Genomic DNA, 72,089 nt, shown 5'->3' with positions numbered 1-72,089 from the left:
TAGTAACTTTTGAATTTCAAACTTGGAAGAGAACTTTCGAATGGTCATGTTAGAACAAAGCCTTTATTTTGCAGCTGAAAAACTGATATCAAGAAGAGTGAAATGAAAAGGTAAAAACTTCCAGTTATAAAATAAATAATTTGTGGGGATATAATGTACAATATGGTGACCATAGTTAATAATATCACATTATATATTTGAAAGCTGCTGAGAGAGTAGATCTTAGAAATTCTTGTCACAAGGAAAAAAAAATTGTAACTCAAGGTTAACTAGATTTATCATGGTGATCATTTTGCAATGTATACAAAGACCGAATCAGTATGTTGTACACCTGAAACAAATATAATGTTATATGTCGATTATACCTTAATAAAAGACAAGTAAACAACAAGACCCCTCCTCCTCAAAAAAACCTCAAAAGATGCTGACAGACTGGCAAACAAAAATGACCATCCTATGATCAGGAGACCCAGGCATTTTTATTTATCACAGACACTCATACAAAAAAAGGAAAAAATAAGTAAGTTAAAAAGGAAAAAAAAATGATGAGTCTCAGATAACATAAAAAATGAGTTGCAGGGTTAAGAGTCAAACTCAGATTGGACTCAGAATGGAAAGTTGAGAGTGTTTTTTCCTCCACCACATTATTCCTCATGTCCATGATTTGGATCTCAAAGATTACACGAAGGCTCTGTGACATTTCATACAGCTGGGCAAAATTATTGGTGTAATCCTCGTAAAGAATGAGCACAAAGAGATGCTTAACTTGTTGAATTTTATTTGATATTGATATCATCTCTGTGACTTACTCAAGAAGACATGGCTGGTCATACAGGATGCATAGATACCCCAAATGACAATGCATTATTTATACCAAAAATGTTATGGTTTGATGGAGTGAGAAAAGGGTGCCGTTTTTCCCTTACTAATTCCATAAATGCTTATCGATGAACTCTTTATTTGTATGATTTGCATTCATATTTGATCCTGTTTGTCACACCAAATTTCTGTCTAGCATAAATGACAAGAGGGAAATACAGTATTCCTCTGACCAATTCTCATGGCCTACTATATTTATTTAACCTACGCGTTGTTAAATCATGGCACTAACAACACCCTGGTTTAAAATTCCAAACAAAATTGCAAAACAGAAATGAATTCTAACTGTGAAACACTAAAAGGGAGACTGTATTATTTAAACTGGCACTTAGATACATCATCAATGACACAAGTGGAGTTAGTGCAAAAGCTAGTTTACTTTCTGGTTGCAGAATTTAGCAAAAACTATCTTAAAGTTTACAGACAAAAAATGAGATTTAATTTGCCACTGATTTATAAAGCAAAGTAAATACCAAAGAAAGAAAGATAAGTTACAAGATTAGACAACAAAAGGATTTTATGAATGAAGAGCTGTTTTTAGAAAAGCGTGAGTACAAATTAGTATACACTCCCAAATTTTGGTGCTTACCTCTGCAAAGTGTGCAGAGGCTCTTTAAAGTTATAGGTTAGACTACAAAATAAACACATTTCATATTCTTGGAGGCCCTATTTTAATAAACATTTTAATGATTTAACCATTATTTTTGTAAATTCTGAACACGGATATATTATGGGGTAGAGTCAAACCTTGCATGATTTTTTCAACATAGCAGGAATTACAATGGAAGCAGGTCACTTAGTTTGCTCTAAGGGTGGGTGTTTGTTCCCTCTGTCACAAATGGTAGGAGACCAATGAACTCTGAGAAACAGATGATGGGAATTTGCAAATGAGAACAATACAAGTTTGTGGTTTTATCATGTCTTAGGACTTAAGAGTAAAGAGCTCAAATTATCCTTCGGCAGGTAAAAAAAGTAGAAAAAGGCCAAGAATTATTATTATCTGCCTTTGAATGTGAACTGGACAATAATGTGGGTAAATGATGAGAGGTTATATTCAGTTTCAAAGTTGGCAGAGCATCTAAGAACCTTCCATTTTTATATTAGAGGACAGAGGGTCGGCTGAGCCCTAGGCAACAATACTCTTAAGACACCTGTCGCGATGAGGGTTTTAATCCTGCCTACTCCTACAGAATCTGTGTCCCCCATTCCTTTTGGCACAGATTTGAATTGTATACTGAAACTGTGAAATAGAGAGACAGATTTAATAATCATTCCACTTAGTAAGTACAGCTGGGGCAGGTAATTAAACAGGTTTTCTCTTGCCAGCAGGCCTAAAGCAATGTAGCTCAGAGTCTCAGTCACACAACTGGACTGATGGAAAGCTAATATTAAACAGGCCTTCTCTACGCAGACCCATGTCGGCAGTGCTGTTCCTCCCAAGAAGGAGTTATTAAAGGAGGCTTGTCAGACCGTCAGAGACCTGTCAAATCTTCAGTTTTAGAAATATTGGATTTATGGGTTGAAAAATGAAAAAGGACTAAAATAATCGAAAAATTATCATTATTTTGAGGTGGTTGATATCTAATAAAATATCATCATGGTGAATCTTTGATATTATCGTTATATGAATATCTACTCAAATATTGGGGAAATAATTTCTTAATTTTTGAAATTTCTAGTTTACTTTGCGTTATGAAATGCAGTATTTACTTAATATGAGACATAGTACCCTAATTGCTTGGAGGTTGAATAGTGACAAAACACTCATAGGGAGATGATAATTGACCTTAGTTAAAGAGTACTTTGTAAGGAAAGGGTTTTTTGTTTGTTTGAAGATGGAAAGTCAAATGAAACATTTTTCGTTTAAAAAAATATGCCAAATTATACCGTCAGTTAATAGTTTTTCCTGTCTGATTGTTCCTGTTATATATTGCTATGTAACAAACACCTCTGAATTTAGTGTCTTAAAATAGAAAACTCTTTATTATATCTCAAAATGTGAGGGATCAGAAATTTGGGTAGGGCTTGGCTAGGTAATTCCTCTGGCCCACATTGTGTTGACCTGAATCAATTGGTTGTATTTGGTTGGTGGCTGGTCTACTCTAGGGAGTACAAGACAGTGGGATGAATAGAAGTTTTGGCCTAGCTGCCTCTTTTTCTTCTTGGAGTTTCAGGGCCTATCCATTGGGCCATATTTGGTCCTTCCATTGACGCCGAGGCAGCACTTACTGATTAACTGCCCCTGGAGTTGATGAATGCTAGCCATTCAGTGACTGCTGATCTTGAAGATACATCTTGTCCTAATTTCTACAGGGTGTCAAAACTATAAACATTTTCCACATATCAAACATACAAGTTTCAACAAATGTTTTTGGACAGCATGGCAACATTTTAATTTTGGTTCGCTGTCTGGGAAAACATCAAATGTAAGTATAGTTTTCTTGGATTGCTCTAATCCTATGATTCCATTTCCAAGTGGGTTCATATGGTTATGGTGGTGGAAAGAAGAGAAGGGCTTCTTTTGAAGAGACTTTCCCATTAGTTTCCAATATTATGTGCTATTGTTTGCTTGTTTATTTGGGAGCGAGGGGAAGGATGGGAGGGCTATAAAATCCATGACTTAAATAACGTATTTCTACATTAAAACGTAGATAAGCTTCTATTGAAATTTTAATTTTTTTTACTATGTTAAAACATTCCCCAAAATTCTCTTAATCAATATGAACTCAAATTTCATGCTTTATGCTACCTATAAAACATTGGGCAACTGTGTAATATGAGATGTCTATAGTTTTAAACTAGATGAGAACGATGCAAAAATAAACAGAATTGAAACTGTTGACTGAATACTTAAACATAGAATGAAGACAATGATTCTAAATCTATCATAAATATTTAACTGAAAGATAAGTTTCAGAGATAGTCATGCAATATTAAGCATTAGAATTTATAATATATTTTTAAAAATTTAATTATTTTACTAGATAACATTTTTGAGGACCCAAATTATAAAACATATTAAATATAAGTTATCAAAAAAGTCTTTCTTTTCTCCTTGTCCCTATCACCTCTGTCCCACAGAGAAACAGTATTAGCAGTTTCTTTATACTTAAACAAATATGAATATGTATTTTTATTTCCCTGTTTTCTACACATGCTATTGTATACCCTGATTTTTTCACTTAACAATAAATCTATATGCACACATTAAGTGCTTTCTCATTTTTTTATAGTTGCATTGTATCGCATTATATGGATGCACCATAGTTTAAACAGCTCCCTATTGATGAACATTTGCTTTTAAAGAAAACTTTTTAAATGTAATTAGTAATAAATTGCTTATATTCTTTAAAACACAAATATATTCATGGAAAACTTCCCAGAAGTGAAATTACTGGGTCAAAATATATATGCATTTATAATTTTCATAGATATTACCAAATTATTCATCATAAAAGCTGTAAATATGTATTTACTCTAGAAATATATGAAATTGGCTTCCCACACAGTCTGACCTATAGCATATAATAGAATATTATCATTTCTTTCCAAATAGATAGGTTAAAAAAATGACATTTCTGTATCATTCATGTGTATTCTTTTATTCTCATTGAGTTTATGCTTTACTTTTCATATTTTAAAGAACATTTGCTGGGGCACCTGGTTGGCTCAGTTGGTTAAGCATCTGACTCCTGATTTTGGCTCAGGTCATGATCTCATGGCTCATGAGATTGAGTCCCTCCTTGGGCTCTGTGCTGACAGTGTGGTGCCTGCTTGGGACTTTCTCTCTCTCTCACTTTCTCTTCCTCTCTCTTTCTCTCTCTTGCTATGCCTTCCCTACTTGTGTTATCTCTATCTCTTGCAAAATAAACAAATAAACATTAGAAAAAAAGTATTTGCCTTCCTATGAACTGTATGATCATATCCTTTTACCAAAGATCCATTGGATTATTGTTCTTTTTCTTATTGATACTCCTTAATACTAATATTTGTGGAATTTATATATTGAGATATTTTAACTGATTTTGAAAAATATTGTGTCTTCACTTTTTATTTGCCCTTTGGCAACAGTTATAATATTTTTTCTTTGGCCTTGCAGTCTTTCTTTATGTTTGTGTAGTTAAATCTATCTTTTCTTTAATGACTTCTGGATTTTGAGTTAAACTGAGAAAGACTTTTGTCTCTCCAGTTTTATGAAGTTATTATTCCTGTTTTCTTCTGACACATTTATGTACTTTTTAAATATTTGCTATTTTTGGAATTTATCTTGGTGTCTGGTGTGAGGTATGGATATAGCTTACTTATCTCTAGTAATTCTAATGCCATTTTTGAATAATTCATCTTTAACCCACTGATTTGATATGCTAACTTTATCCTCTTTCAAATTTATATATATATATATATATATATATATATATATATATATATATATATTTGTATGGACTTTGGAATATTTTATTCTGGGCCATTGCTCTGCTTGTTTATGAACCAACACCTCACTGTTTTAATGTTGAAACTTTACTAATCTTTATTATACAACATTATAAACACATTTTTATGTCATAAGGAGGGTCCTCCTTGCTGTTTACCTTATTCTTTTCCACAGTTTTGCCGGGGACTTTTATTTTTCTACTTAAACATTATGTTTGGTTATAATTATGATTAGTTATTATAGTTTGCATAATAGCACTGTTTATTTAGATTGTATCACATTTATAGAGTAACTTATAGAGAAGTAAAGTCTTTATGATATTGAATATTCCTATTGAATGATACAGTATGCTGTTACATTTGTTCATGTCTAGTCCTGTCCTTCAAAGCTGCTTTAAAGCTTTCTTAAAAGAGATTTTTTTCATCTTTATTATTGCTATTCTTCCCTATTTAACCTTGGTATTGTAAATGGGTTTTTTTTTCTTTCCTTGTATTACCTAACTGGATGCTATTTGCATATATGAAAGCTATTGGTTTCTGAATATTAATTTAATATCCCTTTAGCTTGCTGAATTTTTTGTAATAATTTTCTAGTTCATTCTCTTTGGTTCTGCAGGTAAGCAATCATATCTCAGCAAATAGTAGTAATTTTACAACCCCCTTCCAAAATGTTTTACCTACAGTTTCTTACTCTAAGTGAATTCATTGGCTTATGAGCTGATATAGATTTCTTTTTATTATGAATTCATTGGCTTCTGTTTCACTTAGTATTATTAGGCTGAACAATATTTGATTTATTTTTTCACCTACAAAAATAACCTTCCATATAATTCAACTAAATGTTTATTAGGGGTGGTTGCTAAATTCTCTCAAATGTTTTTTTATCATGGATGTTAGTGATTTATACTACTTATATTAATAGAATTCCTAATGTTGAATCATCATTACGTTTATGTAACAAAACTGAGTCATGGTACAATTATCTTTTAATTTTGCTGTATTTTCTTTTTCAGCCTTTTATTTACTATTTTTGTATTAATATTTATGTGAGATTATTCTACAGTTTGTTTTCAAAGTCTTAAGGCTTTACTATCAATGTCATATTCTTTTTATAAGCTTGCTTTCTTTTTTATGCCTGGAGCTGTTTAATAGCATTTCAATGGTCTGATTGTTAAATACATGTTGGAATTCTCCTGTGAAGCCCTTTAATCTTTGACTATTTTTCTCTCAATTGTTTTATGGAAATTAACCTTTTCTGATTTCCAGAGTTTGAATATAAGTTTGACAAATTGTTTTTCTTAGGAAAAAATATCAGTTATCCAGGTTTCAAATTTATTTTTATATTATTGAAATAGCACTTTTATTAGTCATCCAATTTCCTCTATTTCTATGAATTTTTCTTCATAATAACTTCCAATTATATGCTTTCTTTTTCTTTTTTAAAAAATCTTAAGTGTATTTATTTATTTTGAGAGAGAGAGAAGATGAGCAGGAGAAGAGAAGAGAGAGAGGAAGAGAGAATCCCCAGCAGGCTCCATGTTTTCAGGGTGGAGCCAATGTGGGGCTCGAACTGAAGAACGGTGAGATCACGACCTGAGCTGAAACCAAGAGTAGGATGCTTAACTGACTGAGCCACTCGGGGGTCCCTATATGCTTTATTCTAATCAATTTTTATTAACACGTGGTTTGTATGTTCTATTGCTTATTTTTTCTTCCAAGTAGCAGTTTTAGGGTTTTTTAAAATTATTTTTGTTGTTTGCATATTTTTATCTCATTAAATACTACTTTTATTGCTATTTTTTTCTTTATGCTTGCTTTCAATTTATTTCTGTACTTCTAACTGAATCAGTTCCTTACTTTGTTTTTTTTTTTTCTTTTTAACCAGTTTAAGTATTAAAGGCTGTGCATTTTTCTCTGAGCACCGATTATCAAAATTCCAAATGTTCAAATATGGGCTATTTTTTTTAAGTTTTGCAATTTTGATTAGTGTTTGAGTTAAGAGAGATTTTTTTCTATTTCCAGATTTATAGATACATACATTTACTTATTTTGTTAATTTCTAATTTTGTTGCATTTTTATTAGAGAATATTGTCTCTACCACCTGTGATGGTTAATTTTATGTATAAACTTGACTGGGCTTTCGCCTGTCCAGATACCTCATCGAACATCATTCTGGATGTTTCTGTGACATTGTTTTGGGTGAAATTAACATTTAAATCAGTGGACTAGGAGTAAAGTAGATTGTTCTGTACAATGTGTGTTGATCTCATTCAATCATTGAATCTTTTGAAAAATACAACAAAAACATTGGCCTCTTCCAAAGAAGAGGACTACCTTAAGATTTCATCTGGATCATCGGCCCTTCTTAGCTCTAAGGCAGACTGCCTTAGGACTTGAATTGGAATACTGGCTCTCTTGGGTCTTCAGCCTATCTAACTACCCTGCAGATTTTGGACTCACCAGCCTCCAAAATCACGAGAATCAAAGTCGTACAATCTCTCTGTCTCTCTGTCTCTCCACACAAACATCCTATGGCTTCCGTTTCTCTGAAGAACCCTAATCACCACCTAGCCTTTTAGTCTAAATTGCCCTTTTATCATTTTGCTCAATTGTTTTAGTTTTAAGAGGAGTTCATGTGAACAGTATTTTCTGAATCTGTTCATTTTTAAATTTTAATGACTTCATGACACCTGCACTTATTATAAAATTTATAAACGGCCTTTCTTTTTTGTTTTTGTTATCTTTTTATTTTATAATGTTTTCCACTGCCTTCTGGCATTGACTTTTACTGTAGCCAGCCTTATTTTTTACCCTTCTAGATATCTGGTTATTTTCCCTTGGCTACTTATAGTTAAACTCTAGTAATTTTACTAACATATGTCTAGCGATGAGCATCCTACTCAGTTTGCTTTGCCAAATAATGTGGCTATTAATATGTAAATACAAAGGGCATTGCTACTTATTAGCTGAAACTTGATAAAATTATTTAACTTCTCTGTATTTAAGTCTCCTCATCCGTATAACAGGGAAAATAATTGGATTTGCCAAAGAAGGTTGTTATGATATTAAGTTATCATTTTAAAAATGTTTAATACTGTGCCTGATATATAGTAAATGATATTCTTTAATTAATAAGTTAATAAATAAACCAGAATAAATTTCTTTCAGAAAAGTTTTCTTGATTTTATGTATTTAAATGTTATTTGAACCTTGTTCTTAGAGAAGTTTAATTATATGTGTATTAGGTATTATTTGCCTGTCTTCTTAATACATTATTTTCTCTCTAATCCTTAATCAATAGCAAAACCAAAAAGAATTATATTGGGATTTTTTTTTTAGTGTAAACGTAGAGTCCTGTGGGTTTTGGCAAATGTATATAGTTGTACAATAACCATTACAGTCAAATTTTAGAACGCTTTGATGACCCCCAAAACCTCTCTCATGTTGGGTGCAGTCAATTCTTGCCCCCCCCCTCGCCTTAGGCAATCTCTGATCCATGTCACTGTTACTATAGTTTTACCTTTTCCAGATTTCACAGAAATGAAATCATACAATATGTAGGCCTTCTATCTGGCTTCTTTCATCTGTATTTTGAGTATGGTTTTTTCCTTTATTATGAGTCGGTGGCATTTCACTATATGGATATGCCACATTTTGTTTATTTTAATCTGTATACACAGTTATTTTCTATTACTTTTTGGCTTGCTTTGCTTGTTTCTATTTCATATGTTCTTTATTGGATTTTCTGAGGTGTCTCTTTCATCAAATTTCAAATTTCATTTTTCTATATGTGTTTGTTTTTTTCTTACTGTGCCTGTCTGCACCCAGTAATCTTATTGCATATTTTCCTTGTCCCCCCTCTTTCTGTCCTACATTCTTAAATTTGTTCTTTTTGAATTTCCTTCATGGAAGTGAAGAATTCAGTTTTTTTTTTTTTTTTAATTTTTAAGAATAGGCTTGGGCATACCCTTTATCTGTTCTGTGGAAACATTTGTCTGAAGAGTGTACATTCACTAATTTATTTTAAAAAATGTATTTTGAATTCCTACACTGTAGCAGGCACTGAGGATATTGAAGTAGATAATACAGAATAAAATAAAAGTTTTGTGAAAATACTATATCAGATTGTGACTTGTATTATGCAAGGAAATACCACTCACAGTGGAGGAATAAGGAATGTTGATGCGTTTGTCACAATTTTAAATAATGTGACCTGTGACAATCACCCTTGGAAGGTGACAGTTGATTAAAATTTGAAGGGGCTAAGGGAGTGAGTGATATTGCTGTCTTGGGGAGAATATGCCAGGCAGAGGAAAGAACAAGAAAAGTCTTGGAGGGATGACTATGCCTTCTATGTTCTTGGAAAAGAAAGATGGCTAGGGGACAGAAAGGTTTAGAAGTCAGAGGTAATGGGAAGGGATATCGCCTTGAGCTTCACAGGTTCTTCTCAAGTCTAGCTTTTGCCGAGTGAGATGGAGAGGGAGCCCTACAAATATATGAAGTGGAAGATGAAAGAATTCTGAGTATTTTTAATCTGTTGGTTAATCTGGTGATCTTTACCACATTTTTACAGTATTTATATACTGATTCTGTGCCATATCTTTTTTTAGTACCCATCACTGAATAAGTTACATTTTTCTAAACTAGATATTTGTAGATGGTTCTTATGAAAGTAGCTTGAAAGGATCCTAGGCAGCATTCCAGCCTTCACAACTTAAAAGCTCTCCTCCTGCTGCCATAGAGACAGACTGCTTCCTACCAATGTGGCTTCTGTGTGTGTCTTTGTGCACTCCTACAACATCCCACAACTTCTGTTTCTCTTTATCATATCTGGTCCAGAGATCAGTTTCTCTCCTATTCAAGAGATGTAGATTTTGCACTTCTGAGTGAGCCCCTCATCTTTGTTGATGCAGTCAGAGGACTGCCCTGGTAGGGCCTCTTGAACTCTCTGCTTTCTTAGGATTTCTTCCTTCATGGCTAGTGTCCATCTAAGCTTCTGTTGGCAGCCCACACATGTAAGATTAAGGCAGCTTATTATAGCTGCCTCCTAATTTCCCTAAAAAATTGAAGTTACAGGGTGGTGTTCCTTTTCTTTGTTGCTTTGGTGTGATTTTCAGGAAGACAAGGGAAGAAAGCATAGTTTCTTAGCTAGTATGATGACTTAGCTAGTATGAAGGTTAACTTTAAATGTCAACTTGGCTAGGCTATGGTGCCTAGTTGTTTGGTCAAATACCAGCCTAGACGTGTTGCCATGAAAAAAAAAATGTTCAGCTGTGAATTGAAATCAGTAGACTTTAAATAAAGTAGATTATTCTTTAATCTACTGGATGTGGGTGGGCCTCATCCAATCATTTGAAGCCTTAAGAGAAAGACTGAGGTTCTCTGAAGAAGAAGGAATTTTGCATTCATATTGTCTTCAGACTCAAGACTGCAAGTCAATTCCTGCTGAAATTTCTAACCTGCTGGACTTCCTTACAAGTTTTGAACTTACCATTCCCTACTCTTCTGTGAACCAACTCCTTAAAACAGATCTCACTCTATATATGTACGCACACTCTATTCATTCTATTTCTTTGGAGAACCCTGACTAATACAGGTTACCGTATTGGTAGTGAAAATTCAAGAACTAATTTGATGCAACTATTGGGAAAATTTTGTAGAGAAACTTAATTTAATAAATTATATATTCAGCATTTATGTAAGTTTAAGGCTTTCAAAGATATATTGATTATCTCACAAAAAATTCCACAGGACATTTTTTGGGAATAGTAATTTAACATGCCAAGGTAATTCTGTATTTTTCTTTTGATATCCTGCAGTGTTTGGAAAGTGTGGTATTAAAGGAGAGGGTCAAAGAGATGAAGTTTAAGGGGTTATTAAGTGGGAAACTATGTCTGTTAGACATCAATGACTGGGTCGGTAGATTACAGCCTGAAGATGGAGTTCATGTCATCTCTGAGTGGAGAGAGGAACATTCTAAGGCTCTTTCCTATCTTTGAACATACCTATTATTTTGTAAGGCATTCTTCAACTATAATATGCATTTGTAGCCAAAAATGAATCCAAGAGATATAGTTTAAAATTTATAACACTAAATATGACAGATACAAAGTGATGTCATATATTCTAGTTCTCTTTTTAAAAAATATTTCTTGAGCATTCCTGTTAGGGTCTTTAGAGCCGAAAGGTGAGACTTAAAATTTAAATCTAGCTTCAGAAAAGAAAAAGGGTCATGGAAAAAATATCTAAACCTTAATCATTAAAAACATAATTGAGTATACATCTCTTTTTATTGTCATTATTTCATGTGATTTTATACCTGTGTTATGAATTTTGGCTATGGCAGTATTCTAAATATGTATAACATATAAAATGACAAACAGTAGCTTTTCAAACACATATAACTTGAATAACTACAATTTAGAGAATTATATCCTTTAATCCCTAATGTGAGATACAGGATTTAATGTACAGTTAACCCTACTGGAACACATTCATTAATAGGAAATATGAAAGGTTTTCTGAAGATCTGTGCAATCAGAATTACCAGACATTTTTCAGAATTACCCCACTGTCTTGTTCCCTGAAAGTAAAAACACTTTCTTACATGTTTCCATACAGCACATGGCTTTAGGAAGTTTCATATTCTTGAATATGTCCCGTGTTTTATTATTATTAAAGGCCAAATCATTTGCATAGTGTTAGGGTGCCTTACATTTTCATTATATTTATTCATAAAATTCCTGCTGGCCACGAAGAATGTATTTGTCCCCCTAATTTAATAATTGATAGTTAGGGAATTTAAGCATGAGGTTTCTGAAGATAAACATATGTCAATGTGAAAGATTCTTAGCTATAGCTTTCTTACTTGATAGTATGTTGTAAAATGTTAAGAACCAAACGCACTTACCGCATAGATGACATTACACTGTATGGACCACGCTTCACCCACACCAGGACATCCTATAAAAAGATGAAATGGAGGAAATGAGGAAATAAAAGTAAATTATCCTATGGATGATTAGATAAAAATTCAGATATTAGACTAAGATTTGTAATATGCTGGAACAAATATCAAAGAGATCTTTGTTGTATACTAAGTGAGATTCGGCCAAAGATTTTCTAGTCTTTTATTTTCTTCTCAACTCATACCAAAGGAATCTTGTGAAAGTCCTTAAATAAATTATGAGAGAGTTTCCATTTGGAAAAAAACAGAAACAAATTCCTCAAGATGTTCCTTCGATTCAGATCCATGAGCCAGAAATTTTGTCAACAGTTAAATGCGCTATAAAGAATATATAGTGGATTTTAATATCAATTTTGGCCCGCTTAAGGGTGGAGCCAACAAAATGTTCTGCTTTTGTTGGATCTGCTCTGGACTTTATTTTATGCATCCCAGGTTACTCTTATCCCTCAGTGTTCTGCTCAGATATCTGTTTTTGCTTCAGAGAAGATAGTGCTGATTTTTCAAAGGTGTTTATGTTTACATGTGCCTGAGGCTCTCAAACCTGGTAGATCAGAATTTATCAGGCAACATTTTAACAGTGCCAAGACCGCAATCAAGGAGTTTCTCATTTATTAGTGGAGTGGGCATGCATTTGAAAATGGCACACCTACTAGTTACAGTAACCATAACTTATGCTTACGCTACCTCAAAGATCAGTCTTTATCAAATCTATTATTTCCAATGGCAAGAAAATGATCTGTAAAATACAGGCTTCCCATTTTACTGCTTCATACCAGCAATGACTATGCAACATCATGGTGTCCTTTCTGAGTTTCTCTGAACACTGTTCTTCAGTTTGGTTCTGTTGTCTACTGTTCAGCACCGTGACACTCCCTTGCTATGCTAATAAACAACTCCTTGCCATCCCTCCTATCTCTGCCATCCCTCTACCCCCCAGCAGCAGCTCAGCATGCTTATTGCTTAATCACTTCATGCCCAAGAACACGTGGGCTCTACTGAATGAGGCTTGTAATCAAATGATAGAGCTCTACTTGATTATCATTCACAACAGTAGCCCAATACATGATTTTTCTAATTATCTCCCCCGTGGTGGACATTAGCCCCTGTTTGGTTTTCAATTATAACATCTATATGTCTTAGTCCCCAAACATTCCTAAGGGATATACTATCGGAACAACCATGGAGAAGTTGGAGTGTCAGGAAAGGAACTCCCTTTGATGACTCCCTTTTGCTTTCATGTTTAAGTTGGACTATTATTTTCAGGAGAGGGGCTGAAGGAAGAAAAACAAATGCATTTGTTTTTCAGTGAAATAATAATTTTCAGAATTCGTTCCAGATCATAACAAAAAGTAAATGCCATGTTAATTTGTCATATGTATTTTTTCAGATCTGCAAGCATCATTCCTTTTCACTGCAGGAATGTTCTAAATGAACTTGTTTGTAATCTGCAACCATTAAGATTATGATTTTTTAAAAAGTTTTATTTGTTAAAGTGACTGTTTTACGTACATCATTCCTTAGGCTCTGAATCGGACTTGATTATAATAATATTGTGCTTAAAATAATTGATGTTATTGAAGCTCTTTCAGGAAGTCTTCAATTAAATATTGGTCAATATGTACTTTGCATTTTTACAGATAATAGTATATATCATTTTTACTATTTTACAATTTTCCTGATAAATTTGTAACACAGAAAGTGATTTCCTGAAAAATGTTGAATTTGGCAAAATATTAATATTCTTCTCATGCTCTCTGTCCCCAAAGGAGATACTATAGAGTCATTTTGTTTGAGTGTCAAGTTTTATTGATGATCTTGGTCAGAATCATTTATATTTTTCAGTTTCCTTGCACATGTCATTAATAGAGAGCTGCTTCCTTGCTTGCATGAATGTTTGATTTCTTTTTCCAGTTAAATAGTGATCCAAATGCAAAATCTAATGCTTAGGGTAATCATGTGAATTTATGACCATCGCTTGGATGCTGGGCTTTCAGAAATGAAATTGAATAGATCATATTTCTCTATAAATGTAGGTTTTACAGCTGAGATAGATCTAATATTGATAATCTCTTTATTTAACTGTTTCAAAATGCCATATGTGACTGAAAGCAACAGAATGGAAATAACTATGTTTATAGCAAATAGAACAGGAAATGAAAGCAAGATATGCAGAAAGCTTCTAACTGAAGTGAGCATCATATTAGTGCTATAGTATAGCAGCATTAAGGGCAGCAATCAGCATGTTGAAGAAAGGGATTGGGGCACACTCACATGTAGGACAAGGAAATTATAATGGGAAAAATATCATGGCTATTTTCAGATGCTCAGAATCACCCAGAAGGGGTAACTTGAAGATTACATTAAAACTTACTTAAAATCGGGGAAAATACCTGTTGATTTATTTCAACAATTTTGTATCAAACAAAGAACATCTACTAGGTCACATTTTTCCAATATCTGCCATTGTCAGATCTGTAATATTGCAAAAACAATGGCTCAAGGTACAACACAATTTCAATTTAAGTGACTTTGCTAATTCTCAAACGGACTCTGGCCTTGCCGTTTTTCAGTCTATATTCATTCATTTATCCCACATGGTCTTTGCAACTGAAATTGGTTAAGGGAAGTGCTTTGGATTGAATTATGTTCCCTGAAATTCTTATGTTGAATCCCAGCCCCTAATATGATTACATTTAGAGTGAGAATCTTTAGGTGGTAATTACGGGCCAGGTCATAATCAGATGAGGTTGGTGGCCTTAGAAGAAGAGGAAAAAAGAGAGATCTCTCCTCTCCCATGTGAGAACACAATGAGAAGATGGCTGTCTGCAAGCCAAGAAGAGAGCGTGCACCACCAACTGACCAGGCTGGCACCCTGTTCTTTGACTTTCCAGACTCTAGGGCTGTAAGAAAATATTTTTTTGTTGTTTAAACCACCTGGTCTATGGTAATTTGTTACGGCAATCTCACCAGACTAAGACAGGAAGCATACTGATTCCAAACACGTATCTATGCTCAGATGACAGGACAATTATTTACCATTTCATTTAGGTTCCTCACTGTTTCTACAGTGCTTGAATGTTTTAGCAGCCAAGGTGGTGACAGATCTGCACAGAGGTTTTCTAAAGACAGTGTCCAGTCTGCATTGACTTGCTGTCCTGCACTCATTTGTCAAATTTCTTAGAATACAGGGGTGTTCTGTGGTTAAAAACAAGCAAACATGAAAGCCCTGTTTGAACCCTCCACAATCTCAACTGGAATCAAATCAAGTTACTTAAGGAATGTGAGGCACAACGTATACAGATGCAAGACTTTTTTTGTATTTTATTCTACAGAATTCAAATCTTCTAGTTACTCAAGTTAGAACTCAAGTCCCAGAATGTCTGCTTTACTATGTCTGGGATCTGGAGGAGTCCCATATGTATATAGGAAAAAGGCAGGGATTTCTCTGAGTTAGAATTTGGGGAAAAAAGTTACTACCTACCAAGTTTTCCCAAATACATATAAAGGTGACTAGATCACTTAGGGTGGATATATTTTTATTCTCCAGACTGAATTTTGGAGGTATCATAGCATTCATAACAAAGCCAATTATCACTATTTTTTTCCCCCAAGGTATGCCTGTAATTTGTTTTTCAGATTCCTCTGCAGGATTAAAACTCCTTTTCAGAGGCACCTGGTTGACTCAGTCCCAAGAGCATGCGACTCTGCATCTCAGGGTGGTATGTTCCAGCCTCATTTTTGGTGTGGAGTTCACTTACAACAAAACAAAACAAAACAAAACACACGTCTTTTTCGCATGCATTGTTATACTCCCTGCTCTTGGTCTTCTTTTCTGTGTCTTCACTATTCAAGCATTTTCACCTCTCCTGATCAGGATCATTGCAATGACCAAAAATTTCCCAAATGCTATAATTTTTGTGACACTCCCTAAGCCAGTTAATGAAGACATTGTATTCTTCAGTGGGCCAGTGTCGAGATAAGTCAGGATGCATCTTTAGGAGAACGTGATGGAGCACAGCAGAGCAACGCCAGTTGTGGCCACACTGGGAGGGCTGAAGTAAAAGTCACCAGCCAAGACTCCCCATCCAAAAAGCGGTGACCTGGGCACCAGAGCTGGGCAGGTTCGCATTGGCGAAGTCTCTCATGCCCTCCACAGGCCAACTATTACTATTTTTAGGCAATCCTAGATACCAGAGCAAATGGAGAGAGAAAAAGTATGGGAAGTATATGATAAAAGAGGAACCACTGGCTTTTAAATCACGACATAAAAAAATAAAATCATTTTGAGATAAAATCTAATCCTTTAAGGTTCTGTCATGTTAACATTTATTTCCATGTTTACACATATATTTATTCCTTATATATTTGAAGTACCTACTATATACCAGTCACCTTGTTAGACTTCGGGCAGCAAAAGAATACAAAGATGGCACATCCCTATCTTTAAGATTTCCTATACAAAAATTGGCCAATAATTCTGAAATTTGGTAAATTGGAAATTTGGATTTAAGAGGGCCACAAACATATTGCTATGAAATGCATTCAGTTGTAGTTTGCACAATTGAGTTCTTTAAATATATTTCCTGTTATGAAAACCAAAAAGCAGATATTCATTTAATTGAAAAAAGTAATATGTAATAGGTTATTAATGGCTTCAAAGTGAAACAAACTTAACACTGACTCGGGAAGACTTTGCCCTTAAAAACACCAGTAAGGAAACTATGCAGTATAAATCATTAGAGCAGAACGTTTCCACTTTTCTGCCTCTACAGATGACCTTTTCCTGATGGATTCATTAATAAGTCTAAACACACAGGAGAGCTAGAAGGGATGGAGAAGCAGAACAGTCTTTCTCCCCTCCACCACTCTCTTTTCTTTTCCTCCTGCAGATTAGGGGGGCATTTGCTTACGTAAGCACACCACTGGAGACTACTTCATGGTGTTACGTAGTTTTATGTACCATGTCTTTAGACTTGAGCCTTTGACTTATCTCCCCATTTTTGTTTCTCCTTTAACTTTTTCAACCCAACTTATTTCCCACTGATCTTCAGCAGACGCTGCTCTGCCGTGGATACAGTTTTTCTCATCAACATTTGAATCTAATGAAGAATGTATCTTCACAAATGCATTCTGCTACACTGTGATAAAGATATCTAATATTCACCGATTAGGTATTTATGACATAACTAAGTGTTGTACTAATGGATTTATATGTGAATATCCATCCTGTTATTTCAGCCACATTTATCAGACCCAACACTTTGACGATTTAATCTATTATTGCTAAAATCAAGATTTACATATGACCTAGATTCAGGCACTCTCCAGCAAACCTTAGTTTCATAGTTTTCCTAAACTTCTTAATCCATCTAAACTTCTTATTCCATCTCATTAAAGACCTTCACTTTCCACAGTTTTAGGTTAGTTGCCACAATTCTTCCAGTAGACACAGATGAAGTTCTGAAGTGTTCACTGAAGACCATTACTTTTCGGTTCTCCTTGGCACATTTGTAGGATTTTTTCTTCCACTATGCCATGGGGCAACACATGGTACATTTATCACAAGGATGGTATAGAAGTTCGGGATAGGCACTTGAATCCTACTTCACAACTTCCAGATTGTTTTGGTCATTTGGCTTATTTTGTGTAGAGTTGGATAGCTCTGTTGGTTGATTTTGGCTCAGATCATGGTCCCAGGGTGGTTGGATCAAGCCTGGTGTCCAGCTCTGCATTGAGCATGGAGCCTGCTTAAGATTCTCTCTCTTTCTTTCTCTCTCTCTGCCACTCCCCCTGACCCCCAAGCTCTCTCTCTCAAGTAAAAATAAATAAATAAATAAATAAATAAATAAATAAATAAATAAATAGAAAAAATAGCATTTCATCTTTGTAATGTTGGTATCAAAGAAAAGAGCTTGGGAAATAGGTGTTCTGGGTTCTGGTCTTTCCTTTGGTATTATCTATTTGGCTTGGAGAAAGTAAGTTCAACTGATTCTTCATCTGTAATTAATACATCTAGATTATATTAATGATAGGCTGTACTTTCTTGACCTTTCTCCTGCTTCCCACTTTTCAAGGGCAGTTAGAATGACCAGCTCTCATAGTTGAGTTTAAGGTTTATGGTAAGTTAGAGAAATTCATTCAGCACTGTGTGGAAATAGTCAGCTGGTATATCATTGTGCATTTTGTTCCCCAGTTGGTAAGGCATTGCAGTTTACAAACCCTTGAGGAATTTGATAGAAATAACATCTTAGATATCAGATGTAAAATAAAAGATGTTGAACTTCAAATACTCCATATGGTCTGTCTTATGGTTGACTGGTATTTGGGTTATCTTTCTCCATACAGATTATTGAGAATTCTGTTTTCATTTTTAATCTTCAACTGGTTCACTTACGTTCGTTAAAATCTCTTCATAAATGGTCACATCATGGGTATTTGATGCCATATAAATCAACTTATACTCATTGCTTACATTCGTGCTTATATTCGGTATAGAGATAACTGGGTTCTGGGAGAGAATTTATTCATAATTGTATTTTTTTTTAAATTTTTTTTTCAACGTTTATTTATTTTTGGGACAGAGAGAGACAGAGCATGAACGGGGGAGGGGCAGAGAGAGAGGGAGACACAGAATCGGAAACAGGCTCCAGGCTCTGAGCCATCAGCCCAGAGCCCGACGCGGGGCTCGAACTCCCGGACCGCGAGATCGTGACCTGGCTGAAGTCGGACGCTTAACCGACTGCGCCACCCAGGCGCCCCTCATAATTGTTAAAGGCTAGAATTTACTTCATTGTTTTTCTTCCCTCATATTAGCAAATTATAAAGAACCGACCACAGTGGATAGTTCTGGTTTCTTTGATATTGAAAATTTTAAATTGAGGTGATAAGAAAATTATTTTGTGTGTATATTTTAATGCCATGGCATAATTAATGCATCCTAGTGAAAAGGGAATATAAAACATGTACATTAGAATATTCAACTAACACATTGTGGTAGAAACCAAGCTTTCAATAATTATTTTCTTTGTGAAAAAGAAAGAAAAGAAATCCAAGCATTACTACTATTGAATTATAAAACAACAAACTATCTCTTTCTCTGTGGCTTTCATCCATATAATTTACAGTGCAAATGCAATTTTTGGTACACAAATGCTTCTATATTGAGAGCTGTGTGGAAAATAGAATGCCTAGTTCCAATTTTCTTGCCAAACAAAGAAAACAAAATCCTTCCCCATCTTCTGTATTATGTGAGTGCCAATAACGCCTCTTTGATGGTAGCTTTGTGTTGTATTGTGTTTTTGCTTTTAATTAAGATATATTGGGTAAAATAGTGCTTCATTGTATTGTACAAAATACGAAAGCATGGGCTAATTACAGCCTTCAATGGGATTCAGTTTAGACCTCATGTTACTGTCTCATGCCCATTTTTTTAGTGTTTAGTAAAGTATTCTGATGTTATATTTTCTCCTGGGGTTTTCTTTTTGGTTTCTCTTCATCCAAATGAAAAGCAATGACCCCTACCTAAAATGTTAATTAAATGGCTACCTCATTTGTTATAATGTTTTTATTTAAAAATATTCTTACATTTTGGATGCCAAAACTCAATTTTGCCCCATATGGCCTTTTTCACAACACGTGTTTTTAGAGGGCATAATTTTCACAGAAGGCAGAATTCAAAGTTAGCAGAAAGCAGGTTGGGAGCCAGACAAATATGGAAGAAATGTCACCCTCATCTTTATTTAAACCTGATTAACCTTTTTAATTTAGTCATTAAGTTTTATTGAAAATGAACCAAATGTGGTCATTAGTTGTGGGAAGAGAATGGAATCAATTTAGACATTAAATTAAAGGGCAAAATCTCTAGAACTTCTAGGTAAGGAAAGATAAAATGGTAGGTTGCTCATTGCAAAGTGATTATAGGGAAAAATATTATCTATATTGAAATTTCAATTTACCCAGATGCCAATCTATTTCAGAATTTGTCATAATGTGATAAAACTCCACTAAATCCTACTATATATCTTTTCAAGAAACCAATTAAATATTTGTTAGTTGATTTGCAAAATGACTACGGCTAATATTCCATTTGGGGTTTATTTGATTCTTGAGCATGAGGTATGATTAAGGTGGGGTAGGGATCAAAAGGACAATTTTATCTCCTTTTATATGATCTTAGTAAAATATCTTCATCCATAAATATGATGTAAACAGTGTGTTGCAGGAAAAATATCTGATGACTCAAAGAAAACATTTTGTGTACATTTTAAAAGAGTGATATCAATAACTGTGAAAGGTTCTGTTTTATGTTCTTCCTCTGACCCTTTTTCTAGATGCCTGCAATTTCTTTTGTCATGAATTTTCTGCAAACATTATTAGTGTTCATACAAGTATCTAATCTTCTGTTGAACTGCGTTGGATTAAAATGGAAATTGTAATTGTTGTAATTGTCATTTTCATTCTGCATGCTAACTACAATGGAGTCTATTAAATTATTGCCTGAAAATGCATAATGTTTAATAATGTATTTTGAAAGTTGGTTTTGCCAACAGCAATAATAATGACACACAGATACATATATTATGGAGTGCTTACTATGTGTGCTTACTTGGATTATCTCATTAAATCCTTACAACTATCCTATGATATATCGTATGACTACAAGTGAATTCTTATTCTGTTCCAAGATGATACCATGGCTTTTGATACAATTTCACATTTAGTATTTACATCACCTCCCCCTGTCCTAGGAAGTAGGGATTTTTAAAATGAGGAAACTGATGATTTGAAACTTGTATATGGTGAACAGGGTTTCAAATCCAGGCAGCTAGCTTCCAGAGTCTGTGGTCTCAGTCAGTATATAATGCTGCCTTCCTGTAAGGATTATACTTTACTTAAGTGAGTGGCAGGCTGGCCTTTCAGCTCTCTTATCCTGAACATTTTTGTGAAGGCAACAATGTCGCATAACAGGGCTCATCTATCATTTGGCCAATCAATGTGGAAACACAGTACTGCACCCGAGCTTTGGGTATAGAAGAGATATTTATGTCATGGCCCTTGCATAGTGTTCAGCTCTACAATCTAAGTTACATCAAATCCTAGGATGGCTCCTCTTTTTTTCTCAAGTGAAAGATTATGTCCTCAATGTGGGCTACAAAATCCCGTATAATCTGGCTATTTTGCTCCCTTCCTTATCTCCTACCACTCTTCCTGGGTTCTGTGGTGGTTCAAGCATATTTGTTATAGTTTTATGCTTTGGAATAACACATATGTTCTTTTGTTTGCATCAAATGATATGTTAATTAAAATGCTTTCACGGTTATCACTAGTGTTTCTTCTGCACTAGCCATTTCTCTTCAGATATTCAAAGTGAACACATGTTAGCTTTCCCCTGATGTAAGATTGTGCCACTCACAGATGTTACATTTTATTTCCTTCTATTTCCATTAGAGAATTTCAGAACTATGCAAACATTTCTGAAGAGAAGATACTTTCTGGATGGAATCACTGGGAGTATCTTCCCTGTATTAGTTTCCCAGAGCTGTTGTAATAAGGTACCACAAATTGGGTGGTTTTAAATCAGAAATTTATTTTGGTATATCCGGTTTATTTAAAACAGAAATTTATTTTATCACTTTTCTGGAAGCAACCAATCAAATCAGAAGTCAAGAGGTCAGCAGGGCTATGTTCCCTTTGAGGGCTCTAGGAGAGAATATGTTCCATGCCTTTCTCTGGGCTTTTTGTGTGGCTGGCAATCCTTGGTAATACTTGGCTTGTAGGTCCATGACTCCAACCCTTGTCTCCTCTGTCACATGGATTCTTTCTGTGTGTCTGAGTCTTGTGTCTTTATATAGTACACCAATCTTACAGGATTAGGGCCCATCCTAATTAAGTATGACTTCAGATCCTTGGTGGGCAACTGGGCATTATCTTTTTTGTTTCCTCCACCCCCCCCCCCTTTTTTGGAAATTACTACAAATGCATTATTGTGTTACTGGCATTTAGAAAATTTTTACATTATAATTCTTACATGAGAATTGTTTTGGAACCTGGGGCTTGAGAGACTTTAGGGGAATTAATCTTTTTCATTTGCTCTACTTGCTCAAGCTTTCATCCTAAATTTACCTTACTTTCTGTCATATCCTCTAGTTCAATCATATGAAGTTTTTCTTATGTATGTTGCTGTATATATAATACGTAGAATATGTAATATGTATTCTACGTAGTAGAATATGTATATGTTAAATTTGTGCCTGACTAGAAATCTACTTGCTCTTTTTGGGGCAGGTCACTTAGATTTAAGTCCTTATCTATTGGGTGGGGGGCTCACTTGTAGTCTGTAGGTGGTCTCTGATAGTTACTTCATCCCACTGGCACTTGCTTGTCATCATTTTTGACTATCACTTAGATTCAGTTTTCTCATTTCTTTTTTTTTTTTAATGTTTATTTATTTTTGAGACAGAGAGAGACAGAGCATGAGCGGGAGAGGGTCTGAGAGAGAGGAAAACACAGAATCCAAAACAGGCTCCAGGCTCTGAGCTGTCAGCCCAGAGCCCGATGCGGGGCTCGAACTCACAGACCGCAAGATCATGACCTGAGCCGAAGTTGGACGCCCAACCGACTGAGCCACCTAGGCGCCCCAGTTTTCTCATTTCTTTAGAAATAAGACATACTATGTTTGTGACCTTAAACTTGTAGAGAAAAGAATTATGTTGTCTTAAAAATAGTATATTCTTCTCTATGTCACCACCTTAACCTGCATTTGGCTGGGGGCTGATGGACTGGTTTTCTACATTTATGGTTAACCCTGTTGCCCCGTATCAGTGTTTGGAAGAAGAGAAAATAGCACCCAGGAAGAAAACCGTCATATCTGAGAAGACTGCCAGACCACCTTGCAACTCAGAGAGCCCTCTGGAGGCTCATAGACAAAATATTCAAATCAAGAATTTATAAGGAAACAATTCTTCCCCTGCCTAAATGACAGAAGGGCATATTATGATTGCCATATTTTTGACATTTTTTTTTGAGAAGAGAAAGTACTTATAATAAAATAGCACAATTGGGTAACAACCATCATGTTCTATGGTGGAAACCTGAGTCAGACATACCTGGGGCCCAGCTGTATCTTGTTACTTACTAGGTATTGTTATTGTTGGCCAAGAAAGACCAGGAGGAATTCACCAGATCTTTTTACCTCAAAGATATCAATATCCATATGAACAAAACTTTAGCTGAGAGGGAGGTTTTGTTCCCTCATCAATATCTGTAAGTCGAATAGCCTCTATTTTTCAGACCAGATTAAAAATCACACTGAGGCCAAGAAGTTAATAACGGATGTACATCTTTCATTATAATTTCTTTAGTTAAGATGTTTTTCATTATCCAAATGATCATCTCCATTTATTAAAACTGTAATCTCTGAAAAACATTTTGAAACAAATATGTTGTGTAGTACTTGAAATAATGGAGACCACCCTTATTCTTTGATGTACCAGAGAGCTGTCTCAGTTGAATATTGTCAATGTCTAATGTCACCAGAAAAACTTAAGACTTTGATAGCTCATTGACTGGATTTGTTAAACTGCAGATTTTTTGATGTTTATAATATAGTAGCCAACTTAATCTGAAAAATGTTACAATTATCTTTCTTCTTAAAAGAAGAAATTTAAATAGGTAGATTTAAATTTAACAGTAAATTTAAACAGGTTTTGATAATAAAAGCAAAAATAAAAAAGAATGAAATAACAGTTTTCTATCCTAGTAAATTCTTTCTTTCCTTTTTTTTTTTCATTGTTTATTTTTGAGAGAGAGGGAGAGACAGCACGAGTGAGGGAGAGGCAGAGAGAGAGGGAGATACAAAACCGGAAGCAGGCTCCAGGGTCTGAGCTGTCAGCACGGAGCCTGACATGGGGGCTGGAACTCGTGAACCGCAAGATCATGACCTGAGCAGAAGTCTCATGCTTAACTGACTCAACCACCCAGGTTCCCCATCTTTTTTCTTTTGAGAGAGTAATATCACAGGAAGGAAGAATTACTGGAGACAAAGGAATACTAGAAAGGAATAAGAATGGAGAAAGGCATACCATCACTTATAATTTCTAGCACTTGCATAGTTGCAAAAGAGAATGTCTATAAATAAATCTTTTTTGGGTGCAAAACAAGAAAGCTTTTCTGTATAGAATTAAATTTAAATAGGAGGAAAACATTTTGTTGAATCAGAATTTAGTTAATGCTTTTTTTCCTGAGAAATCAACGTTTAATCTCAGGGGTATGTTTCATGAATGTTAAAGAACGTTGGCTCTCCTGGGTCCTTTAATCCTTTTGAGAATTCAAGTTTTGTGATTGCTGGCACGTGATATCCTTAATTCAGGTTTTTTCCCTCTCCTTTTAACCTCTGAAAATATTCTTCTACATATGGCAAGATGGTTTTTGTCCAAGTTGGTAGAATGAAGGGAAAGAAGAGGACTCCCTCCACAGGCCCTGTACACCTGCGTCTGCCTGACTGGTCTCCTGCCAACTTCTATCCAATACCTTCTGGGTGTGGTGCAATGAAAGATTCCAAAGTGCTTCTCATACGATGTAAATAAACCACAAATAAACTTGCTCTCCCCATTTTACCCACTATAGGTAGATACAGATACAGAGAGAGAGGTAGAGATAGAGATATAGAGATGGATATATCGGCATATCTATATATCAATATATATAGATACAGAGATAGAGATAGATGTATCAATCAATATATTGATATCATCTATCTCTATTTCTATATATAGATATATGATATCTGGAGTGTTCTCCTACTTCAGGACTTTATGCAAACCATCAAAGGATGTACTGAGGAACAACTAAACCAACCCTATTGAAGGAGATCTACATGAACTTGATAGTATATGTGGAGGTACAGATTATATATAGGTATATAAAGGTATCTACACAGCACACATCTGCACGCACACATACCTATAAATTCTGAAAAAAGGAATTGGTGGTGGGTTATAAATGAGGTGAACACTGCCCTGCATCAGAGGGTGTGCTATGAGGGGGCAGTAGGTACTGAAGTTATCCTAGTGTGATCTGGGTTTTATTCCTGGCTGCATAGCTGCTAATCTAATTCTCTTGCCTTTCTAGGAATTCATGAACTGCTGAACAATCATCCAAAAAATTACCCTTTTGCTGAATGGTAGCTACAGTGACTTCATAAGTTTATGCTAATAATAAATGCTTTGTTCAGACAATGTATTTTTAGTATATATGTAACTTGAATAATCAGAAGGCTTACTTCATTTAAAATGTGTCCACTTAAACATTGAAAAAATTTTGAGCTGGAAGCTTTGGGTTGTTTTCTTGTCATAATCTCTTGTAACCCTAACTCCAAAAGCATAATTATTTAAGGTATTGGTTTTTAATTGCATGGGAATAACTGTACCTTATTTCACACAGAATTTGATTTTTATTTTGGACATTTGACTTTCAAAGCCCTGTGACTAAATGCATTCTAGCCAACTAGGGGAGTCCTTTTTTTTTTTCATAAGACTTTTTTTGCCTGTTCTGTTCCTCTTGCATTTGTGTGCTATTTTATGCTGCAGGCCTGGGCTTAGTGATGGAAGGGTTTAAAATTCCATGTGGCAAAACAAGTGGCTTTCTTCCTGTCATCTGAAAATGGCACTTGCTGTTGGCTGTAAAACAAATAAACACAAAACTTTTCATCGAATACCATTTAAATATTTTCTTTGGTCATTTATTTACCCCTACGCCCACTGCAGCCGGTTCAGTTCTTATTTAATGATTTCATGCCTATTATTTTGTTGGTTTCTTAACTGACTTGATGGGAAATTATTCACTTCATGTATAATACAAAGTATGCTGATTATTTAACCCTTCTCTTTATTTCATTTGTAAGAATCTGCAACCTTAAAAAATATATGTTAATATATATTATATTAATATATATTAATAAACATGCAATATATTTAATTAATAATAATATTAATAATATTAATGTAATATTTAATATATATCCCTTTAGAGATAAAGGTAGCTGCAGCCACTAAAGGACATAGATTAAATCATTGTCAGAAAACCTAATGTATTCTTTTAGTCTGTTTATTCTCTATTTGTAGAATTATTAACATAAAAAATAGGACAAAAGTAAATAAGGACAAAGCCATTTTGAAGACATAGCATAGAGAAATATTCTACAGTCACTGTTTTTTCCCAAATGGTACCTATCTTGATGCCTAGTACATAATAATCACTTCTTAGCTGCTTTATAAGTAGATCTACAATATTTAACATTTTCTAAGATTGTATCTTTCAATCTTCTGAAGAACCATAGCCTACCTCTTACAGTAGGATTTAGAGTGATAGAAAGATAACTCATATATAGGTAACTCTAGGCTTGTCAAGGAACAATTCCTTGTAGAATGCCCTGCAAACAGTATATCTGGATGTAAAATTTGATCACATTTCATTTCATCAGAGGCATCCTTACCTAAAAAAGTGATTATCGCACATTCATCTCTGCAAAGCCTAGTACTTAATATAAGAGTTTCAAAGGCAAGATCTCCAGGGTTCTAATCCTAGCGCTAGTTCCAGGCTAATAATATAGATCTTGACAAATGCCAGGGGAAACTGAAAGAGGGATAGCCTTCCATGGGATGAAGTGATAGGAGAAGCTTTAAAGATGAAATGAGTCTTGACCTGTATCGTGAAGACAGACAGATTTTAGCTGATCATGGAGAAAAATGAAGGGCATTTAAAAAAAGACATAAAGTGTGAGCAAATACTGAAATCAGGACACACACAAGAATATTTTCAGGGATAATACATTAAACAGTTTTCCTTGAATAAACTGTTTGAGTAGGGAAATGTTAAGAAATAGGTAAATTTAGATCAATGTAAAGAATTTGGATTTAGTCCTGGAGGCAGATGGGAATGATTGAATATTTTGATTGCATAAAGTAATATTTTATGTATTACTTCTTTAAGCATGAACTTCTTTCTCAAATAATTGAAGTACTTTGCTTCCATGAGTTTTGAAAAGGCTCATCTTTGTCTGCCATCATATTATGTTCTCCGGTTATCATTCATTTAATCTTTTAATTTGTTTTTTAAAGAAGTATCTCTATACTTCATATTATTTATCCTCACCCAACTTTTAGACTTCATAGAAATTATGATTTGTTTAGTATAATATAAAGAGATAATGAGTATCTCTTTTCTACACATAGATTAATAACAAATTAAAATTGTTACATGTGAGCTTACAAACAGTGGCATTATGCTATTTAATATATTGTATCCCTTCAATGAGAATTTTCTTTCTCAGAGACTGAATGCATCTTTCGATGGCAAAAGGAAAGGACAAAGAAACAGACACAGCCAGAAGTATGAAGTTTGATCTTTGGCTCTTCCAACCTAGCTGTGTCCACTCATCAAAATTTCATGAGCAGTCTCCAAAGTCATTTGGAGTTCACCAAATCAAATTACCTCTCATATTACCTTTTTACCTATCCTAACATTCTGTTCTTCCTGCAAATATGGCATGATCAAATTTCCTATTGTTATACTTGTCTCAAGAGACAAGTATATTACATCCGATCCCTTCATCAATTGGTACAAATTAGCATAATAAATGTGAGGTCTCTCTTTATGATCATGGAATATATTGCTATTAGGCAGAATGTCTTCTTTTTATCCAGACCTCAAGTAAACTATAGTTCCTTTAAAAATTAATAAATTGAGATATTCTATCCTTTTGCACTATCGGTCTAAAAGCCACAGTCCATGCAATTTCTTCTTGTGACATTGAAAATTGCAATAAAGTTCTAAAATAGTTCACTAAAAAACAGTAATTACATTTAAAAAGTTGTAACTATGAGAATTTAACAGACTTTTTTCATCCAAAGTGACTAATGCTTGGTAAACACGTTACCATTAGTCATTGTTTGGAGAACTTCAGTATGCTCACACGATGTAACGATGTCATTTTCTAACATCTTCCTTGGTTCGTATATGTAGTCCCATTTTACAAAATTCATTAATTCTTTTCATTCAATGTTTACTTTGCTTGAAGCATTCTTGGAATGTGGATCATGGATACTTCTTACTGTTTTTGATTTCAGAGTTAGCTACCCAATAGTCTCTAACTATTATTTTGACTCCTTTTGACCCAGGAAGCCTGCAACATTTATTAAGAACCTCTATGTTCATGGTGAGCTCTATTTTGGTACGGCACTAATAATTGTGAAATATGACTACCTTGTTTTCCTATTTGTAACTAATCTTTACTTACGGTTAGTTAACACTCACCACTATTATACATGAAATAACCTACCCAGGAAAAAACCAAATAGCTAACATATCACAGTGCAACCCTAAAATGCCCTTGGGTGATTATATAAAAACAACTCTGAGATAATAATAACAAAAATAATGAGTTAACATGTATTGAAAGATTACAGTGCTGTAGACACTGTGTTAAGCACTTTATAAGCATTGTCACCTTTAATTTTCAAAACAACCTTAGGGTATTAAATGTAACTATTTCCATTTTCAGATGAAGGGACTTAAACACAGAAGATTATATGGTGGAGTGTGGAAATAATTCCAAGTTGACTTCAAAAAATGTTATTTACCAATTGATAATGTAAACTTTTTTATTAGCCAATTAAATTTAATATTAGCCAATAAAATAACCAATTAATCTTATCACGTTATACAGTCTGAATTTCATGCTGTTTTCAAAGGAAAAGAATAATAGTTTTCTATTAATTCGGTTGTGATCCTTGGTAACAAACACTTCCCCATTCTCTTGCAGAAAAGAAAAACGTTTCATCTGGTGCGCCTGTAGAATGTGTATAGTTCCTTAAGTGGAAAATCTCTGACCCAGACTGGATGTTCACTCAGGTCACCGATAACAAATGGGCCTGTCACACTGGGGTTGAGGAAGTAGGAAGTTTGTGTCTGGGAGAACATGGAATAGTCCGAGACAGCAAATAACAGGTATAGAAAAAGACACATGCTGGTTTGGTCCCTTCTTCTTGTCCTACAAAATTACTTTATGTGTTGGTGACAGTGCCCTTTGCCATTTAACCTGGGAAGAAAGGAGTAACAGAGAGATTGTACTTATTACTTCTGCATTTCTTCCATCATGTATTTCAGATCTGGTCTCCTACCTAAACCAAGCCACCATTATCCTTCTTCACAGATGTCCTTTCTTCTTAACATGATTTTATATGAAATAATTTGACCTGCTCAATAATTTATTAAAATTAACTATAATATTTTTGTGGATTCCTTGAAAATATTTTCTAGGTCTCAGGAAGGGGAAATTACATATTAAAACCCGAATAATGGATAATTAGTTTAGGAGGGGCCAAGATGGTGGAGCAGCATGGAAATTCTCTGCTTTTGTCCCTGTAATGCAGCTGGATCAGCACCAAAACCTGAATAATGGAGCATATCACAGAGGCAGAGATGACCTCTAAGATAACCGCTAATCACATGATAATAAGTTAAAAAGTGTTTACGTTAGAGATGAAAATAATCTAAGTAGACTGATTTAGATTTTTAATAGGAAAATCAGTTATAATCCATTTAGTTATTGCAAACTTGTCAACATTGCTTTAGCTTTATTTGGTGTTAAAATATTTCATAATTCAAAAGGAATATTTTAAAGATTGTATTAAGTTGTGATAAACCTAAGAGGAGCTCACAAATTCTCATAAACTGTTACAGAATATTTATAATGGAGATGTTTTTAACTAGAATGTTATTTAAGAACAGAATATGTGATTTAAATTATACCAATATGTTATACATTTAAGATTTAATTACCCAAACTTTTTTTTTTAAGTTAGTTACTATTCATTTCAGTTTTTAAAATGTTTGAATAAGTCCCAAGAGATGCAAAACTGAAACTGACCATTTTAACATGTAAAAAAGTATTTAAGGATATATACATTCACAATTTAGGTTTTTTGTTTTTGTTTTTAAATTTTAGAGAGGGAAAGAAAGAGCTCTAGCAGAGGAGAGGGGAGAGGGAGAGAGAAAATCTCAAGGATGCGGAGTGTGGGCCTCGATCCCATGACTCTAGGATCCCAAGCTGAGCCAAAATCAAAAGTAGGATGCTCAGCTGACTGAGCTACTCGGGTGCACCGACATTTTAGGTCCTCCTGAATCTTTTTCTTTATAATGTTTATGATCTTATAGAAAGATTATTTGTCATAGTCTGATCTTGAGCTAAAAACTTAACAAAATATGATTTGTTAGTTGCTTGACATGCCACACAAGACCATATAATACCAGGAAATGCGTTTATAGTAAGTGAATGACATAAAATACATAAATCTTAGTCAGCATGTGAGGAGATATGAAAAGACAGAATAAAAACATTTTTACTATTGACTAATAAATGTCAGAAGGTATAATTGAATGAAAAAGGAAGGAAGAAAGCTATCTAATATGAGACATGTTTAGTAAATGACTTAAAGTAAAATAATGTAGAGACACAGAGGAGAAACACTCCCATTATTACTTGGAAGGGAATGTGAAGGGCCCCACATCCCAGAGTTGGGATGAGAAGGGCCCTCTCTGAATGGCTGTCCAGAATGATGCTGGGTTACTATGATCAGCTTTGGCACCTCATTATCTAAGAGCTGTGTGCGCACATAAGAACTTCTGAGAGAAGCAATGGGTAAGATTGATAAGAACATGACAAAAAGGATAGAAGAAACAATTTATAAAGGAAGATTCAAGGTGCTGAAGATTTTTTGTAAGTTCTGAGGAACAACAAAGTAAGAAAACGATAATAGTCTAAATATAAATAACAAATGGAGACAGTAATTACTGAATACTTTTGAAAGGAATAATGAAATGAAATGAAATTTCAGGTGAATGTGGAATGTGTGAGAAAATTCCCTTGTATGAAATATATAACAGTCAGACTGCATAACCTCAAGAGAAAAGCTACCTCATGGGTGCAGTCCCCATGGCTTCACATTCTACAAGACAACCTGGGAGGAACAGCAGAGATTCCAGGTCCAGAGGAGCAGGTCCATAAACCCTTAGGCAGCTTAGTGTTACACTGTAGCTGCTGTTTGAATGAACTGAATCTGCCAGGTCACCACTAATAACCAGGGCAGACAGGCAAAAGCATATTCAGGATTTCTGGAAAGGTCAGCTGCATAGAAGCAGAACTCACTAAAGACGTAGTTACACGAGAAACTGATTAAACCAGAGTGAAGTAGAGACTAAGAATATAGGAAGGAGGGAATCTGCGGGAAATGTATATTGTTGGAGAGATGGAGGTTATGTTTCATCAGAACTGGGTGGATTCCAAAAAGGAATTTATTACCAATGAATTAGACTCTCCATGTTCATGAAGGAGGAGGTTTGGTAGTTGGAAAATACTTTATATAAGAAAAGCCCACAAGAAGGTTAGAACACTCAGATGCCTATAGCAGATAGGGAGTAGCACAAATGTGGGAAGATCTTAACTCTTACAGTGAAAAGAGAGGAAAAATAAAAGCAGAAACTGGGATGAAAATTGGCAAGTGACACTTTGTCTCAGCATAAAAGAAGCCAAAAGCAGTACTTTGGATTATGGCACACAGGAGAATGTATGCCCTATTTCGAGAGGAAGCAGTATTTAAATCCACTAGAATATTGCCATCTGGAATGTTGCCTCATCTCTGATTTTCAAGAGAAGGTGAAAGTATGAATTTTAAAATTGGACACTAATTAAAGAAGAAAACTAACCAAGTGGGCTGACTATGTAAGTCTAAAGAAATGTCATTTAGATTTGGGTCCTCTATTATCTTCTCCTATATATTATGATGTATTATATAGATTCTTAAGATCGATAAAATCACTTCTTAATGAGTTAAGTCCTCCTATGATAATTTCATCTCTTAAGGGAGAACACCAAGAAGTACAGAAACCCATTTTCAGCATTTTCCTCTTATCTTGAGAAAATTTTCAAAGATAACTAAGCTCTAAATTAAAAATAAGAAATTTATGGGGCACCTGGGTAGCTCAGTCAGTTAGGCATCCAGCTTTGGCTCAGGTCATTTTATCTCACAGTTCATGAGTTCAAGCCCCACATGTGGCTCACTGCTGTCAGTGCAGAGCCTGCTTCAGATCTTCCGTCTGTCTCTACCTCTGCCCTGACCCTGCTCACATAACACTCTCTGTCAAAAATAAATCAACATTAAAAAAATAAGAAATTTGGGGCGCCTGGGTGGCGCAGTCGGTTAAGCGTCCGACTTCAGCCAGGTCACGATCTCGCGGTCCGTGAGTTCGAGCCCCGCGTCGGGCTCTGGGCTGATGGCTCAGAGCCTGGAGCCTGTTTCTGATTCTGTGTCTCCCTCTCTCTCTGCCCCTCCCCCGTTCATGCTCTGTCTCTCTCTGTCTCAAAAATAAATAAACGTTGGAAAAAAAATTTAAAAAAAAATAAGAAATTTGTGGGGCGCTCTGATGGTTTAGGTGAATAAATGTCTGACTTTTGATTTCAGCTCAGGTCATGATCTCATAGTTTCAAGGTCAAGCCTTGCATCAGGCTCCATGCTGACAGTGCAGAGCCTGCTTGGGATTCTCTCTGTCTCCCTGCTCCTCCTGCTCTCTCTCTCAAAATAAATAAATAAACTTAAAAAAGAAGAAATTTGTAAATTTGTTCCTAAAGCATTCCATTATTCTTTTGATGTACAGCCTGCCACACTGGGCCCTCTTCTTTACTTGGACCAAACATCAAGGAAGTTATAATTAAGATAGCATAATGACCTCATAATTTTGACACACCCTCTACTAAAAACTCAGGGCATTCTTGGATACATCATAGATAAAAGGCATAGAGATTGGAAAATAACCAACCAAATTGTTCTTATTTTTGGAGAAAATATGTACACCAAACCCTTCCTCAATTCTACATAGAAAATATTAGAACCAAAAAGACAATTTAGCAAGGTTGTTGAACACAAGGGTCAATGTAAAAAATCGATAGCATTTTTATACAAAACAAATAATCTATTTAAAATATAATAGAAAATACTCCATATAACAACAAATGGTCAGATATGAAAAAATAAACCTAAAATGATGTAACCAACTGTTTGAAACTAGTTAAGAATATATAGGGAGATCTAAATATAAAACAATTATAAAGGAGCGGTGCCTGGGTGGCTCAGTCAGTTAAGCTTCCAACTTGGGCTCAGGTCATGATGTCAGTTTGTGGGTTCGAGTCCCACGTTGGTCTCTGTGTTGACAGCTCGGAGCCTGGAGCGAGCTTTGAATTCTATGTGTATGTCTCTCTCTCTGCCCCTCCCCCACTCATGCTCCGCCTCTCTCTCCTTCTCACTCTCAAAAATAAATACCAAAAAAATTTTAAAAATATACAGGAAAGCCAATCAATAGCCTGAAAATATACATTCTTCCCACAATTAATCCATAAATTTTATTTCTGTTCAAAACCAAAACTGCTTTTTAGAACCTTTCAAACTGATCCTAAAAGTTCTCTGGAAGGCAAAAAACAAATAAGACAATTTTGAAGAACATTGTATGAAAGATAATTCTTATCAGAAATCAAGCTTCATTTTCAGGCTTAGTAATTAATATAGGGTGAAGTGATAGAGATGGGGGTTGATAAATAGATCAATAGGGTGGAGAAAAAATTTGCACATATATTACTATGTTACAGAAATAGTACTGCAAATGAGTAAAAAAGATGGACTATTTAGTAAGTGGTGGTGGAAAAAATGATTATTAACATAAGAAGAACATAATTTGGATCCCTTCCTTAAACAAAAAGATAAAATGTCTGGTGGAATAAAGTAAATGTCAAAAGCAAATCCTTAAGACTTTGAGAAGAAAATATATCATTAAGACCTTAGTTTAGGAATATATTTCTTAGAAAGAAGCCAAAGCCCTCCAGACATAGGAATATTTATTGACATCAAACATTTATATTTTAAAAAATACACAAAAAAAAGTAAGCTTCACACTAGAAGAAAATAATCCCAAGCTATATAATCAGGAAGTGTTTGGAGAATATATAAATGTCAGCAAATCAATAAAAGAACGCACAGTATCTAATAGGAAAAAAATGACAAGAGATATGCATAACGTATTTACAGAAAAGGAAATGAGAATGGCCAACAAAATGGAAAATGCCAAACACATTAGTAATCTCGAAATTGCAAATTAATGCCACACAATAAAATAATTATTTCAAATCCACCAAAATGGAAATGGTCTGGTGAGAGCAGTCTCGAGATCAGAAATAGGTATTTGAGACATTCATGCCTTCTGAATAGTAGTAAAGAAACAAAGGATTATTCTTTGGCAAGTTTAAATAAAGATGAATATTAACATAATTTATGACCCAGGTATATTCTTGAAAGAAACATATATGTAGCTATATTTGTGAATATGCTACATCTCAAAAACAGTATTTTGAGCAAAAAAGGGTCAAACTCCAAAGTGACATACTAAGACCAGTTCAAGGAAGTTTAAAACCCCAAATTTTGAAATACTAATGGACATACATATGTAATAAAAAGCAAATACGAATGAACATAATAAAGGCCAACTCTAATTAATTCTGCCTGGGGCAGAAATTGGAGAGGTTTACACAACATTCTTTGATGATAGTTGTACTTTTTATATCTTTGAAAAATGAAATAAATGAATATGGAATTGTGTTAAGATTTTTCTAAAGGTGGTTTGTGAGTACATGGGTAAAATAAACACTGGGTGTTCATTAATTTCTTATTTTTATAATTGTTTGCAATTTTTTATAAAATACTAAATATAACATCAGTTATGACCATATCCCATTTACTGACAAAAAAAGGAGGAAGATACACACACGCCCAGCAAAATCTAATAATTTTGCTGAGAAAAAAGATATCTCCTTATTATTATTATTTTTATTATTATTATTATTTTAAAATTTAGATCCAAGTTAGTTAATATATAGTATAATAATGATTTCAGGAATAGAGTCTAGTGATTCATCACTTACTGAAAAGAAAGATAACTCCTTTCTCTTCTCTTTCCTCTTTTCCTCTTTGTATTTTAGAAAGATGTTAAAAGAAGAAAATAAAATTATGAGTATCTAAATCCATATATTTCCCTCTGAGCACTGCTTTAGCTCCATACAAGAGGTTTTGATAATATTTGTTTTATTATCATCCATCTAGAGAAACTTTCTAATTTGCCTTGTAGTCTTTTCCTCCCTCTCTCCCCTGCTTCCCTTCTCTCTCTCTTTCTCTCTTATATTTGGTGTTTTTTTTTTCTTAAACAAACTATTCTTATTAATTTCTAATTCAACTTATTGTAGTCAAATAACATACTCAGTTTTATTTCAGTTCTTTGATATTTATTGAGACTTATTTTATAGACCAGTTTGAGAGGTTATATATAGAGAGGATATATATCCTCTTCTACTTGCACTAGAAAAGAAAGCATATTTTGTACTTGCTGGATGTCATGTTCTTTAAATGTAGATTGTAAGTTGGGTGATAGTGTTGCTCAAACCCTCGTCGTCTTTACTGTTTTCTGTCTCTTAGTCTACCAAATACTGAAAGAGGAATATCAGTATGTTTGTGGATTTGTCTATTTCTTCCTATATTTTTAAACTTTTTTCAAATATTTATTCTAAAGTTCTGTATATATTGTATTTTCTAGAAAATATAATTTTCTCAAATATTAGGGGCATACAATCTAGAATTTTAATGTCCTCTTAATGAACTTATCTTTTTTTTTTTTATTCTTTTACCATTAGGAAACATTCCACTTTATTTCTAACATACTCTTTGTTGTGAGGATACTTTTGGGAATGATCTCATGCCATTTTTCGTGAGTTCAGAGTTTTCATGGTATATCTTCTTTTTTTAAAATTTTATTTTATTATACTGGAGTACTGAAAGTGACTTTTCTACATTTTGGTTGTGGTTTATCCTTGCAATAGAATTTGATCTTGGGGTGCTTATGTACCCTCAGTGAGGATACAAAGAATACGTCCCCTGTTTGAAAAAAGAAGGTATTCAGTTTAAGAAAGACTTCTCTTCGCAACGTGCCGAAAGGCTTAGGATGTTCTCCTCCTGAGGCTGGCCTCTTGGGTTAATGATCCTTCCCACGAGGTACTTCTGCACTCTGCAATAGCCCCTCCCCACTCATGATGTGTATTCCTGTGTAGGCCACCCGCCCTCCACAGACATCTTAGCTGGTTTGCTAGGCACCGTCGAGAGTCCCAGCTTTCTGAAGGTTAGACAACTCATGGGAAGAAAATTTTCATGTTTTAGTTTGATTTGACAACCTTTCATATACAGCGTAAATGCCAACCATTCTTCTCCTGACTTCACTCTTGATTAAAACCTCTAATATAAAACTAAAGATAGTTCTTACGTCACCTTTATTTTGGGAAACTGAAGGAAAATGTTTCTATGGGCTTCACCCCAACCATTTTCTTTATTATTTTGGTTTGTGAATTTAATCCTCTTTCTCCCAACAGCCGTGCCTCCTTCAACTTGGTCAGAACATTAGAAGCCACGGTTTCGTCTCCTCAGTTTTTTTGTTTGCTTTGTTTAAATACAATTTTTACTTTAGAATAGTTTTAGACGTACAAATTGGGAAGACAGTATAGAGCATTACTATATAACCCTTATCTAGTTTCCCCTATTATCATCTTTTACAAGTAGGAGTACATCTATTATAGTTAATGAATTCATATTGATACATTACTATTAACTAAAGTCCATATTTTTTCAATTTTTAAAAAAATGTTTATTTATTTTTAGAGAGAGAGTGAGATGGAGAGAGGCAGAAACAGAGGGAGACAGAGAGAGTATCTCAAACAGGCTCTGTACTCTCAGTGCAGAGCCCGACGCTGGGCTCCATCTCATGAACCCTGATCAAGACCTGAGCCGAAATCAAGGGCTGGACTCTTAAATTGACTGAGCCACCCAGATGCCCCTACTTTTTCAGTTTTTTTTAAGTTTTTCCTTAATATCCCTCTTCTGTTACTGAATGCTGGTCAAGAAACCACATTGGATTTAGTGGTCATGTCTCCTGAGGCTCTTCTTGGTTGTTGACAGTTTCTCAGACTTTTCTTGTTTTAATGACATTGGTGGTTCTGAGGATTACTGGTTAGTATTTTTTAGACTGTCCCTCAGCTGATATTTGCCTGAAGTTTTTCTCAAGATTAGGCTGTGGTTTTAGGTTTTTGGCATGAAAACTAAGGTGAAATGTGTCATTTTTATTACATTATATCAAAAATACATGCTATCAACATAATTTATCCTATTGATTTTGACCTTTATCACCTGTATGATGAGGTATTATCAGGTTTCTCCACTCACAAAGTTCCTCTTTTTCTCCACTCTCCATGCTTTCCATCTGTGCTTTTTGGAGGTAAGTTGTTATGTGTAGCCCACACTTAGCACTCACACCTCCTGTAACAGCACAGTATAAATGATGTAGAATTTCCTGGATGGAAGATTTATCTCTTCGCTCTTGTTTAAACATTTATTCAGTCATTCATTTATATTGGTACGGACTCCTGGGTATTTATTTTATACTACTTTAATCCCCCACACATAATCTCTAGCAATTATTCAAAATTACCATCTAAAAGTTCCCATAGTGTATTATGGCTCTAGCATTTCTGTCCAGGTAAGCAGATCTTGAGTCTCCATATTTTGCCCTGTGATCTTAGTGCACTGAGGAGTCCAAGAAAAACAACTGATTTTCAGTTTGTCTAGCTTTTTTTTGGTAAGAATGGGAGTGAAAATTTCTGAGCTCTTTCTCTTTTAGAACTGAAACTGCAAATTGGTGTATCTTTCTTCTGATTATTCATTATACTCTGTTTTTATATTTAAAGTGTGTTGGGTTTTGTTATTTATCATCTATTTATTTATTTATTTATTTATTTATTTATTTATTTAGAGAACACACGCGCGCACACACGCGTGCGTGCACACACACGAACACACGAGTGGGGGAGGGGCAGAGAAAGCAGGAGAGAGAAGTTCAAGCAGGCTCCACGCTGAGCATGGAGCCCAAGATGGGGCTTGATCTCATGACCATGAGATCATGACTTGAGCTGATATCAAGAGATGGAGGTGCAACAGACTGAGCCACGCAGGAGTCCATTGGGTCTTACTTTTTTATCAGTATGAGAATTTCTGATTTGTGTTTAGTCCATTACATTAATTATAATTATCACTATTGGTTTTTTTTGATATGCTATGTATTTTATGTTTCTCCCACATGATCTTCTGTCCTTGTGTTTCCTTTCTCGACTTTTTCACATGAAGCTATTATTTTCTTGGTATTCAATTTTATCTCCTCTATTGACTTTTTAGTTTTTCCACTTTGTTATTAGTGTTTCTCTAGCGATGTAGTTTTAAGCTTCCCTTCAAATACTATTGTACTATTTCACAATGTAGGGATTTTACAACAGTATAAACCCTTCCTTTGTTACATATGCTGCAAAACCCACAATACATTATTATAAAGTATTATTTTTTAGTTGTAATAGTTCATAGTCTTTCAAAGAAATTTAAATTTCTTTCTTTATATATATATATATATTATTACATATATGTGTTTTACATGTATGTGTATATTACTATATATTTACCCTTTCTACTGATCTTCATTCCTTTCTTAAGGAATAAAGATCCTTTCTTAAGGATATCCAGAATTTCATTTACTATCATTTTCCTTTAGGCCAGAGAACTTATAATAGTACAGGTTTCCTGGGGACAAACTATGTTATTTTTTTGTTAGTTTAAAAATGTCTTTATTTTACCTTTATTTGGGGAGATATTTTCACCAAGTATAGACTCCTAGGTTCATATTTTATTTTCTTTCACCACTATGAAGATTTTATTGTATTATTGTATTGTATTATTGTATTGACGTGTCTGAGAAGGATCCCTTCTGCTATCTTTAATGTGCCTTCTTTCCCTCTAACTGTTTTTAAGATTTGCATTTCATCTTTAGTTTTTAGCAATCTGATGTGATGATGTGCCTAGTATTTTTTTTTAATTTATCCAACTTGAGGTGTTTGATGAGATTCTTGGATTTGTGGGTTGATTTATTTCAATTACTTTTTAAAAGTCATCAGCCATTTATTCTGACATATTTCTTCTAATCCATTTGCTCTCTCCTCTCCATTTGATATTTCCCCACAGATCACATATTCTCTTATCTCTTGTTTTTGTTTTAATTCTTTTTTTTTTTATTTTGGATATATTCTATTGATCAATATTGAAGTGTATTGATTCATTATTCTGCCATACTCAATCTGTTGTTAAATCCAACAGGTGAATTCATTTTTGACCACTGATTTTTTTTTAATTTATATAATTCCATTTGACCCTTTTGTATATTCTCAATATTTTGCCTTGGATGTTATTCACCATTTCCAATAGATACTAGCTATGGTATGAATGTGTGTATCTCCTAAAATTCCTAACTTGAAACCTATGTCAATATAAGGGTATTTGGAAGTGTAGGCTTTGGGGAGAGATAGGTCATAGCCCTCATGAATAGTGCCCTTATAAAAGAGACTCCAACAGGCCTCCCTTGTCTGTTCCCTCTGCCTTCTGAGGTGACAGCAAGAAGCTGCCAACTATGAACTAGGAAGTGGGCTTGCACCAGACACTGAATCTTCTGGTGCTTTTATCTTAGATTTCCCAGAATTCAGAACTATGAGAATTAGATTTCTGTTGTTTGTAAGGTATCAGTTTATGGTATTTTTCTTGTAGAAGCCCAAGTGGACTAAGACAATATGTTAGTTTCTTTATCATATAACTTGATATCATCTAGAATCGTACCATCAATCCATTTATGTTTCTTCTATCAACTATTTCTTTTTTGACTATTAGTCAATTTTTGCTGTTATTGTTGTTGTTACTATTTCATGTGACTTGCAATTTTTTTTTTCTGCCAGACATTTTGTATTAAATAATAATAGGGACTGAATTATATAGTATTGACCTCCAGGAAATATTGTATGGCATTTTCTTTCAGGCTGCTAGAACTGGAGGGCAAGTCAATCTGAAATGTAGTTAAACTGTTTATAGGCCTTGTTGCAGATTTAGTTCACCAATGACTTAACAAAGTTTGATATTATGATCAGGGCTTTTCCTTCTGTAGAAAAGGGTTCTGGTGAGGCTCCTTAGTGCTTTATAGGTAATTTACTAGTCAAACCATATAAAACTATATCATATCTCTCTTTCCCTCACAGATTAGATGTCAGCTTTCTGGGCCATTGGGGAGTGATCTTTGCTCTCCAGTCCTGCCTCCACATTTCTCTGGCTTGGAACATCACTATTTGCCCTGTTACAATGCCATGTTCTCTCCAACACTAAGGGTGGCTGCTATATAGTCCTAGAATGCTTTAGATTGAATGGATTCTCTTTGTTCTCCTGTTAGCCTCTGGCAATTGAAAGGTTGGAGAGTCTCAAAAGGGTTGTGTTGCTTTTGTTTTTGTTTTTGTTTTTTCAGATGGAGCTCTTTTAATATGACTGACAGTGTAGTAAGTACGTTACCTAAACTATTTTCCTTGATTATTAGTAAAAGCTTACGAGCAGTTATTAGTAAAATCTTACAGGTGAATAACTAGGCAAAGTTTGGAGAAATTAAAATAAGAAGAATAAAATTATGATAAAGGAAAAAGAAGAAATAGGAGGAAGAGGAAGGCAAAGTCTGTAAAACAGAAAAGGTTTAGAAGCATATCTATTGTAGCAAAGTTAATAGTGACATGTTTTGTTTTAATTGGCTTATTCACTTGTAAGACGTAGGCACATGGATGACTCTTTGTGGTATCTTTTTGTTCCTCACCAGGCTGTGCATTTGTTAAGAACAGATACTGTGCCTTATTCACCATATAGTCTCAGGAACGTGCAAAGGGCTCAGCACATATTAAGTATTTATAAACATTCATTGTTACTCCATTCATTGATTCATTATAACATATTTTTTGAGGATTTCCTATGTGCCAAGCACTCTTCTAAAATCTAGGAATACATTAGAGAACACATAGACAAAATCTATACCACTGTAAACTTTTAAAAAAGAGAGCAAAAACAGGAAACATAAAATGAGTTAATTATATAGTATTCTAGAAGATGATAAGTACTATAAAGAGAAAAATAGAACAGATAATGGGTGACTTGGAAAGTGTACTAGGAAAAATGGGTTTTAATTTTAGAGTGCAATCAAGAAAGGCATCATTGAAAAGGTGGTATTTCAACAAAGACCTGAAGTAGATTAGGGAGAAAGCTGTGCAAGATGAGAAAACCTTAAATTTTCACCTTCTTGAGTGACTCAGAAACTGCAAAGGGACAAGTATGACTGCATTGGGGTAAGAAGGGGAGAGTAGCATGGGATGAGAGAAGGCAGTTAAGGGTAAGTCAGACTATATTGGACCTATTAGGCCATTTTAAACCTTTCCACTTTAAGTGAAATGAGGAAACCTTCAGTCTTAAGCAGAGGGGCAATAAATACTATATGTATCCTGTTTTAAAAGTTTTACATTTTCTCAGATGATATAGCTAATGAAATAGAGCTTTATTGTCCTATAATTTTGTTTTCCACATAATCTATTTCAGGTTCCCTGTATAAGTCTGTGATATAGAAACAAGCATTGTTTTCAACTCACAGTCATGTATAACTCATTGGGGAAAAGTGAATTGGGTACTAAATGTCTACATACTCTGTGTTCAAGAGATGCAAGCCCCAACTTCCCAGATTCTAAAGTTCTTCCACATTTAAAGAAAGGACAAAGCTAACCTGTCATCTTTTTATAGGAAAGAAATTGATGTTTGAGACACAAAGTTGAGATTTTGACATTAAATCCATATTTTTCACCATTATAACATGTTGCGTCTTCACAGCTTTGTAAAAGAAGAAAATGATGATTTAGATCTATTATGAACAAACGTTATTTGTACAGGGGCAGATTGTAAATATTTGGAGCTTTGTGGTCCATATAGTATCATCATAGCCACTATGAGTTGTAGCACAGAAGCAACCATAGACAACAGATGAGAGGATGGGTACAGCTTCCGTAACTCTTAATTTACACAACCAGGCAGTATGGCAACTCAAATATGGTTGGTGGGCCATAGTTTGCAAAATTTTGATTTAGATTATGTTGTTGAGAGCAAAGGGGAGATTATAAAACACAGTTTCCAGAATTTATGCTGATTGTTTTAAGCTCAGTAGTTCCTGGGTGACATTGAACTGGAGAAAAACTATGCAAATAAGAACATGAATATAACTAGCTTTCAACAGCACTATGTTCCTACATATAGCTCTTCTGCTGTCTGACCAAGAATACCTTTGGGAGGAATTACAAGTTAGTCTTTCTTCACAAAAAAGTAGTTGGAAGATATAGCATAGATAGATAAAATGACTTATTTGTTTTTAAGAAATGTGTAAATGATTTGCTAAATTCCCAAGGCATTCACAGTTTGGAAATGTATACTGGAGGAAGAAATAAACATTTATAAAATTTTGAAAGTAAGTTTTTAAATGTTGGTATTTCTTAGATTACTACAACGAATGGCTGACATTAATATAGCATATTTATTTTCCCATTCTTTCTTGGATTTGTGAAATATGTATGCATATATATATGAAATATTTGACATAATTCCATATACAACATATGTGTTTTTCCCTCCCTCCACTTCCTAGTAGGAAAGTGAGTCACAAAAAGGATTAATAAATGCCTGAGAAAGAAGTCAATGACAGGCATGAGCAGTGAATTCTGATCTCTTGGCACCCAGATTAAAGCTATTTACATTTTCTCTAAATCAATACATCTGTAACCTCAGGTGAGTCTCCAAAGCAAACAGACAAAAATCCCAGGGTATGTTAGCTTCAGACAAGAATGATAATTTGCACATGTACATTTCAAATGAGGACATATCTACCATTTTCTAAAGCTGAAAGCCTACCTTAGTAAAATTCACATGTAGTACAGCTGTCTCACACACCTAATTATTTTTGGTTAGAGTAATTAGGCAGTAAACAAGTTTTTTGGATCTTTTCCTTGGCAAAATAACTTTAATAATGAAGAGTGTCACTAAAGGAGCTAACTAAAAGTCCCTAGTGGCCTTCTAAACCACTTCCAAATGTAGGTAGTATATTTCTAGTTATTACTTACATTTTCATTGATAATCACAGACAAAATGGCATAAGACAGTTATTTATTTATTTATTTATTTATTTATGTATGTATATATGTATGTATTTATTTATTTATTATTTATTTAAAGTTTATTCATTCATTTTGAGAGAGAGAGACGGAGAGAGAAAGACTCCAAAGCAGGCTCCATCCACAGTGCCAGCACAGAGCTGGCTATGGGTCTTGGAGACTGTGACTTGAGCTGAAATCAAGAGCCAGATGCTTAACCAACTGAGCCACCTAGATACCTCAAAAGTCAGTCATTTAGACATATCCATTGGCTAGTGGAGATTAGCCAAGAGTTTATTTGAGTCAAGGTACATTATCTATAATTACATTATGCTATGCATAAGTGTATGGTATTTCTGAAGGCTTGAACTGCAAGAAAAAGCTGGCCTCTTACATGTTAACCTGATAATTAAAAGCAACATATATTCCTTACTATATGTTATCTCAGGCACATGGACTGTTGATTCAGGTTTTTCATATCAAAATATATTTTGTTTAGGTAAAACAACCCTTGTTAATATAAAATTCAGATTTAAAAATAACTAGGAACATTTAAGTTTTCTTTTTTCTTAAATAAGTGGACCTAAAAATTTGCTTTGAAAAAGGGTTGAAAATCCTTAGCTTACATCTCACCTGTAATGAAGAGAATAGAGGAAATGGAGAAGCTGTAGGAGGACTTTGAGGCAGTTTTGAGAACTATGTGTTGAATTCCATTTGTTAGAAAAATGTTACCTATTTAAAAAGAGGTATGTGTATTACCTTAATAAATAATCCCTACTATACTTATGGTCTATATACTAAAGAAGTGTCAAAGTATTTGATATTATAATGCTGAATATTAACAGTGATTCAACAAATTTTATTGCTCGGTCATATAATAATTTGAATATACATAACACACACACTTCTTTGGTATATCTTTACCTCACATGCTATTGCATATTTACAGGCTAACTAAAGAGAAATTCTGTTTATGTGTTGTAGCCATGGGGGGAAGCTTGCATGATACATGGAAAATATATAATACCTTCCACTAGAGTGTCCATTTATGATAACGTTCAATGGTAGTATCCATTTGAAGCCCTAACTTTGAGAAAGAAATGAGTTTCCTAATAAAAGATAACTTTAAAATGAGTCTTCTTTTATTGTATAGAATGCTGATCTTGGTAGAAAGATAAGCAGAGAGATATAAGGTGTTCAACAGGTGAGTTTGAAAGATAGAGTTGGAGCTACATACAGTCATTTATGTTAAATAATAAGGCAAGCAGCTAGCATTTTAGAAGCACAGTAGAAGAGACCACAGATAAGTTTCCATGGCAGATTTTTACCAATTTAATATGTAAAAACTGAGAAATTTAGGGTCATAGTATGAAAAACCTAAAATGAGAATCAAGAGTCTTTGTAGGAGGCAATAGCAACTCTAGAAAAATGACGGATTTAGCTGGAATACTGATCCAAACAAAAGTTTGTTAGTGAAGAGAATCTAGAAACATAGTTTGAACTTACTGTATGGTACTTGTGAATCATGTATGCAATCTTACATGATAAAAAGCACATTGATCTTATTAGAGAATATAGAATCAGTATTTTTTTAAACAAGTCCTTCAGTAGTTTTCATAAAATCCATTGTTAAACAGACTTCTTAGGTCTTGTTAAATATCTCAAACTGTGGAGTTTCTCTTGATAACAAATTTCTGATTACAGTTAAAAAAAGAAAATCAAGTCAAAATGTGTTGATATCTCTCCTTACAGAACTCTGTCATTGAGAGCTTACTTCTTAGACATGCTGCATATACAGTTAGTCTTCTAAGTACAGCTATCATGCACTTATAAGATAATATGGTTTAATTAAATATCTCAAAGAAAATTTTGAGATTGTTTTGGAAAATATAAAACCATTTTGAGCTATTCTATGTAATAGTATTCTCTTTAAAATAAGGAATTTGACTTTGAAAAAAAAAATTCCATCAAAGTTGGGGCGCCTGGGTGGCTCAGTCAGTTGAGGGTCCTGCTTCGGCTCTGGTCATGATCTTGCAGTTTGTGAGTTCGAGCCCCTCATCGGACTCTGGGCTGATAGCTCAGAGCCTGGAGCCTGTTTCAGATTGTGTGTCTCCCTCTCTCTCTTCTCCTCCCCTGCTCGTGCGCTCTCTCTCTTTCTCTCAAAAATAAATAAATATTAAAAAAAATTTAAAAATTCAATCAAAGTTGGAAAACAAAATTTTGATGTGATTCTACAACAGGGATAAATTCCATATTTTCAAAATTTGATTTCTTAAGACTGTTCCCATTACCAATAAAATAAAAAAAAGGATATAAATTTCAATAGTACATGAATCTTTTGAGATTTGGAAATATTAAACTATTTTTCTTTTTTTTTTTTTTAATTTATTCATTATGTAGGATAAGCACCTGGAAGTCATTGTAAAGAGGAATCATTAAGATTCTTCTGTGACAAATTTTAAATTCACTGTTTGGGGAAACAGAGATTCAATTTATGTAGGCAGTCGCTCTTTTTCTGATTATTGAAAAAATTCACATTGATCTTGAAACACAGGCATTTTCTTTGAGTACATAATGCATATAGACATCACTCTTAAGTTCTTATGATCTGTTATGCTAAAAAATATCCCTGAAATGTCTGTACACAAACATAGAACAACATAGTTGCTCTATTTTTTGCTTTAATTTCTAATATTTATTTCTCACTCTAACATTAAGCGATATAGTCTCCATTTAAATTAAGAAAAATCAATGACCCTATAAAAGGAAAAATTTATCTCCTAAATAGATGTAATATATTGCTATCCTGTCTGTACCACAACAAAACAAGTTATTATTAGAAATAACTGGTTTTGATGGAAAATTAAGCTCCTTAACAAAGTGATTCTATGTGAAAGGGCTCAATATGGAATATAGTGGAAAAGAAAGTGCCTTTGAGAGGAAATCAAGAGCCCTGATCTGGTCTGATTTCCTCCCCTCTCTGGCTGAGTGATCATAGGTATTTCAGAATTTGTATTCATAATCCTTCCCATGAACATGAAACTCATAAGAAGTGATGCTCAGATGCTTAAAAGCATATATTCTTTTGGGAGAAGAACATGATATTCATTCTATTAATGTAATATTTAATACACTAGGAAGGCTTATAATAAAGAATAATAATACCAAAATGTAATAAAATGAAACACAGATTAACAAACAATAAAGACCCAAAGTTAAGCTTCAGAAGAAAGGAACAAATGTTAAAACAAACCAAAATAAAACAAACTATTAACTGTAGTAGAAAATGAGAATGAAAAACAGAAAGAAGCACCAGTTAGACTTTTAGTATGAGCTATCTCTCTTACAATATAAATGATAGGAAATAAAAGAAGAACATGTCTATAAAAATAAGCTTTGATATTAGAAAGATAATATTAAAATAAAAAATTCAAGATAAAGTAAAAACATTGATGGAAGACAAGAGAATTAATAACCCAGCACAAAAATCCTATATTTCAATTCAAGGTAACTTACAGAAACACATGATTAAATGCAAGAGTATCTAAAGCCTATAAAGTAAAGTTCAGTCATCTGAAATAATTGTGATTAGTGCAAATAGGAAAGGCCAAATCTGTAAGGAATTCATTTCGGGCTTTAAGGCTAGAGGTACATGAATTTTAATCCCAAATCTGTCATTTCTTTGCTTTCCGATCCTGTTATTTAATCTTTTGAAAGCTCAGATATCTCATTAGAAACAGGCCATTATAGCTCTGTCATAGAATTTTTGAGATAATTAAAGGTGATCATATATGTAAAGCATTTAGCCAAATGCTGGGCAAATAATACCCAATTTTTGGGTGGGGGAGAGGAGGTGAATAAATTAGCCGGCAAACTTTTATTTTAACCAGGATGCTTCTTCAGAATGGATACAAAGGTAACAAAGTCTCTTTTGGTAGAAACACCCTGTCCCCCACCCACACACCATTCCCAGGTCTCTGTCATGTTTTAAAACCTTGAAAGTTTTAAATTTAAATCTTAAAATATTAAGAACAAAGAGAAGATTTTACAAATTGCCAATAAAGCAGGAGATGCAGCGACAAGTACATCCTGAAACATTTTCCTCCTGCCTTTGGAGAAAATCTACCCAATGTTAAGACAAGAGTAGCCACTGCAAAATACAATGTCCCACCAGACTGATGCTTTCTTTCTGAATTAAATATTAAGACCTAAAAAACATTACATTTTTTTTCAAATAATCCTGCCATAGCAAAGTTGCACAGAAGTAAAAAATTTGATGTGTCTTAGGACACATAAAAGATGCTTAATAAACATTGACTAAAAAATACAATATTAGGAAAGATCAATGGAATGAAGTAAAAAATATATATGTATATATTAGACCAACATGTGACACATGGAAAAACTGAGGATGGAAATTCATAAAATTTTAGTCTACAGGTTTAAAAAAAGTGAGTAGGAGGGTGCCTAGGTGGCTCAGTCAGTCGGGCAACCGACTTCAGTTCAGGTCATGATCTCATGGTCTGTGGGTTGGAGCCCAACATCCGGCTCTGTGCTGACAGCTCAGAGCCTGGAGCCTGCTTCAGATTCTATGTCTTCCTCTCTCTTCTCCTCCCCCACTTGTGTTGTATCAAAAATAAACAAACATTAGAAAAAAAAAAAGAAAGTGAGTGGGGCAAGAAGAATTTTAACTTAAGACACTTATTCTTAATAAGTTCAAAGTTTATTTAAAAAGAATAAATCATGATGGAAAATAAAGAGTTACTGAGGCTAAACATTTACCTATAAATCTGTATTCCATTTCATTAGCAAACTATGAAAAGTAAATCTCAGCTTAATTATTATAAAAACATGGCATAAAAGTTATAGATTAGATTACAAATAAATTTTAAAGGAATAAGAAGTCAGTATTCACTAGAAAATATATGTAAATTAAGAGAACATAACCTCATAGGATAAAAATTAAATGACACAAACAAAAATTATAATACTTAGAACAATTGTTTTCAACTATCTTTTAATTAGAAGAGTCCCTGATATATTTATAAAAAATGCAATCTTCATGCCTACAAAAGATGCACTTAAAAGAAGTCACATAATCTTTCTCAACTATTGGGTCAAAAAGACAATATAGCACACAGTCACATACACCTAGAAACAAATAAACAAACAAATATAAATGCTACATATAAGACAAAGAGAGAGACAGAGACAGATGCATACATAACCACATTTAGATAGATACAGAGAGAAATAATGTATCCTGGAAATATAAAGGCAATATATTCAATGTCATAGCTTTCCGAGATCAATTAGACAAATGTCACAGCTTACATATAGCTTTAAAATACAGTTTAGAGGCAAACAAGTATCACAGATTGAGCTATATTTACAAGTTTAGAAGTGAAGCAAAGTGCCAAAAGAAAACAGCAACCATTTACTGCTGTGACCTATTCTTCTCCTCCTTAACTGCCATGGACATAGTTCAATTTTTGAACTTTTTTTGCATTAACCCTATCTCTAAAGAAAACTTTGAACCCCCCAGAGTTCCAGGAACTACAGCAAAGTAGAGTGAGTGTATAGAGATTCTCTACTTCACTTTGCTTTCTCTTTATTCATTATTGAATATGAAGTCCTTAGGTATATGAAAGACAACATTTATCTCCTTTTCAAAGAAATAGAGAGAGAGTATTTTTAGGAGTTTTGTCACAGGGGCAGAGGTTTAGTCTCTAGGCAGGGGTGAAGTCAGTGGGGTCTGAAATAGATAGGAAAAGGCCTCATGACACTATCTTGAGGCGGCCATTATTGGAAAGCTGTGCAAAAAACAGTTAACTAAGATGCATAACTCATACTACAAGGTACAGAGATTTGAGCTTCATCAAGGGTTATTCCTGCAAAGAAAATTAGTTTACATTGCATTTTTCCATTTGATACATAATTTGCCACCTTGTGTAGAAAGATAATGGTAAGTTGATAGGTTCTTGTTATTATTGTTTATTTAGTGTAGCTTTCTTTTAGAGATCAAGTTATTCTCTGATTCATGTAATTTCTAAAATTCCTTGGCAGGGGGCAGGGCAGGGCGGGGGGGGGGGGGTTGCGGCGCCAGGGTGTCTCAGTCAGTTAAGCATCTGAATTTTGATTTCCGCTCAGGTCATCTCACAGTTTGTGAGACTGAACACTCCCGTGGTCAGGCTCCGCATGGAGCCTGCCTGGGTTTCTCTCTGTCCTCTATCTCTGCCCCTCCTCCCTGCTTGCGTACGTGCTCCCTCTCTCTCAAATTAAATTCCTTAAGGAGATTGGTGGATATGAGTTAAATATTTTTATTTTAACCTTTTATGTAACTTTATCAATAGAGTAGGCTCTCAGAGCTAAAGTACCAGAAATACCATTTCAATATTAACATATTGCTGAATTCTAGATGCTTAGTTGACCTAATTTATATCCATCCAACTTTTTAAAATTATGTTATTGTAACATATCTCACTTTTGTGTGCACAACTTAATTTTCCCAAGCATTAAAGTAATATATGATCATTGCATAAAATTTGGAAAACAGTAAACCCTATAAAGTAAAAACAAACCCTATAAAGTAAAAATATCAAAACAATACCTATGTATAGAGAGATTGATGGACATGATGAAAAGTTATAAGTAGGACATAAAATATCAATTAAATTATACCGTAAATAAATGCAATTTTTATCAAGTTTTTAAAAATTAAGGTTGTATTTTGTCTGTGTTTCCATGTTATTAAATATTCTACTTCATCATATAGTCATTTTGTTAATTATTTAACCAGATTTTAATTGTTTGGTACTGGTATATTTTGTAATTATTTATTATAAATGATGATTCATGTCTAGAAGAGAATTACTGAGTCAAATGCTGTGTTCATTTGTATTTCTTAATAATTAACCAGTGGCCTAAAATAGTGAGGCAAAAATAAGTTTTAGAGTTGCATACATTTGGATTCAAAACCTGGAAATTCTGTTTTAAGCTTTCTGCCTCCATAAACACACACACACACACACACACACACACACACACACACACACACACACACCTTTAAAATTAAGATGTTAAATTTGTAAATAAGGGTGTCAGAAAGATTTAATTAAATAATATGTTTAATTTACATATTTAAAGGACCTAGTGAGAACCTGGCACATAGCATACCCCCAATGGTAAATATTTTTATCCCATAAGATTATTTATCTTTTAACCATGATATTTATTGTAAATATTTCTTTTTAAAAAATTATTTCAATTTATTTTTATTCATAGTAATTTCAACATCAAGAAATTTATATTATGTAATAAAATCTACTTTTTAAAATATTATATCCATATTCTTTTAAGCTTAAGAAGTTCTTCTCTGAACTAAGGAAATGAATCACCTATATATTTTTCTGATGTGTGCCATTATATATTTTTTTTTCCCAAGGAAAAGTGTAAAGAAAGGTGATAATGAGTGGAGAACTGGGTGATGTGCTTTCCCAAGTATTCCCTTATTTAATAATAACTACACTCTCTATTGTATTCTCTATTTGAGTTAAAGAAGTTAGATGTCTGAACAAAGGAAAATTGAACCTCATAGGAACAGACTCACACCAAATCAAGCTTATTAGGTTTTGCACAGTGTTTTAGGATTCCTGGTGATAGCCTGACCTTCACACCTATTTTAGATAAGGAGCTGTCTGTCAGCACAGAAGCAGATATTAAAGAGGGATATTGATGGCTTTTCTTTTACCATGTGCTAAACACTGAATCTGGTCTAGCTTTCCCAATTTAGTGACTGTTAACCAAATCTAAACAAAATATGACACATGATGCATTTTTGGAAAAAAAGCAACTTAAGGGAAAGTAGACAAATATTCTAAAGAATTAGAAGGTTTAAAAAAATTGTCTATAGAAAATAAATAAAAATGCTATGAAGATCAAGGGGAATTGAAGGCAGAGCAAAATCCACAGGAAATAAAAGTCTATACTGACTTCAGAGATGTAAAATAATATGGCTAGAATCGGAAAATAGAAGAAGAAAAGAACCTAAAATCTAACAAGTAAATTGAAATGCATTTCTGTAGAAAAGACTTGCTGTAGCAGAAAGTTTACTCAGTAATGTGGATGACAAGTTTGAGAAACTTATCATGAATGCAAATATAATAAAGATTTTGTCAGGGCGCCTGGGTGGCTCAGTCTGTTAAGAGTCTGACTTCGGCTCAGGTCATGATCTCACAGTTTGTGGGTTTGACCCCTGCATCGGGCTCTGCACTGACAGCTTGGAACCTGAAGCTGCTTCAGATTCTCTGCCCTGTCTCCCTGTCTCTCTGCCCCTCCTTTGCTCACACTCTGTCTCTGTCTCTCTCTCAAAAATAAATACACATTAAAAAAATTTTTATAAATAAATATTTTGTCTAGGTGACACATCTAGTTTTTAATTTACTGTTGAGAGTAATATAAAATAATTTAATTATGTACAGAATAATCAAATATTAAAGAAAAGAAAAACTTTTCAGAAGTGAAGAAATATTAAATATGAAAACTTATAATGTATAGAGGCAGATAAATTAGTTTACAGAAAAAGTAACAAAAATAAAACTGGTGTGACATTTCTTCTCTCCAAATATACATCACAGAAGCCAATAAAATTCTGGATAACAATTAATCTCATCCTACGATAGTGATTCTCATTAATCCTTTATTCACATGAAAATAATATTTTTATAATCACATAAGAAATAGTAATTGTGTCACTCTTTTATCCTTCCCAAGAATATTATGCGAGTATCCTTACCAAGTACAACACTTGACTGATGTTAACACTCAATTGAGAGGTAAATCAAAATCAAGAATTTAGACATGGTAATGTCATACTTTAGATGTCTGAGGATGAACACTGAAACCAACAAGCTAAATTAAGTATAAATAAGGTTAAAATTATGAATATAAACCATTCTAAAGCATATTTTACATGGTAATAGTTAAAACATAAAATACAATTTTGACCTGAAATATTTATGATTTATGATGTGAGAGATTATGGAACATAAACATTTGCTTTATAATTTTTCTCTATATTTGTTTTTTAACAATGTATACATATATAATTTTTAATTAAAAATATATGTAAACATTAAATGGTAAGGAAAAGGATTTCCAACAAATTTGGTAATTAGGCTCTTTGGAAAATTAGCTAATGTATTAACTAAATCACAAGATTCAGGTAGATTCTAATTTTATGCCAAATCAAAGTAAAATATATAGATTGGTATTTAATAAATCACTGAAGAAGTAAACTGAGAAAAAAATAGCAGAGGTTAGAAAATATTTATAGATTTAATCCCACTAAAGATGTAAAAATTCATAGCACAAGAATAATTAAAAATGGAAATCACACATGGAATAAAGTATTTACAATAAACAATAAATGTGTAGCATCCTCAAACAGATAAAGTGCTTGGAAATCAGTAATAATAAGAATTATGTCTTCACAAGTATGTAGTCAAAAAATTATGTGTTACCAATTCCAGAATAAGTACAGTTGGAAGATAAACTGAATAAAATCACCTTTTCTATGGAAGTAGTCAATAGACCTAATTTGGCAGTTACATAACTTTTTTTTTTTTTTTTTTGAGAGACAGAGACAGAGCATGTGAGCAGGGGAAGGGCCGAGAGAGAGAGAGAGAGAGAGAGAGAGAGAGAGAGAGAGAGGAGAATCACAGGCAGGCTCTGCACTGTAGCGCCGAGCTCCACATGGGACTCAAATCCACAAAATGCGAAATTTTGACCTGAGCCAAAACCTAGAGGCAGACGCTTAACCAACTCAGCCACCCAGGAGTTCCAGTCACATAACTTTTTAAAAAACATAAATTCAGTGGAAAATAACAATATTTCTACTACTTAGGACTGGCACTAGTGTTGCAAGGACTTTTTGGAAAGGATCTGACGATACACGAGAAAGGCCATTATAAGTATCTATATCTTTTGATGTATCTTTTGATGTTGTCATTTCAGCATTAAGAATTTGTCCAAAAGAGGGAACTAAAAAATATGGCTTATGAATCTGAGCATAAACTTAATATTAATATTAGAGAAACACATGCTACAAAGAGACAAAGTACCCATCAAGAAATGAATGATGACATTTGAAGTTAACAATCCAAACCACGTTTGTTTAGGAAAAATACAACAATGAAAAACATATTTATTGACTTATAAAAATACAGCATGAAATTAAATAAAAACAAAGCAAGAAGTATTCTGTTATACTCAGTCTAATAACTTTAGATAGATATAGCTATAGAGCAGCAAAGGAAATACAGAGAACCAAAGAAAGAGCACTGAAAAAAAATGCACCAAAATAGCGACAAAGACTTTCATTCAAGGGTGGAATAAGACAGGGCTTTAATTTCTGCAGTGTATTTTTATGTATTTACAAATATATATTATAATACATACAATACAAAAATATATTTGTAAATATAAAAATGAATACTATATAATTTTGGTTGTATATATTTACCATTTTATATTTATTACTATTATATTATACATTTATTAAATAATATATATAAAACTGAGACTTGGATTGAGTCCTAGCTCTTTACTTAGTAGCTCTTTCATTTTGCACAAATGACTAAAATTTTATCTGAGTTTCAGTTTCTTCCACTCTAATATGAGAATACAAGGTCATAGGTTGGTGTAATGATTAAATGGTTAAATGAAATGAAAGTTACCTACACCATTCACCAAGAGTTTTATTATAAATGGTATTTAGACCACATAAAAGTTTAATCTAAAATTGACTTATCACACTGAGTTTAGGGATACTATTTTGAATCATTGTGTACATAAATATCTATATATTGTTGTGTGTGTCTTTTCAAATATATACACATATACCCGTATGTATGAATAATGGAGGTAAAGACATAAATTCTCTTTTGTAATTCTCCTTCAGTTCGATATCTAAACACTTAAGAATCTCAGTTTTCAACTATGAAATTGAGTGATAGAGGTTAGGACTCTAGAATGCCAATGCTCTCAAAAATTTCCCAAGTACCTAATGGGCCATAATGCAAATGTTTCTGATTATTGAATATCCCATTAGATGTGTTGTTGCCTTTTCCAAGGGTTTGCAGACCCATGCTTGCAGCTCTGCCTGCTTCCTCTCCAGCAGCCCACACTTTTATTGGGCCAAGTCTACACCACCCTCTTTTGCATTCTCATTACCAATTCTAGGAAGAATTGAATTGGTTTTCAACTTCTTTATTTGACAGACAGCCTAGTTGATTGAATAAGTAGGTGGGGATGTATATGCTTTTTCTTCTAGCCTTTGATTTTTCTTTTATTGTTTCATAAAACTTTCTGTTTTTCAGTTGTTTGTGTCTCCAATTAGTGAAGATGTTTGATGTCTGACTCCCTAGTACACTCAGTGGGTGTTAACTTTACTGCCTCTTTAGGTCCATATTATGCTAAATTCGTATCAGAGTATGGAATTCAATATGACTACAATATAACTGCATGGTTAATTGCAAGTAAAACCTCCTCTAAAATTAATATTTAAAGTGGAATTGCAGTCAAAAGCAGAATGAATGAGGAGGTATTGTTACAGCAGAGCGCCCTGAGGGAGATTAGTGTATTTCAGAGAAATTTGGGATGTAAATAAGAAAGTGATCCCAAATAAATAGATCCCAAAGTAGAGAAGGGCACCTCTACTTTCAGAAACTGTATTTCAGGTGGGTCAAATAATCAATCCCTTGTTTTGCCTCTTCTGCATTTGGCTGGATGATCTCTTTTGAGACAGAAAAACAAGCCTTCTTTTAAGATCTTTCTTTTCCTTTTTCAAGGGCTCGCTATAACCACTTTTTCTTCCGCCTTGAGCATCTTTGGTCTCACAAGACTTTTCTTTCCATGTTTGCTAGATGTGAGAACTAAGCTCATACACTTTCCTATTTACGATTTAACATTAAATTCTTAGCAAGCATTTTAGTTTATCTTCTACCTCAGATAATTGAATAAGTAGAGATATAAATTACAAATGAACAATGTTTTTGTGGCTGCCTCTTACTGAACTTTGTTGATCTAATGCAATCTAAGGTGAGATTTTATTCAGGGAAGAAATCGTATAGCACTGCACTTGACTTTTGAATATTTAAGCATTCTTTCTATACTAATCAACAATCACTTCATTTCAAATGCTGTTCAGACTACATAGGATTTTAATGCAAATTTTTAACTTCTAAAAAGAAATGGAGTTTTTTTTTTTGAAATATCCTCCTTTTCCCTCTCTTTTTAAAAAAGGGACCACAAAGTCATTACTATGAAGGCTTTATTTTCCAATCTATGAGAAGTATATTAAAAATGTTCCAAATACAAAATACAGTCAAGAATTAGTTCCAAATTGATCCTAAACTTTAGAAATTCAAATGTCTTTTTGTGTTCAGAAGAGGTGATTTTATATTTTAAACACACTCTTCAATAGGCATCTGTTATAAAATGTGCCCTAGCTGGGGCACCTGGGTGGCTCAGTCGGTTAAGTGTCGAACTTTAGCTCAGGTCGTGATCTCGAGGTGTGTGAGTTTGAGCCCCACGTCAGGCTCTGTGCTGACAGTTCAGAGCCTGGAGCCTGTTTCAGAGTCTGTGTCTCCCTGTGTCTCTGCCTATCCCCACTCATGCTCTGATAGAGTGAATAATTGGCCTTCTTGATGATAAGAATATGAACTTTTTCAAGTTTTGAGTATTTATGCTAGTGATTCTAACAATCATAGTCCATGTTTTCCATAACTTCTCAAGCAGCCTGTGTATTGTGTGTCTAGAACAGGGAGCAATCTGGATGACACGATTTGAAGCATGTTGAAAGAAAACTTGACTGTAAAGTAACACGATTATTTGTCCATGAAATTATAAACTTCAGTGCTGAAAGCTACCTTAGTGTTAAAATCAGACCTTTTTTTTTTTTTTTTTTTTTTTTTTTTTTTTTTTTTTAATTTGAGACAGAGAGAGAGAGAGAGCACACTTAGCATGGAGCCTGATGTAGGGCTTGATCCCATGACCCTGGGATCATGACCTGAGCTGAAATCAAGAGCCAGATGCTCAACTGACTGAGCCACCCAGGTGCCCCCAAATCAAACATTTTATTAAATGAAGCAAAGGGAAGGCAATATTTTGCCCATAATAACATAACATTAATAATATTATATATTTATTTTTTCATTATGAAATTGCTTCTGTAGAATTCTCTTGTTATAAAATTATACAATCCAAGTTTATCTGGAAAAGCAGTACTCATATCAAAAACACCCACATACCCACACATTTTTCTTTTTCTTTTTTCTTCTTTTTAAAAACCCAGGTCATAGAATTACATTAATCATATTTTGTTATTCACAGCTTACTGAAATTTTGGTATATATATGGCCCTCTCATCATATTTTTAAAAATATTTATTAGTAATATAGGGGCACCTGAGTGGCTCAGTCGGTTTGGCATCTGACTTCAGTTGAGGTCATGATCTCACAGTTCATGGGATTAAGTCCCACGTAGGGCTCTGTGCTGACAGCTCAGAGCCTAGAGCCTGCTTCTGATTCTGTGTCTCCCTCTTTCTCTGCCCCTCCCCTGATCATGCTCTGTCTCTTCCTCTCTCTCAAAAATAAACAAACATTAAAAAACTTATAAAAATATTTATTAGTAATATAATTAATACCTCTAATGTATCATGCAATCCAAGAATCTAAGGATTTCTTCTTTTTTAAAGCACCATTTTAATGTTTATTTATTTATTTTGAGACAGAGAGAGGAGCAGAGAAAGAGGAGGGGGAGAGACAGAAGCCCAAGCAGGTTCCTCACTGTCTGCGTGGAGCCCGACATGGGGCTTGATCCCACAAACTGCGAAATCATGACCTGAGCCAAAAAACAGTTGGATGGTTAACTGACTTAGCCACCTAACCAGCAACCCCTCAAATATTTCTAAAAATTTACATTTATCTATGTACTTTTCCCCATATCCTCTCTTTGGCTTCTCATGCAGAAGTAGCATATATCATGAAGTTTAAGCTTATTATTCCCTTGTTTTTCTTTAATATTTTCTATCACACACATTTAAAGCATTTATAAATGCTTAACAAATATGTTGTGCAGTTATGCTTATTTTTTAACTTATTCAAAGGGCTATAATTTTATATTAACATCTTAATGTAGAATTCTTTTGTCAGATAATTAACTATAATTTGAAAAGAGGAGATAAGAGCCTGAGGGAATAATAATAAAAGCCCGTTCAACAAACATTTATGGAACAGTTAACATTTGCAGGCATTGGGGATACAAATACATATAAAATACAATTCTTTCTTCAACGAATTTGTGACTTGTGAGCTATGGATATTAATAGATAATTTCAATAAAATGTGAAAGTGCTATAAAAATATTTTTGTACACTAGTGTGGGTATATAGGAGAGATGACATTTTTCCTTAAGTCTTTAAAGATGTTTGGGACATCACTATAATATGAGATATATTTCAGGTTGAAAAAGAACAACTGTTTAGTGTTATTGAGGTGGAAGTTGAACAGATGTCACAATATCAAGATATTAGGAAGGACCAAAGTAAATCAGAAAGAATTAAGGCTAATAAATTAGTATGAGCCCTGAGGGGTTAGCGGGGAGATTACAGAAAATGGTAGAATTTACTATCAATACTAACTATACAATGGAAACTATAGATTCTATAAAATGTGGTGACTATTAGAAATAGCAGAAAGCAAGTAAAAGCCAAGCATTAGACAGACAACTACATTGTAAACCTGCGTAAGTAATGGTGCTCTTACAAATGAATAAGAGGGGAGTTGGGAGGAGAAAGATTTTTTTTCCCTAAATTAAACAGTAATCATGTTATCTAATTACAAATGTGATGTTTTCATTGTAGAATATTTGTAACAGGTGCGTAGCAGAGCAATCTGGCATGATTTATTCAGTTTTAGTATACACATGTCTCATGACCTGTGAATATGTGTGTGTGTGTGTGTGTGTGTGTGTGTGTGTGTGTGTGTACGCACACAAGTTTATTAGTGGGGATGTTTAAGGAAGCTCACTGCAGCATTATTTGTGGTGGGGGAAGGCAGAGTGGGAGGCATAAGCTGAGTCCATAAATAAAGTATGCATACAATGAAATCTTAGCCTACAAAGAAAGGCAGATTTTTTTTTTTTAAATATATGTCCCGTATTGTGGTCTGGTATTCTTTATTCTTATCACAAAACTGGCCAGATGTGACTGAATTGTCTAATCCATGACTTTCACTCATGTGGCCACTGTGCTCCAAAATATCATTACGACAGAGTTTCCCTGCCATTTGATGTTAGGTGTAACATGGATGTAATTTGTCTGGAAGCTTCAATGACTACTAGAGTGGGTCCTGGCCTACCCACCCCCCAATTTCGCATAACCCAAATAGTTCACATGCAACAATCTGCCTTTTTCTCTGAACTCCCATCAGCTGCCTGGTGTCTGGTTCTCATAAAATTATCTTGACATTCACAAAGCAAATGTCCTTTCGGTTTTGACTGCAGGGTGAGGTGACCCACCAGATGTGGTATTCTGGTGCAGTTTGAAGGAAGCATACAATGTTTACATTAACCTTTTCAGGCCCTTTCCCATGTGGGGTTAGCAGCATGGCAGTTAAATAAAGATGCTTAGTCATCCAGAATCCTGTAAGCACTTGACACCATGTCAAGTAATCTGCTTTACCCCATGTGATTTGGCCATCCTGGACATGGGAGAAAAGCAGACTGCTAATAAGAACCCAATGGTTTTCGAGAACCTGTCTATGTCGCGACGTTACTCTATTTTCTTTTCCCTTTGGTATTATTCATTTATCAAACCTCATTATGAAGTGACTGGCTACTAATAGGAGAGGGATGAAAATTTCATCCTGATTTTATGAATTTCTGGACTGAAAACAGATTTCTCAATTATTTGATTTATTTCTTGGATTATGATCTTACAGACAGAGCATTACAGACAGGGCAGACTAGTAAACAATGTCCCTTCAAACTGTTGAAGAATTCACCAAGGAAAAATTATACTAACAGGAGAGCTCTCTTTTAACCTGATTTATGCTTTACTATAAGTGGTAAACTATTTAAATCTGCCCTTATTTGTCACCTATTCCAATAAAATACTTATAGACATGACTATATTTAAAACTTTATGCATTTATTTCCCTAAGAAATGAAAGACAAATGTAAACACCTGCCTTTTCTTGGTTTAAGCTTCTGACTTAAAATAGCATGTGGTTTTATTAAAACTTGTTATTTTTCTCCATATTTCCCTTCTAATATATGAAAAACGGACATAGAAGCTATTAGTAGATATAAATGTTCCAAAAGCTTCAAGGCAACACAAATATCATTTTGCGAATGTGAAATTTGTCATGATGCTCAAAAAAACTTCATGAAGATTTTCCTTTGCAAGCACTATGACAGCTAAAAAGTAATAATTCCTATTAATAAGTGATTTAATATGTCTCAACATGTGTCCAGGCCCACAACTATTATGTCAATAAACAGAGCTAATCAGTTTAATGTGCTGTATGCAGGGACTAGTAATGCATACAAATGTAAAGATAACAAGGAGTGTAGTCTTTATCTCTTCTATTGTGAGTTTTTTCCCTATACTGACAGGCTTTGAGATAGTCCTGTGTGAATTCTCTTACATTTGTACCTGTCCCAAATGTCTGTCCTCAAGCTTACTCTTATCAGTGGACTATTCTAGAGCTGTTTTTATTCCACTGTAATCTTCTCAGTGAATCTTGCTGCCTCTGCAGTGTCTTACTTTGATTAGGGTATATACTCTACCATTCTTGACAGGAAGACTGAGGGTATAAGAAAGAAGGAAGATGGAGTAGGGGAGGATGAATGAGGCAGGGAATTCACAGAGATTTTCTATGTTCTGTCCTCGGTTGGGAAATAAATACCCACAAGTCAGTATGGTTAAACAATTTATTTCTTAAGCTGGTATTTAAGAACATAACCATGTTGAGTATATGTGCATATGTGTTTTTGTCTATGTGTGGTATGTGTGCTGTAAGTACTGTTATCTACAGACACAGCATGTTGTATGCTAATGCGATCATGAAACATTTTCAGAATATGGACAAGTGGATGAAAGGACTAAAAAATCATCAACTCTTGATAATTTGTTAACAGTCTTATTTGGGGACAGTGGTAATGATCAAAGATAACTATAATGTATCCAGCATTTCCACTGTGCTGCCTGTTTTAGAGACTGTCTCAAACAGTCCTCATAATACCCCTCTTTGGAAAGTACTGTTATTTGCATCTATTTTACAGATAATTGAAGTACAGGGATACAGGATTTTGTGTTCCCAAACCTGCTTCTTTGTTTCCCTCTAGTCCCCACTCCAACCCCTAGAAGAAAGTCTCTTTGTTGACAGAGTCCAGAGACAAAGGCATCAATAGCAAAATAAACTTCATACTTAAGTTATGGGATCTGGTCCACAGCAGCAACAAAATAGCAACCCTAGTGGGTGCTCTACACTGAAGCAATCGGGTGTTTAAAGTATCCTCCTGCAGGGCACTCCAAGGCTGGACATCTCTCAAGGACAGTGCCCAGTCTTGGTTGGGAAGAAAGTCTGAGGGCAAGACTGGTGGGATGAGGAAAGAAATTCAGAGACAGAAGGAAATCTGGAATGCCCATCCAATAGGAACTCTGCATAGCTGTAAGGAGACTAGGGGGGGTATTGGTGAAGACCTCTTTTGCAGTATCTTCTGGCCCCTGGCTGAATATTTAATTCTCTAGGGGTAAAATTATTTTCTTTCTGAATACACGTTGTTCCTGCAAGCCTTTCCAGGTGTTGCCAGCATAAAAGAAAGAAATGAAGTAACTTAACCACAATCCTACCGCCTTGAGAAATTTCTAATATGAATCCAGGTCTGTCTGATTCCACAATCTATGTCTTAAAACCATGCTGCATTGTTCATAAAGTACACAACAGGCAACCTGTGTCTCTACTGATACCTACTTTCATAAACAAGAGATATCGCCTGGCATGTACTAGTTAGGTAAAATGCTTGAGAAATGAGAATATCTCGTAGATACCAGAGGAGCACTTTCAACCTTCTTCAGTTCCCTCAAATCTATTGTGATTTATTCAATGAGGAAATGCCTAAATTGTATCTGTTTATAATCCTGAGTCAGTTTTCCATCAATAACACCACTCGAAAAAAATCAATACTTTTATATTAAATGTACATAGATATCCATATATAGAGAGAAATTGGTAATAAATAGAGAGGTAGATGAAATACAATTGTAAACATTGGCAAATAAGTAGAATCTCAAGCCTTGCCACATAGCAGGAACAGATATTCGTAGTACTTCAACCTAGTCAAACATAGTTTTATTTATTTGAGATGAATTTTAAAATAAATATACTCATATTTTTGAGCCTGGGAATTTTATTTGCTTTAGTACGGGTACCTGAAGGAACTCATTTTTTTTTTTTAATTTTTTTTTCAACGTTTTTTATTTATTTTTGGGACAGAGAGAGACAGAGCATGAACGGGGGAGGGGCAGAGAGAGAGGGAGACACAGAATCGGAAACAGGCTCCAGGCTCTGAGCCATCAGCCCAGAGCCTGACGCGGGGCTCGAACTCACGGACCGCGAGATCGTGACCTGGCTGAAGTCGGACGCTTAACCGACTGCGCCACCCAGGCGCCCCAGGAACTCATTTTTTTTTATATAGATTTATCCTGTGAGGGTTTTATAAATATCCCTACTGCTCATTTTTATTGCATGCTTCCTTTTCTTTTTACGAAAGTCAAAACCTTTACTATGCCTTGACCTGTATACCCTCTACTACGTCACCAACAATGAACAAAAGTCCAGCTGTATTATAAAACTTATCCTGAGGAAGTAGTCTTAAAATGCAGAGTTATTATTTTGTATAAATGGCAAGTGACACTTCACCATTTAAATATTATGTTGTCTCCTGGGATGCCTGGGTGGCCCAAGTGGTTAAGCGCGGGACTTCAGTTCAGGTCATGATCTCACGGATCGTGGGTTTGAACCTCACGTGGGGCTCAGTGCTGACAGCTCGGAGCCTGGAGCCTGCCTCAGATTCTGTGTCTCCCTCTCTCTCTCTCTGCACCTTCTCGGCTCACACACTCTCTTTCTCAAAAATAAATGTTAAAAATTTTTTTAAAAAATTTTGTCATCTCTTAATTTCTCGCACAGTGTCTTGATCAAAGTAGGTATTCAATAAATGTTGCATTACATTGAAACCAGGAGTGGGTACCCCCCAAAATAACTGATGGTGAAAGAACTAGACAGCGCAGGTTTCTATGGCAAATGCAACTAAGGTGGCACAACCTAATTTGTGGGTGACGGTCTAGAACACTTAATATAAATTTCGATGCAGTTCTACCCAAGTCATTTGGACACGATTGAACAATAATTTACTGAATGTACTTGAGTGAATACTTCAACTTTAACAAAATTTCGTTTTCTAACATTTATTTATTTATTTATTTATTTATTTATTTATTTATTTATTAACAGAGAGAGAGCACACACATTCATGCACATAAGTAGAGGAGGGACACAGAGAGAGGAAGAGAGAATCTAAGTAGGCTCCACACTCAGCACCAGCACAGAACCCTGCACAGGGATTCATCTCACAACCATGAGATCATGACCTGAGCTTGTCCTTATATATAAACATGTAGGAAACGAGAGACAGATACACTTAGCAGTCTAACAGGACACCCGAGAGAGTTTTGTAGATACTCAAAAATGCAGATGGTAAAAATGAAGATTGCTTCTAAGCTGAATTGAGAAGTAGGCAGAGTCGTATCTCTGAATTCCTGAAATAGCAATAGAAAGACGTATACTTCCTGCTTAGAGAGTTGGAGAGGGTGTGATGAGAGGGAGCAGTTATTAACCTGAAGTCGAGGGTGTGTCTTTTATGTGACTCAGGTTAAGTATTCCCATTCCCATAAAGAATGAGAACGAGAGAAACTTGAAAAGCCTTCTCCCCCACTGTGTGGATGAATGCGAGCTATGTATCCATGCCCACACATTTCTTGTTCTTAGGGGTTGTTTGTCTGCTTCGTTGTAGAAGGAGGAAGACCAATATGAGCTCCATCCAGAGAATGAATTTGCTATCAGAGAATGTGAGAGATGATTTCCTACTGCGCTTGGCTTGGTTGTACAGCAACTGGGGACACGTGATAAAATTAGGAATGTCTGGCCTCAATTTTATTTAAAAGGAATCCACCCCACAGGACTTGGAACTTATTTTCTAGCTTATAACTGCACACACATGCACGCTCTCTCACACACACACACAGACACACACACACACACACACACAGACACACACACACACGTGGATGATGTATTCTTCTTTCTTCCAATTGTCTCATTATTGATATGTCCAGACATGATTTATGCTGCTTTCGTTATAGCTCCAATTAGGCCTGTATTGCTGTAAGTGACCTGGTTTATTGTGTTAGTTTAGGTCCTCACAACACACCCCTATTCTCTAAGTATGCTAAGATAACAGTAGCAAGGGCATTAACAAATGAGCATTTAATACTAGCTGAGATAGAATTGAAATGACTGCTTTGAAATAGGGCTGATTAAATGAGCACCAAAGATAACTTAAAAGCTAATGGATGAGCTTTGTGACTGGTAACACAATTAATGATCTTTTCAAGAACTTGTTATAGCTTTATAATTATTCATAATTCATACAGCTCTCATGTTATGTCACTTTTGTGCCATATACGGTTACTCTATGCAGCATATAAAAATTAGAGATTTTGTGTGACATATTATTATTATTATTCACGCTTTTTTTGTTCTTCTCAATAAAGTAATATTTTGCTATCTAGGTTACTTTAAATACATTACCTCATATAATTCTTTAATTCTGTTGCTGGTGAAATCTAAGACGACTAATAATCTGTCTTCCTGTCTAGAATGTAAGCCCCTTGGTGGCAGGGACCACATTTTAATTTGTCAGAATGCCTTGTACAAATTGATCGCTCAGCTGCTTTTATTGAATTTAATGTTTATTTTTCTTATCTCAGAAAAAAAACACATTTCTAATTTCATAAGCATAATTATATTTTAAGTTCATTTGCAAAAGATATGTGAGATTTAAGGTGGTGCAGTTGTAGTTGGCTTAGCAATATTTCTGTAGACAATTTCATATCTAGAATTTTGCTAATCTTTAAAAATACATATTTAAATTACCAAGTGATTGACATCCAAATTGAAACAAAGTACCTTGCACTGAAGCAAAGGGGACTATTGAGGTGTGACAATGTTGCTCTTGTTTAAGTAACAGTGCTTGATTAGCTAGTAAAAATATTAGGTATGCTAGATTATAAGAATTGAGACTGTTTTGCTAATTAAGAGTTTTAATTAGCAACATTTAATTTCGCTATCGCTTAAAGATATCTCAGTTTCAAGGAGTAACATTGTTGCTTAATACCAAATATTTAAAAATGTATTTTACATTCTTAATATCTGTACTTAATATGACCCTAAGGCTTTGGGTGTCTATGTACTCTTGTGAATAATTATCTAATAATATTGATATATAACAATCAGGAGTGGAAATACTAGAGAAAAGGAAAAATAAATTCTTCAGGGTTTTGTGTTGACTTCTATCATATTTTTTTCTGTATAAAGAGATGTAAGTGGACATTTTTATAAAGCTAAATATAATTTTCTTCTCAGAGCATTATTTTTGAGAAATGTTTTCTTCTGTTACTCTCTGTCTTCCAGGGTTACCATGTTGGTGGTCACCCTTCTGAGAGTGTTGGATTCTCTCATACCATATATGCTTTTCTATTTGAACTTATTTCCTTCTTAGGAAATAGAAGCTGATGTCCTACCTACATACATTTTAGCTAACAGTGTTTATGCAGGATTTGGGGAATCAGAACCATTTTCCCTCACAATCATAGTCTGCCTCTACCTTCTGAAGGGGACTTTCATTGGGATACTGATGTAAAAAGACAGAGAACAGACAATACCAGTATTTATTACTAGAAATTTCTAGTTGATCTGTGACAAGTGACAAAGCTTTGAAAATACATTTAGGTCGCCTTTAAAAATCATGTTTAGAAATTCAATAAAATTAGGCTGCTACCCACTAAATTTAAGAAAAGTGGAGCTAAAATTTTATATATAGAAATGATTTTTCACATATACAACATTAAATTGGTTCTAATTTAGTAAGTTTTAGGTATGAAGTAATGCCTTTCTAGAAAATACTAGAAGCATGTGCCTTAGGCTGAAAGGAAACTAAGTAATCCTGAAGGGTTCAGGTAGTGTCCATAACAGTAATGTGAAACAGACACTTCCCTCAGTTGTGTGACCTTGGTCCTCTCCATTAATCTCTCTGGGCTTCTTTTCCTTCATCTATGAAATGAAGGGATTGAACTGGATGATTTTAAAATCACTTCCAACATTCATATGTAGTGCCTTTTGTGGATTTTCCATCTATAGAAACTGAGTTTGTACTCAGGAGAGAGGTAATTCCATACAGATTAGGCCTCAAAACGTGCTTTCCCTACCTCTACATCATTTCCGGCAGGGCCCTGAGGAAAAACTAACTGACAGTAGAGGTTATTTTTAAAATATTTCAACCAATGCCTTTTTACTTCTGGCATACTGATAGTTAACTGTAATTTATCAAAGACAAATTGTTTCACTAGCCACAACTGAATTGTGAATCACACATAAACTTTTTCTTGAATGTAGTTTGGTTAAAATTTCCTCCGAGACTCATAATGTAAAAGTTATTAAAAGTCAATATCATGATCCAGAAGAGCAAATCAACGTTTTAGGATGTTTTTTCTTTAAACCCATACTTAACTGTTGAATGAAATAAAATTCAACCATTAGAATTAGATCAGTTTAGGTTCAATAAGGCCAACGTAAAGATGTATTGAGTAAAGGAGAGGGAAAAAAGTCTCATATCTTAAGGCATTTAGTCTGACATACAATATGATTTAATGTAACATATTCTAAATAGCCTAAATATGCCCTGTTAAATATGTTTGCATTGGCTTTATGACCTGAAACAAATAAAAACAACACGCTTAAGTGTGTGTTAGGGTTCTTAGCAATGAATGAGAATATTTCAAAGTTGAAATTTTAAGTTCATTTATATTCAACTTTTTGCTGTGAATGCTCAAGAAAAGATAATAAGCAACACATTTTTATTTGTGGATGGTACTAACTTGGATGATGTTACATACACAGGGGAGGACAGGGAAATAATTTTAATAAAGAACCTGGAGGCATTAGAAGTGTGGTAAAGAAATGATAAAACCTAGATTTAAGTTGTAAAAATGCAAATCATTACACAAGGGAAGGAAATAACCTAATGCAGCTACTCAGAGGGTGGGACAGACCCAAGAAATCAGTTCAGGGCAAAATAAATCTCTGGGTGACAGTGCAGAGCAAATGAGATATGAACCTGCAATGATAATAGGCAGAAAATGCTCCCTTGCATTTTTGAACCACAAAGAGGCATTGTGGCCTAGGAAGATGGAGGCCATGGCACCTAAACGTTGGATTTGTGTTCTGCTACATATCAAGACCCTTGGCATAAATGCACAGCTGGTCACACCACTGCTTAGGGCTCTGACTTCTAGGAAGCTGCCACAACAGAGTGAAGTTTTGTTAAAGCTCTGTTCAGTGCATGGGGTGCCTGAGTGGCTCAGTCGGTTAAGCGTCCAACTTCAGCTCAGCTCATGATCTCACAGCTTGTGAGTTCAAGCCTCATGTCGGCCTCTGTGCTAATGGCTCAGAGCCTGAAGTCAGATTCAGATTCTGGGTCTCTCTCTCTCTCTCTCTCTGTCTCTGCCTCTCCCCTGCTCATGTTCTGTCTCTCTCTCTCAAAAATAAATAAATATTTAAAAAAAACACCTCTGTTCAGTGGACTTTTTCTAAATTGATATAGTGCAAAGGAATAGAGCAACAGTGACTGTCCCATGAACAATGTCTGAATCCCAGGCATTAAAGACAAATTCCACACAAATAGCAGATGGACTTCATTCTTATTAAACACAACTCAGCCTTCAAAAACCTCAGGCAACAGAAACAAGCATTTCTAACACATCACGATAACTTCAAAAAGCTAAGCCAGTAAATTGTTATTTGGCTTTCAGTCATTTACCAAGTGGTAACCATTGAGTTCATATTCACAGAATGAATGAATGAATGAATGAATGAATGAATGAAAAAAATAAATAAATGAGTAGGCATTTTTATGTCTATTTCATAGATGAGAAAAGGTAAGGTCCATGAAAGTTAATCAATATTCCTAACCTCCCCCAGGAAATACATTGTAAAGCCAGAATTTCAGTATGCCTCATGCTAACATCCATGATTTTTCCATTATACTAGTTCATTGACTCTGCAAACTCAGCTGGTGCCATCAGTCCTGTAATGGAAACTTATGTCTCCTCATCTGCTTTTGGTGATTTTGTTTGGATTTCTGCTTCACAAGGCCTCTGATTAGGCTTTTCATTGACTTTTAATCAGCTTCTGTTCAGCACATGATAGAAAGCATATCTGAAGTTGTTTCTAAGTTCATATACATAAAGTTTAGAAACCATGGAAATGGTAGATTTTACAAGGAAAAAGTCCCACGTGAACAAACTACAATGTCAATAGATGACGCTATTCCATAGGCATTAATCAAGACTTATTTCTCGGTGTTAAGCCCAGTTATCACAGTCATCAAAAGGAACACTAGTGAAGCACACCTTGAAAGACTGCTTACATTCCTCAGAGCCTATGGGAAAAGGAAATGCACAGCTTTTTTAAAGATAGTTTTTGTTTCACTTCTCAATTCTTATGTTGTTCTGACAAATAATTTGGCATTTGGGTATACTTTTCTAGGTAAGCCTTTAAGAATGTCTGAGATGAGGGTAGATAGGCAACCGAATGATATTTCCTACTTGATCTTGCCAAATAGCACGACATAGGTACTTTCATTAGGCAGATTGAGTATGAAATGGACATGGTCCAAAGTGAGTAATGTTTTATGGGCTTTTTAATTTTAGAGATTATTTTCAACTGGGGAAGATAAAAATATTAATATGCCAATTTTGCAGAATGAAACTTGTACATGATTATACATGGTGCTAATTAGCTTCAGAATTTATTATTCACCCTCCATAATTTGCTGTATCTGTCAATAGATAATGCTTTGTAGAACCATCAAGTGCTTTAATTATCTTCATGAGCACAACCAATATGAAGCACTTAAAAAAAGAGAAAAACTGGGCTAAAATTTGACCTGAACCTAATAAATATAATTATAATGTAAAAATTAATGCCATAAGCCCAACATGAAAATTAGCCTGTAAAAAGTTACTAAATTCTGTTTGGGATTACCTTGCCTTCAAAAAAAGGAGAGAAAATGTCAAACGTATTTTTGCATTGCAAGTAATTTTTTTAAAAATCACTGAGGGGCGCCTGGGTGGCTCAGTCGGTTGAGCGTTCGACTTCGGCTCAGGTCATGATCTCGCAGTCTGTGAGTGTGAGCCTTGCATCAGGCTCCGTGCTGACAGCTCAGAGCCTGGAGCCTGTTTCAGATTCTGTGTCTCCCTCTCTCTCTGCCCCTCCCCCGCGCATGCTCTCTCTCTGTCAAAAATAAATAAACATTAAAAAAAATAAAAAATAAATTAAAAAAATAAAAATCACAGAGAAAGTCTTGACCTTTGAAACAGCAACTTTAAACAGGTTTTTTTTATTTTTTATGAAAAATAACGATTGGGGCCGTGAACCAATGGGATCAGAGTTTCTGTTCTGATTCCTAATTTCAGAGCAGAATGTATTTAGAAATTACTGAGATATGGTCAGGGTTAAGGTATTGAGTGGCTCTTGCTTTTTTGTGATTTTTTTTTTTTGATATCATCTTTAATTCAAGGCAGTACTTAGGAAAACAGCTGAAGCTGGATCCAAGCAGACAAGCTAGTGTCCCAGGGGCCTCACTAGAATTACACCATCACCAGCAAATCCACGGGAAAAAAAAATCACCAGGAATCTGAGTATTGTATCTTGTTAAAAAGATCATCAGATAGAAAGGAGCAGGCATTTTTCCTTCTTTGTTCAGTGAATTCCAGTATTCTGGCTTTGTGATCCTTAAATACACAGCTAAACCAACCTATATATAAACTACAAGAAAACTTGATAATATTGTTCTTTAGCTTTCTGTGATCTAGGGTATTAAACATGTAGGATGGTCAGACATGGAAAGAAGTTATAATAGTAGTGATAGAAAATGAGACTGAGTCGTGGGGAAAAGGCTGCATCCCACACAGAACAGAGGCTCAGAGTCAGAGTGGGCTAAGTGTGGGGTGCATCTTGATTCTGAATGATAAAAACTGGTATTTGACCTCTGCAGGTCTCCGTTTTCCAAGGTTAAAATTTTACTAGAGCCTAGGGCAAGACTGTGACCAAAATGAGAAGTCAAAGGCTCCAAAATTGAGGAAATTTGTGGGCTGAAGAAGAGTCAGGCAGAGCTTAGCAACTATGTAAGTTCTTAACCTCATGTACTGGGACCTCCTCCTATCCAGTTTGGTTGTAGCAAATTATACAGCATTCAATGGGCAGATAGGTCTGGAAAAATGCTAGCACTGTTCATGTGCTGAGAAAAGTGCAGCAGGAACAAAGGGATTAAATGGATGTGATCTTTGAAGTGTTAAGACAGTTTGAGGCTGGAGAAAATCTAAACCAAAATGCTGAATCTTTGCAAATTATTATCTTTATACATAAGAATTAATAGGCACAAGGTATTATACCTGCTAAAATTCTTGCAATTATTCTGGTCTTTTAATATTGAAAATTTTATGGTCTTTTGAGAATGACAAAAGAATATAAACAGGTTAAATATTATTGATATTAACAAAATGCACATTTTGCTATAATATTAATAAGATTATTGCATAAATTTTAAAGTAAGAGCCTCAACATTGGAAGCAGATCAACAATACATATGCATTGTGTGTGTGTGTGTGTGTGTGTATGTGCACGTGAGTGTGCTACTGTTGTTGTTATTAGATTTTTAAGGACAGATGCCTTGCCCCATCTCTGAAGGTACTGATTCTGCCAATGTGGAATGTAACCTAGGTATAATGATTTTTAAAAATATCTCCTTTTTTGTTAAAAAAATGTTTATTTATTTTGAGAGAGAGAGAGCGCAAACACATGCATGAGCAGGGGAGGGGCAGAGAGAGAGGGAGAGAGGATCCCAAGCAGGCTCCATGCTGTCAGAGCCCTACTTGGGGCTCAATCTCAGGAATGATGAGATCATGACCTGAGCTGAAATCAAGAGTCGGATGCTTAATTGACTGAGCCACCCAGGTGCCCCTAAAAATATCTTTATGTTATACTAATATACAGCCAGATTTTATAATTACAACTTAAGAGCCAATAATAGAAGTTAAAAGCATGACCTTCAGAGTAAAATTGGTCCAAATAATAATTCTAGACATGGTAGCCAATTAGTTTACTCAGTCTTAGATTCCTTAATATTAAAATTTGGATGTTAATAGAACCAATATGATAGGATGGTTGTAAGGATGAAAAGAGATGAGGCATGTAAGGTAAAACCAGTCTCTGGTGTAGTATATGTATTCAATAAATGTTTCCAGGATGAATGGACTGCTAATGGACAAATACTTTAGAATAAGGATCAATTTCTAGTGATTAAAGAAGAAACTAATGGGAAATAGAAGTCATGTAACATCAAACTTTTGCAGCAAAACATGTTCTTATTCACATATATTATTATTAAAGTACATTTTTCAAAATAATCTATTTTAAAATGAAATCTAGCACTTAAGTAATAAATGATCCAAATGCTCTTGGAGCTCTTATGTATCTACTCAAATTCAAATTGAGTGAAACAAAATGGACAATAGTATCTACATAAGGTTCTTCTCTGAGGATCAACATTTGGGCAACTTGCCCATTATATATCTTTTATTTCCTTTTTTTTTTTGTGACCCTATCTTACCCAACAAGCACCTGCTGTAAAAACAACAAAAACTATGCTGGGTATTGGTTTTTCATGTCTAAAATTCATTCTTTGTTGGGGGCAGTGTGTGACAAAAAAAAAGTATGCTATAATTTGTTTATATTTAATTTTTAAATTTTGAAATAATTACAAACTCAAGAAGTTTAAAAATAGTATAGAGATGTAATTTGTACCCACTTCACCCAGGTTCCTCCAGTGATAACATTTCATATAACTAGAATACATTGGCAAGACCAGCAAATTGATATCAGCACATTATAATGAATATGACCCAGATCTTACTTGGACTCTACTTTTTTAAAAAAATGTCTTTGTGTGTAGTTTATGACACTTTATTAAATGTATAGATTCATATAACCACCACCAAAATCAAGTTTCAGAACTGTTTCCTCACCACAAAGGATTTCTGTTGTGTTACACCTTTATAGTTCAAACTGGAATATGTTTTGAGAGTAAAAGGGATCTAATAATGGGTATATCTGTGACTTCACAGTCAAAATTGGTAT

This window comes from Prionailurus viverrinus, chromosome A1 (assembly GCF_022837055.1).
Source record: "Prionailurus viverrinus isolate Anna chromosome A1, UM_Priviv_1.0, whole genome shotgun sequence".
NCBI lineage: Eukaryota > Metazoa > Chordata > Mammalia > Carnivora > Felidae > Prionailurus > Prionailurus viverrinus.
Note: the sequence above shows the minus strand (reverse complement) of the source record.